Source organism: Helianthus annuus, chromosome 2, assembly GCF_002127325.2.
Source record: "Helianthus annuus cultivar XRQ/B chromosome 2, HanXRQr2.0-SUNRISE, whole genome shotgun sequence".
Classification (NCBI taxonomy): domain Eukaryota; kingdom Viridiplantae; phylum Streptophyta; class Magnoliopsida; order Asterales; family Asteraceae; genus Helianthus; species Helianthus annuus.
The window spans coordinates 21337263-21409351 of record NC_035434.2 but is presented as its reverse complement, the minus strand read 5'-3'; the positions used below and the strand labels follow the sequence as shown (position 1 = coordinate 21409351).

General features: G+C 38.4%; 1 protein-coding gene across 1 annotated transcript; it reads left to right on the top strand.

Annotated features, from left to right (window-relative positions):
• The first annotated feature begins 43782 nt into the window (after window positions 1-43782).
• On the top strand, window positions 43783-49603 carry LOC110912426. The gene is made up of 7 exons (XM_022157116.2): window positions 43783-44220; window positions 44308-44394; window positions 44506-44724; window positions 46479-46643; window positions 46846-46899; window positions 47458-47604; window positions 49029-49603. Exons 1-7 carry the CDS (start codon window positions 44059-44061, stop codon window positions 49404-49406), a joined length of 1212 nt encoding a protein of 403 aa, XP_022012808.1. The 5' UTR covers window positions 43783-44058; the 3' UTR covers window positions 49407-49603.
• The last annotated feature ends 22486 nt before the right edge of the window (window positions 49604-72089 follow it).

The following is a 72089-nucleotide window of genomic DNA, read 5'->3' as shown; positions in this document are numbered from 1 at the left end:
GCGACCCGCGTAAAAGCTGCATGGAATGTCCATGCGGGTCGCGTACGACGCCCAAATGCAGAATTATAGTAACTACTTGGCTTTTGGAGCTTTTGAATGATCAAACAACCAACAAATGGGCATGGGCACCCTATGCTCGACCCATAACACTTAGGGGACATCTACCCATCACCCCTGACCTGTTGTAGGTGTTGTAATGATCATACATACTTGACATTTGCTATAAATAGCACACCTTAGTTCATAACCATTCACACAATCAAAACACACAACTACTGATCATTCTAAGTGCTCCCAAGCCTTCTCTTCTGTTCTATAATCAAGAAGCAACTTCTGTAAGTCGTTCATAACCATTTTGGTTTCACATTTCCATAGCTATAGCTCATAAACGCAACCGTCGTAACTAACGGTTGTCATTGCAATATCTTGCAAATGGTTCAGTCTTATGACGAATCAAAAATGGTTATGAGTTGGTATTTATGTGGGTATTAAACCTCTAAAATGGTTCCCCCTGATCATCACTCTAACTATGTCAAATGTCGAGTCAAACGTGCGGTTAAAAAGTCAACAGAAAGCTATTTTAGCGATTTATGCATAATCTGTAATGTATATGATATGGAACCTGTTTTGACAATCATAAAACATGATAATAAGTATATAAACTTGTTTGCGCTCGTTTGAATCGATCATTTACTATATTGAACCGGTTCGGAGCCGAAAGTCGCATAAGTTTGACTTTTGCTTTGACTCCAGTTCTGACCCGTTTTAGTGAGGTATAAATATATCTTAGGACTCTCTTAGGACCAGGTCACATGTTGGTATAAGCCTCTGTGGTCGGTTCATGAGTTATCCGAGTCTTTAGCGCATTTCCGTCATTCGCCTAAAAGTTGACCGTAACGGCCTTTTAAAATAAAAACAAGTATTTCGGACACGTGAACGGACCAAAACCTTGCTTGTTAAATTATAAGCATGTCCCTAAAGTTTCACGTCAATCCGAGGTCTAGAATGAGAGTTATGCTAAAAGGCGCACTTTTAAGAAAGTTTTGTAATTAACGGCGCAATTAGCATAACGCCCATCTAACCCAAGTTTTCGTCACCAAAACTTTTACCCACTGTGGTAAAATAATATTTTGGGAATTTTAAAGATTTTTAATAATTTTTACCTTGCTCATAACCTACGGTTATGGCTACGATTCGGTAAATACCGAATATGCCCTTTTTGGCCAAAACGGGAGTTCTACAAGGTCTTTTGACCCGATTCCAATTGCCACTGGTTTTAAATAATAAATAAAGTATTTTAAGCTTTATAAGCTGTTCGGGAAACTCAGATTTCCTGTAGAACTCGAAAATCCCTTTTAAAGTCTTTAAAATGACCGAAAAGCCCCTACGGGGCATAATATAAACTTAAACTCGTTACGGGCATTACGGAAGGTATCCTACTGATATCAAAATACTTTTAAGGCATATTGACTTAGGAAATGAGCGTAGGACTCTTGTGGTTAACCGTTTCGCCTATTTGCGCACACGGTACGGCTCATGGAACTAGTTTTCGTGCAATAGCCGATATGGGTCAAATTATATTATTTGAACCCCAAAATCCAGAGTATGAACTATAAACCCATATAAAACAAGTCACTAAACTTGTTGGGTCCAAATCATACTCCATTCTCGGTTTTCGCCTTTACGTGCGAATTAACCATATCCATATATATCGGAATCAACCGGTTTAAGCTACGGCTAATACAAGGACCGTTAGGATTCTAAGAGGTTAATTAAAAACCTTCGTTCCAGATTAGGAGCCCCAGTAAAAGCTATCGGTGACTTGATCTAAATTAAGGATTAATACTTGCAAAGGTAAATACTTTTGACTTATTTCCCCTATATGGGCTTGGGTTACGGTATATTAATACCGCTTGATTGAGCATTATATAATTCCATCGCTTAGGTGGTTAATTGATTAAATATGATCGGCTCATTTAAACAGTTTTGTTGCTTATAAGCCTTTGGGGGGTTTAATGACCGTTGTCCCGGATATCCTTGGCATCATTTTACGAAATGGCCACGACCATCGACATCCCGGTGTAGGCGTACACCCGGTATAAAGTGTCGACATTAAAAATTAAAAGACGTAGCCGTTGGTTTTCATACTACGGTTTTACGCAAACGTGGTGTGTCTATAAATCTTTAACCCGGCACGACCCGGGCTACTGAACGCGTAAAAGAACATGTAAAACGTTCACAAGATCATTATGAATTTTCCCAAGTTATAAAAGAGTTTGTGCCTTGTGCATTCAAATCAATTATAATAAACATTTTCAAATGTGTCAGTTGAATGTATTTACCAGTGTAAACTGACGTATTTTCCCCAAAAAGATTAAGTGCAGGTACCTAAACGTAATTGGCTGGTATTAGCTCCCTAGCGTCGGGATAAGCCTCGCAAGCTTGATTGCAGTATCTAATGGAACAATACTTTATCTGTATTTACGATCCACTGTGGATATTCAACTTCTGTAATACATTTTGATATTACAATCAGAGGTTGAATTTATATATTTATCTTATGCTTCCGCTGTGCATTATATAATTGTGTGGTTTGACTATATTGTTGCCAACATCGTCACGGTAATCCCCCACCGGGCCCACCGGTGAGACACGTGGAAATCGGGGTGTGACATTATGTGTATAACGTGTGTGATTAATGTTTTCATCATGCGTGATTAATGTTTTCCAACATGCGTGATTTGGGTTTTTTAGTTTATAACGTGCGTGATTATCAAATAAACGTGCGTAATTATATGTCGTACGTGATGTACGTTAAGCCGTATTGTACGTTAACTGGCCTCTCTCTCTCTCTATATATATATATATTACATTAGTAGTGAAGTTACTATAATGAAGTATAACTATGTATGGTAATTGGAAGATAGTTAATAATAAAATAAAAAGATTTTGGCTCTATAACTCAAGTACATGGTTTGGGTTAACAGGTATATAGTTTTAGGTAATCGCGCTGGGTATCACCTAATTCCATACCCGTCTCATAACCAAGATTTTTTTTAGTCCAATACCCGAATACATGTCCCAATACCTGGTCCGTATGTTTTCGGGTATTCCCGTCAAACTCAGGTTTTTTAAGACGCTTAGAAGCCAAGGAGACCGTGATTTTGAAGACCACTTCGTGGAGGATTTTTTTAAGTGTTTTAAGAAAACATTTCAAAAAATATAAGATTTTTCTAACTTATATTTTATAAAAGAAGTTGGATTTTTTTTTAAATTTAAAAAGAAATAAAAAAGTGTGTAAAGAGTAATTTGCGTCTCCAAGGTTTCCGGACGGAGTCATATTGAGTCCATGTAGTGAGATTTTGAAAGCCTGAGTCCCTTTACTCTGAAAAGCGCTACACTCTGAGTCCCTGATGCTAACTCTGTTAGTTAGGTTCACTGAAAAGACCATTTTGCCCCTTATCCTCAATGTAAAAAGTCTTTTCTACCTCTTATCCTTACTATTATACAAAATAAAATTGTCATCATCATCATCTTCAAAATACACCAAGAACACACATAGTGTGTGAGAAAGCAAGACAGTCGTTCAAACATATCTAAATCCACCACCCCTCCATGTCCGTCCCTGTCAACGACGCCCTCCACCAACTCTCCACCACCATCCCCACCACCGCAACTATGTTCATCCCCGGCAACCCCAATCATCTTCCTCATCAATACCATCAATATTATCTTACTACAACCACCCTACAGCCGAACTTGAAGGCATCTCCGACGACATCTTCGGAAAGCCCATTACCACCACAATCACAAACACCCAAAATAACACATAATCAATTCCTCAAAACTAATTCAACTAATCATTTATCACAAATCCGTTTTAACAACAAACATGAAACCAATTCCTACTCACATAAATAGTTCAATCACCTACCTAAATTACCACACATAACACAATCAACTACTAATTTAACCAATCAAAGTCAACTAGGTTAAGATCTGAACACTTGCACATAAGATGATGAAGTGGTGGTGATTTGCAGGTTAAGATTTGTAGCTCCACCTTGCTGCTTGTTCGATCTGAGAGTGTGTTTTTTTGATAGAACAATTGAACAAATTTGGAATTTAATCAAACATTTAAAATAAGCAAATCAACCTAACACAACTGGATTTGGTAATAATTTCAAAATGATTTCATATTGAATTCAGTTATGATGTAATACAATCAAAAGGTACAAAGGTACCCCCTCTCAGTAGGTACACACTCTCTCATTTAGTTCTTATGCCTTTTGGCTCTAAGTGTTACATTATAGTGAATACAAAGAACTAATTATATAGAAGGAGAAAACTGCTGGTGACTGTCACACCCTGACTTTTGCGGAAGCGTGGTTATTGGTGTGACTTCTTAATACCATAGCATTCAATCATAACAATGCTATATGATAAAACCAAAAGACATTCATCCATAAATATTAAGTTTAGAAAATACCACAACATACTTGTCTGAAAACATCGACACCAAATTCAAGTTACAAACCATAACATGTTTTAATGAGTTTACGAAGACTCGACAACATAACTTAAACCAACCCGAGCTTTGGACCATGTATCTCGTCCAGGAGTAGGATACATCTCCTAAACTCTAAAAACTTGGATGACATCTTTTATTTAAACGCAGCTTGAGACACATGCACACACCTGCCAAATCCACTTAGTTCCCTGAAATACATGTAGTTTAAAAATATCAACAAAAGTTGAGCGAGTTCATGTGTTCGTGAGTATGTATAAAACCTTTGTATTCATTTTATGTATGAAAGTCCCGGTATGATAGCAAACAAGGAAAAGATCACCAGTGGTTTGCAAGGCCACTGATATGTGTGATGGTGTAGGAAGACTCAAACCTAGCAAATTTGTACCGGGCTTCCGGCTGGAAGACATAGTCACCCTATGGGCCACCCTGGTCCCCATGGGTGTGGGCTCGCTACAACCAAATAGATCTATCACTCATGCCCCACGGTCCTACAAGAGGATTGATGGCCTCAAGTATACGCCTACCCATTCACATGATCTATGGTTCTTTCCTAGGCTAACCATACCAATTGTATTGTAAGTAATCCTTTGTAACATATATTTCACCCCCGAAGTAAATAAACAAAACAGTTTAAAGAAAAAGGGGGAACATGAACTCACAGTATTGCGTCTTCAGAATCGTAACCCAAATCTCCTCAACGAACACAACTACCTACAGTGTACTAACGTCTATCAGACGAACGTGTCATGCCTTTGCTTAGTATTTATGTTTTTGAGTTACGTTTCTTATGTTCTCAATATTATTTCATGTTATAATTACTTACTAAAATAATAATTATTTTAACCTCAAATTATATTTAGTTTTAGAATAATTGTTTAAACCATATTTTTGTAACAATACTTCTCAAGTATTTTATTTTCGTAATTCCTTCCCAAGGATGGGGGTATCTTATACATGCATAGTTGTATTATTGTATTTGTAATTTCCAAGATATTTCCAAGTCTCACTTTAGAAAATATATTTAAACTTATTTTGCCCAAAATAATGTATTTCAAGAATATGTATATTTTTCCCAAAAATTAAATGTCTTCTAAATATTTAAGAAAGTATAATTCTATTTCCAAAAATAAAATATTTTCCCTTTTGTCAAAGTATGATATAACTTGTAATAGTAATAAAAATCATAATTTTCTTCCATTTGTACCCAAAATAATATTTACCAAAAATATATATGTAACGGTATTTTCTGGAATATTTTGTAAGTCACGTTCTATCGTTCGGTTTAACAATATTATGTTTGTATCTTATATATTTATTCCTTGATATTCTTGGTATTATTTTTGGGTTGTAAATTCTTGGTATTTTGGTTAAGTTATATTATTTTACCCTAAAATAATATAACTATTTCACCAAGTATACAAATATTCACACAAGTGTCTTAATGTATATATATATATATATATATATATATATATATATATATATATATTCTAAATATATATATATTTAAGCATTTTTATTTATAAAAATCAACATCCAATACTTGTATTTTTGTAACAAATTCCGTGGCAAAGTTTATATCATAAAATCATAGTTAAAACACACTTGTTAGAGTTTGTTTAGAAAATATTTTCTAAGTGTTTGTATTTTTAGAAAATTTTGCTATAGTTTCCCCTAAAAATGGAGGTGTCCATGCTATCAAAGCATATCATTTTCTTTTCAAAAATTATCACAACAATCAACAACCAATCCCTAAACAACTTATACTTACCAAGTGCAAAAACTATACAATTTACATAACAACATGAACTTGATCTTTTATTAAAAACTTGTAGGAACTTGGTAGTGTATTTAGTAGGTCTAGTTATCCTTTAAAGTGTGTTTATTTCTTTAAAAATCTCATTCTTAAAGAATTTAGGTGTTTACAACTTGTAAACATATTTTACAAAATGTTTCTTTGTGAGATCTTCTTGTTTCATGAGTGTTTATACACTTGTTTTACCACTAAAAATAGTGTATATTTAAGTGAAAACCAAGATCTTCTAAGAATCACATTTTAAACTTGGTTCTTTTGGAAAACCATTCATAAATCTTAGATTCATAAGATTACTAGCTTACTTTGTTTAATATTTTTTCAAGAAATCATCTCTTTATTCAAGTTCATGCTTATATATGAGGATGATCTTCTTGTGTTAACACATAATCATCCTCTAACTTGCTAGATCATGTGTTTAATCACAATCTAGCAAGCTCCTTATGATGATCAACATCATAATCTCAAGTGAACAACAACAAGTATCATACATATACTAAACAACACTATTTCATCAAGATTTCATCATATGTAAGCTTTATGTTCATGATTCATGTTCACGTCTTTTAGTGTTCTTGTGATTTACAACATAATACATCTCTTAACCAACTAAAATTAGAAGTAACAAAGGTTATAAGAATCTTACTACTAGCACTATGGCTAGGGATGAACATAAGAGAATGAAGGTGACAAAGATGGTGGATAAAAGCTAATGAGAGGGGTCCTTGGAGTTCCGCAAGCTTCACACTTCGTTAGACACCTCCTTACACCCTTGGATGGTCTTGGATTGAATGATCTTGAAGTGAAAATGGTGGTGGTGTGAAGAGGGGTGTTCGGCCGAGAGCTTGGGGAGGAGAGGGGGAGAGATGAAGTGTGTGTTAGTGTGTGAAATGTGATGAATTCTAGAAGTCTCATGCCCTACTTATAACCATTACTCCTAAATATCTTGTCATGAAGAGCAAGCAAGATCTAATATAAAAAGGAAATAAAATCTTGAGGTATGGTGGTGGTGGTGGTATGGCCGATTTGTAGGTGGGGGGGGGGTATAGAGCAGGCTTTAACTAGTTGATTACTTACTAGTTCAAAACCAAGTATATTGTTGGTTAAGTTAGTTACTAGATATTTTAGTGGCTGTTAAGGTGTTCAGGGATCATGACTAGCTCAGAAATAATTAAACAATATTTCTTGTATAATTTTGGTGTTTCGTGTAGAGTCCGGTTGTTCGGTTAGATACTGTTCGTTAAAGTGTCAAGTTGTTCCGTTTAGTGTTCTTTAAATACCCTATTGTGACACTTTTAATTCCCGACACTTAGGAAAGCATTCAGGACCATTTTGCCATATTTTTGCATGTTACTAGCTTGTTAAAAAGCTGAATTTTTTTGAAATATGCATAATTCTGCACTTTAAGTGGGTTTTAGGCACTTTCCGGCACTTAAACTATCACCTAGTGACGCAGTTTCATGGTCCTTATTTCCCTACACACCATACTAGTGTAGTACCTTGTCTCTGGCCCTTACGGGGTCTCAAAACACTGTCTGTCTATGTACTGAACATTGTCAGTATTTTTCTGAGTTATCCGCTAACTGTGCTACTGTGCTTTGTGCATCATGTATGTCAATAAAGTTCGTATGTAAGTATGATGTGACAACATGAAATGTGATGCACATGTATGTATGATGTAGTAATCAGGAAGCAGTTAATTGTTATTCAGCACAGCCATTAAGCACTAATCAATATAAATTAATTGTACGGATACCTGGATTTATGACGGTTGTCACATTCTCCCCCTGTTAAGAAAATTTCATCCCGAATTTTTTTTCTGCTACTAGAAGTAGGGGTCTTGGGGAACAAATGTGGGTATTTTGCTTTCATGCGAACTTCACGTTCCCACGTGAATTTTGGGCCGTGTCGCGCGTTCCAACGAACCTTGACGAGCTTAACACTACTCCTACGCGTCTTGTTAACTTTCCAATCAGTAACCTCAACAGGCTCTTCAGTAAAGTGGAGTGTGTCGTCAATGTGAACTTCGTCGGCAGGAATGACAACTGTCTCCTGTGTTGGACTCTTTTTCAGATTAGATACATGAAATGTATCATGAACGCCATTCAGTTCTGCGAGTAGATCCAACTTGTAAGCTACAAGACCAATCCTTTTCAGGATTTTGAACGGTCCAATGTATCTTGGGTTCAACTTCCCACGCTTCCCAAAGCGTGCTACACCCTTCCAGGGTGAAACCTTTAACAAAACCATATCTCCCACTTGAAACTCCAACAGTTTCCTTCTTCGGTCCGCGTAACTCTTTTGTCGATCCCGAGCTGCCTTTATGCGCTCCCGGAGCTGTGTAATCTTATCAGTCGTCTCTTGAACCAATTCAGGACCAACAAGCTGTCTATCACCCGCGTCTGCCCAGCATAGCGGTGATCGACACTTGCGTCCATTGAGAACCTCAAACGGTGCAGCTTGGATACTCGCATGGTAGCTGTTGTTGTACGAGAATTCTACCAAGGGTAAGTGAGTGTCCCAACTACCACCCAAATCCATCACGCAAGCTCGTAACATATTTTCCAACGCTTGAATCGTTCGTTCACTCTGGCCATCTGTCTGCGGATGGAATGCAGTACTCAGATTTAACTGAGAACCAAAGGCTTCTTGGAAGGATTGCCAAATCCTTGATATGAATCTTCCGTCTCTATCAGAAATAATCGAGAGAGGCACTCCATGTCGTGCAACAATCTCTCTCACGTATAGCTCAGCAAGCTTGCTAGTGTTGTCTTTTTCCTTGATTGGCAAAAAGTGTGCAGATTTGATCAGACGGTCTACGATTACCCAAATCGTATCGTGACCTCTTGGTGTTCTTGGCAATTTTGTTATAAAGTCCATCGAAATCTGCTCCCATTTCCACATGAGTATTTCAGGTTGTTGTAGAAGACCTGAAGGCTTCTGATATTCGGCCTTTACCTTGGAACAAGTCAAACATTTGCCAACATACGTTGCAACATCACCTTTTAATCTCGGCCACCAATAGAAATCCTTTAAATCCTGGTACATTTTATCCGATCCTGGATGGATCGAGTACCGTGACTTGTGAGCTTCATCAAAAATTATTTCTCTCAGACCACCAAACATAGGAACCCAAATTCGTTTCATGAAGCACAACGTTCCTTCATCATTGGGTACTAACTGTTTCTCCATCCCACGGAGATATTCATTCTCAAGATTCTCTTCCTTAAGAGCTTCTCTCTGCGCGGCACGGATGCGCAATGAGAGATCCGTTTAAACAATCATTTCCAAAGCTCGAACCCTTATAGGCTTGATCCTTTCTTCCGACTCAAGGCGTCTGCAACCACATTCGCCTTCCCTGGGTGATACTTGATTTCACAATTATAATCATTTAACAACTCTACCCATCGTCGCTGTCTCATATTAAGCTCTTTTTGATCAAATATATGCTCCAGACTCTTGTGATCAGTAAAGATCGTACAGCGTGTGCCATATAAGTAATGTCGCCAGATCTTTAATGCAAACACCACCACGCCTAATTCCAAATCATGCGTGGTGTAATTTTTCTCGTGAACCTTCAACTGGCGCGATGCATATGCTATAACCTTCTGTCGCTGCATCAGCACGCAGCCTAAACCTTGACGCGAGGCGTCGCAATATACCACGAAGTCATCGGTGCCTTCGGGTAGGGATAAGATCGGTGCGTCACAAAGCTTGTTTTTCAACAACTGAAATGCTTCTTCTTGCTTGTCTCCCCATTCGTACTTCTTGTCTTTCTGTGTAAGGGAGGTCAAAGGTTAAGCGATTTTCGAGAAGTCCTCAGTAAATCTGCGATAATAACCTGCCAAACCTAGGAACTGACGGATCTCGGTTGGCGTCTTTGGAGTCTTCCAATTCTTGATCGCCTCGATCTTTGTGGGATCCACATGGATTCCCTCTCCGTTAACCGCGTAACCAGAACTCGCACTTCGAGAACTTCGCATACAATTTCTCCTCCTTGAGCAGCTCTAAGATAGCTCTTAGATGTTGCTCATGTTCTTCCTTCATCTTTGAGTAGATTAAAATATCATCAATAAACACGATCACAAACTTATCGAGGTACGGCTTACAAACTCTATTCATCAAATCCATGAATACTGCTGGCACGTTCGTCAACCCAAACGGCATAACTAGGAACTCGTAGTGTCCATAGCGAGTTCTGAAGACAGTCTTTGGAATACTTTCCTCTTGAATCCTCAACTGGTGATAACCCAATCGAAGATCGATCTTGGAGTAAAAACTCAAACCTTGTAGTTGATCGAACAGGTCATCAATCCTTGGCAAAGGATACCGATTCTTAATGGTCAACTTGTTCTGCTCGCGGTAGTCGATAAACATGTGGAAACTACCATCTTTCTTCTTAACGAACAAAATTGGAGCTCCCCAAGGCGAGAAACTTGGTCTGATAAATCCCTTATCCAATAGCTCCTGAAGTTGTGTTGACAGCTCTTGCATTTCTGAAGGTGCAAGTTGATAGGGTGCCTTAGCTACAGGCGCGGCGCCTGGAACTAAGTCAATGCGGAATTCGACTTGCCTTTGCAGTGGCAATCCTGGCAAGTCTTCTGGAAAGACTTCAGGATACTCCTTCACGACTGGAATATCTTCTAACTTTGGCTCAACGGCTTCTTTATCCACGATGTGTGCCAAGAAGGCAACACATCCTTTCTGCAAACACTTTCGAGCTTTCAAGCAACTAATGATCCTTAAGGGCGTATCGCGCTTCTCTCCGTGTACCACAATCGTTTCTCCATTCCCCATCGGAATGCGAATGACCTTCTCGTGACAAACGATCTCTGCTCGGTTGCTGGACAACCAATCCATCCCCACTACCATGTCGTCCCAACTCGACGGGCAGAAGATCAAGCGAAAACTCGTGCTCTCCCAGTTCTATCACGCAACCTCTGATGACTTCATTCGCTTCTACTAGCTTTCCATTAGCTAGTTCTATTGAATACGAAATGTCTAGCTTACTAGCTACCAACCCAAGTATATTCTTAAATTCTAGCGATACAAAACTATAATCGGCACCGGTATCAACCAGTGCAGATGCAAAGCGTAGGTTGATAGGGAACGTACCAGTAACTACATTTGGATCTTGGCGAGCTTCTCTCGCTCCGATGTTGAAAACCCTTCCTTGAGCTTGATTGAGCTTTGGGCACTCTCTCTTGAAATGCCCCATGTATCCACAATTAAAATAACCTGGTCCTCGGCCATTACCGTTCCCATTACCACCTTGATTGTTATTCGCTCCACGGTTTCCATTTCCAGTTTGATTCCCACGATTTCCATTGCCGCCATTTCCTCCTTGTGGGCGGTTCCCATACCCATTACCACCACGGTTGTTATTCCCATTACCAAAACCTCTTTGACCACCACTACCACGACCAGCACCAACCCAGCACGTCTTCTTCGAATGACCCATTTTTCCACAAGACTTGCATTTACCAACTCGGCATTGCCCATTGTGATGCAACTGATACGCATCACATTTGGGCAAGGTGCCCATATACCCTTTTCCTTTGTTTTGAACACCAGATTTGTCTTCGGTTGTTGGGTTCACTTCCTTCTTTTTACTAGTACTGCTGGTACCCTTTTTGAAGTTGGAGAACTTCCTTTTGTTCTCTCCCGAGGACTCAACGTGAGTCTCCTTCTTCTTCTGGTCGGAAATCGAGAACTTGTTCAACCTGATAGCCTCTTTAGTTAACGCCACACTTAGATCTATCGCCTCAGTAATTGTGGCAGGCTTTGATGTCGTCACCATACTCATAATCTGGGGGTGCCAACCCCCAAATAAACCGCTCGATGCGTTTGAATTCCGGATCCACCATATACGGCACAACGCGTGACAAGTCGTGAAATCTCTGCACATATTCAGCAATTTTCGGGCCGTCCATCTTGAGGTTCCAGAATTCAGTTTCCAACTTTTGGATTTCAGCCCTGTAGAAGTATTTCTTCTGCATGAGCTCCTTCATTTCATCCCATGTCATGGCGTAAGCAGCTTCTTCACCCAAGGTGTGGACTTGAAGATTCCACCAGGAAAACGCTCCGTCTAAGAACAATCTGGAGATATAGGTAACTTGGTGTTCCGGAGCACACTTGCTCATCCTTATCACAGAATCAGTCTTCTCCGTCCATCTAACAAAGGCAACAGCACCCCCGGTGCCGTCAAAATTCAGAGGCTTACAGTCTAAGAACTGCTTATAGGTACAGCCTATACAACTAACATCATTCACAGCAAGCATTAGCGATTGCACATGGAATATCCAAATGTAACGTAATGTGTCTATAGTGACTTAACATTACCATGGGGTGGGTTGTTTCCAGAGGTACCCCGGCTATGTTCTGAGTGTAGGGCCTCGTGCTGTGCAATAGCCTGTGAAATCCGTTCCTGTAACTCTGCCTCTGTAGTGGGCAAATGAGTTTCCCTTCGTGGAGGCATCTTCTATAAGAAGATTGCATCGGTCAGCTCATAATAAGTATAGCAAGTATGTAACATGCATTTGTAATACCATTTATCAACGCAAGTAAGCACATAAGGTTTCAACCATAACACAAACAAGTAATTTAACAATGTATGTAATGAGAATGTTGCGATTGAGCTTCCATATATCAATGACCACAAGTACAGTTTTACAAGTACTACAAGTTCCACAAATGTATCATACATCAAAAGGGACTATAGGGTCACATCACCCTTGTCCAAATCGTCTAACAATCTATAACAATCAAAAGTCAATAAGTCAAAAGTCACACTGTGGTCTTCAAAAAGGCTGTGCAATCTGGGCTCAATAGCTGCACTCTCATCAAAAGCATGCTACCTGCATAAAACCAAAAACCCCTATGCTGATGGCGGAGAAGGAGGTGGAGGAATGAAAAGCAACCTGCGCAAATGCGCTAAATCCTCCTCGAGAGCATGAACGCTACACAACAGATAGCTAACCTGCTGCTCCATAGTAAGAAAACGGACATCAAAGTCTGGGTATGGCAGGAGAGGAGCGGGTGGAGTCGCGAATGGTGATTGACAAGGACATGGCGGAGGACGCGGGATCCTCTCTAACTCCATGACTCTCCTACACAGCATCTCCTGCTGGAGCAGCAGCGACAAAAGTAAATCATCCCTCGTGTATCCATTGTGGAAGGGATGGTATGGATCAGATACATGCATCGTGTTGGGCGGAAACCAAATAAGTGGGTCGCCCGTGGGTGCAGAAAAAGGAGCAGTGTGTGTAAACTGTGACATGAAATGATTAGCTGCTGACACAGGAGGTCTATGACTGGGCTGCTGACTCGATGGTCCTTCCCCTGGACAGGGTGGAGGGATATCCTGAAGGAACGTGACCGGTAGATATGTGCGGTGAATGTCAGACTCATGTGGGTGAAACTGGGCGATATCAATCGGTACATGTATAGGTGCAGGTGGGGGAGTAACAGGTCTGACAAAAGGAGGGAAGTCATCATCGTCATCGATCCACCCATTGCGGGTATGTGCATATCTGGGGTCAACCTGGGCTGCAAAAGGCGCACGATCAACAAGTACAGGGATCGGGTCAGGTGAAGGTGGTGCAACAACTGGAATGTCAACGGGGGCAGGGTCATGCTCAGGCAAAGGGTCGTGAGCAGGCATAGGCTCGGGTGCAATCATAGGCTGAGGGTCAGCTGGAGCAAGCTCAAGATCAGCGGGTACATCAAAAAGCTGATCATCAGGAACGAAATCAACCTCATGCTCAGGGTCCATGTCAAGATCAACAGGTGCCTCAAAAGGCTGATCATCAGGGACAAACTCAATCTCATGCTCAGGGTCAAAGTCGTGTGGAAAGACAGGATCAAACTCATCCTCAAACTCGAAGTCCTGTGGAGGAACAAGTGCAGCAGACATAGCAGTGTCAGAATCAGAATCGGTGGGATAACGCTGTAATCCCAGTGCGTGCAGAGTAGTAGATGACACAGACTCAAATGAATCAGGACCGGAAGAATCAGAAGGAATCTCATCAATAGGGATCTCCACAAGCGGAACAGCAATGACATCGGCGACTGGACTCCAACATCCTGGGCACCCTCAGGGGGACCCTCAATAAAAAGATCGATGTCATCGTCCGACATAGCATCAAGAGGCAGATCCTCGAGAGGAAATGCAGCAAGAGGAAAAGGAGCAGGGATCTGGACAAGAAGTAGATCCTCGCCAGGAAGACCATCAGCTAGCAGTATATCATCGCCAAAATCTGGTAAGGCAAACGGCTGAAAATCATCATCGTCGTCACTCGTAGTGTCAGATGTAAAAACCTCAGGATCTGTGGCTATCTCATCATCCGAGACTATGGCCATAGGGTCTATGGTATCTGATACTCCACTATCAGAAGAGGACATGGTGTCTGTGACAAAACAATCACACATATGCATATATATCAATAATCATCAAATAAGCATGTAAGTCATAACAATGTAAGCATGTATTCATCCTAGTCTCCCATGACTGAACTCCCTAGTCTCTTAGACTAAACTCCTCAGTCTCTAAGACTAAACCTCCCCAGTCTCTAAGACTGAACCTCCCCAGTCTCTAAGACTCAATTTCCCCCAGTCTCTAAGACTAAACTTCCCCAGTCTCTAAGACTGAACCTCCCCAGTCTCTAAGACTGAACCTCCCCAATCTCTAAGACTCAATTTCCCCAGTCTCTAAGACTAAACTTCCCCAGTCTCTAAGACTCAATTTCCCCAGTCTCTAAGACTAAACTTCCACAGTCTCTAAGACTGAACCTCCCAGTCTCTAAGACTGAATTATGAACATAAGTTTTGAAATGTATTTTGTGCCCTTTTGTTTGTAAAAATGTTTTTCCCTGGATCTGGACATTTTGTGAATGCAATGTAAACGTGTTTGAAAACATTTTCGTGAGAGCCCTAATGATCGTAGTCTAAACTCGAGAAAGAATCCTAGTTCGCTACGATCGAAGCTCTGATACCAAGCTGTCACACCCTAACTTTTGCGGAAGCGTGGTTATTGGTGTGACTTCTTAATACCATAACATTCAATCATAACAATGCTATATGATAAAACCAAAAGACATTCATCCATAAATATTAAGTTTAGAAAATACCACAACATACTTGTCTGAAAACATCGACACCAAATTCAAGTTACAAACCATAACATGTTTTAATGAGTTCACGAAGACTCGACAACATAACTTAAACCAACCCGAGCTTAGGACCATGTATCTCGTCCAGGAGCAGGATACATCTCCTAAACTCTAAAAACTTGGATGACAACTTTTAGTTAAACGCAGCTTGAGACACATGCACACACCTGCCAGATCCACTTAGTTCCCTGAAATACATGTAGTTTAAAAATATCAACAAAAGTTGAGCGAGTTCATGTGTTCGTGAGTATGTATAAAACCTTTGTATTCATTGTATGTATGAAAGTCCCGAAATTATAGCAAACAAGGAAAAGATCACCAGTGTTTGCAAGGCCACTAATATGTGTGATGGTGTAGGAAGACTCAAACCTAGCAAATTTGTACCGGGCTTCCGGCTGGAAGACATAGTCACCCTATGGGCCACCCTGGTTCCCATGGGTGTGGGCTCGCTACACCCAAATAGATCTATCACTCATGCCCCACGGTCCTACAAGAGGATTGATGGCCTCAAGTATACGCCTACCCATTCACATGATCTATGGTTCTTTCCTAGGCTAACCATACCAATTGTATTATAAGTAATCCTTTGTAACATGTATTTCACCCCCGAAGTAAATAAACAAAACAATTTAAAGAAAAAGGGGGGGAACATGAACTCACAGTATTGCGTCTTCAGAATCGTAACCCAAATCTCCTCAACGAACACGACTACCTACAGTGTACTAACGTCTGTCAGACGAACGGGTCGTGTCTTTGCTCAGGATTTATGTTTTTGAGTTACGTTTCTTATGTTCTCAATATTATTCCAAGTTATAATTACTTCTTAAAATAATAATTATTTTAGCCTCAAATTATATTTAGTTTTGGAATAATTGTTTAAACCATATTTTTGTAACAATACTTCTCAAGTATTTTATTTTCGTAATTCCTTCCCAAGGATGGGGGTATCTTATACATGCATAGTTGTATTATTGTATTTGGAATCTCCAATATATTTCCAAGTCTCACTTTAGAAAATATATTTAAACTTATTTTACCCAAAATAATGTATTCCAAGAATATATATATTTTTCCCAAAAATTACATATCTTCTAAATATTTAAGAAAGTATAATTCTACTTCCAAAAATAATATATTTTCCCTTTTGTCAAAGTATGATATAACTTGCAATAATAATAAAAATCATACCTTCCTTCCGTTTGTACCCAAAATAATATTTACCAAAAATATATATGTAACGGTATTTTTCGGAATATTTTGTAAGTCACGTTCTATCGTTCGGTTTCACAATATTATGTGTGTATCTTATATATTTATTCCTTGATATTCTTGGTATTATTTTTGGGTTGTAAATTCTTGGTATTTTGGTTAAGTTATATTATTTTACCCTAAAATAATATAACTATTTCACCAAGTATACAAATATTCACAGAAGTGTCTTAATGTATATATATATTCTAAATATATATATATATATATTTACCCATTTTTATTTATAAAAATCAACATCCAATACTTGTATTTTTGTAACAAATTCTATGGCAAAGTTTATATAGTAAAATCATAGTTAAAACACACTTGTTAGAGTTTGTTTAGAAAATATTTTCTAAGTGTTTGTATTTTTAGAAAATTTTGCTATAGTTTCCCCTAAAAATGGAGGTGTCCATGCTATCAAAGCATATCATTTTCTTTTCAAAAATTATCACAACAATCAACAACCAATCCCTAAACAACTTATACTTACCAAGTGCAAAAACTATACAATTTACATAACAACATGAACTTGATCTTTTATTAAAAACTTGTAGGAACTTGGTAGTGTATTTAGTAGGTCTAGTTGTCCTTTAAAGTGTTTTTATTTCTTTAAAAATCTCATTCTTAAAGAATTTAGGTGTTTACAACTTGTAAACATATTTTACAAAAATGTTTCTTTATGAGATCTTCTTGTTTCATGAGTGTTTATACACTTGTTTTACCACTAAAAATAGTGTATATTTAAGTGAAAACCAAGATCTTCTAAGAATCACATTTTAACTTGGTTCTTTTTGGAAAACCATTCATAAATCTTAGATTCATAAGATTACTAGCTTACTTTGTTTAATATTTTTTTCAAGAAATCATCTCTTTATTCAAGTTCATGCTTATATATGAGGATGATCTTCTTGTGTTAACACATAATCATCCTCTAACTTGCTACATCATGTGTTTAATCACAATCTAGCAAGCTCCTTATGATGATCAACATCATAATCTCAAGTGAACAACAACAAGTATCATATATATACTAAACAACACTATTTCATCAAGATTTCATCATATGTAAGCTTTATGTTCATGATTCATGTTCACGTCTTTTAGTGTTCTTGTGATTTACAACATAATACATCTCTTAACCAACTAAAATTAGAAGTAACAAATGTTATGAGAGTCTTACTACTAGCACTATGGCTAGGGATGAACACAAGAGAATGAAGGTGATAAAGATGGTGGATAAAAGCTAATGAGAGGGATCCTTGGAGTTCCACAAGCTTTACACTTCGTTAGACACCTCCTTACACCCTTGGATGGTCTTGGATTGAATGATCTTGAAGTGAAAATGGTGGTGGTGTGAAGAGGGGTGTTCGGCCGAGAGCTTGGGGAGGAGAGGGAGAGAGATGAAGTGTGTGTTAGTGTGTGAAATGTGATGAACTCTAGAAGTCTCATGCCATACTTATAAGCATCACTCCTAAATAGCTTGTCATGAAGAGCAAGCAAGATCTAATATAAAAAGGAAATAAAATCTTGAGGTATGGTGGTGGTGGTATGGCCGATTTGTAGGTGGGGGGGGGGTATGGAGTAGGCTTTAACTAGTTGATTACTTACTAGTTCAAAACCAAGTATATAGTTGGTTAAGTTAGTTATTAGATATTTTAGTGAGTGTTAAGGTGTTCGGGGATCATGACTAGCTCAGAAATAATTAAACAATGTTTCTAGTATAATTTTGGTGTTTCGGGTAGAGTCCGGTTGTTCGGTTAGATACTGGTTCGTTAAAGTGTCAAGTTGTTTCGTTTAGTGTTCTTTAAGTACCCTTTTGTGACACTTTTAATTCCCGACACTTAGGAAAGCATTCAGGATCATTTTGCCATATTTTTGCATGTTACTAGCTTGTTAAAAAGCTGAATTTTGTTGAAATATGCGGAATTTTGCACTTTAAGTGGGTTTTAGTCACTTTCGGCACTTAAACTATCACCTAGTGACGCAGTTTCATGGTCCTTATTTCCCTACACACCATACTAGTGTAGTACCTTGTCTCTGGTCCTTACGGGGTCTCAAAACACTGTCTGTCTATGTACTGAACATCGTCAGCATTTTTCTGAGTTATCTGCTAACTGTGCTACTGTGCTTTGTGCATCATGTATGTCCATAATGTTCGTATGTAAGTATGATGTGACAACATGAAATGTGATGCACATGTTTGTATGATGTAGTAATCAGGAAGCAGTTAATTGTTATTCAGCACAGTCATTAAGCACTAATCAATATAAATTAATTGTACGGATACCTGGATTTATGACGGTTGTCACAGTGACGTCACCATAAATGCGACCCCTAACAACTTATTAAATGATGTAACTGCCAGCAGTTAGTAAAACTAATGGATAGTTACAATGTTGCATTGAACTACTGCTTCTAGTGCCATATAGAGAAAACAATTGGATACTCTAAAACTGCTGGTGTGAACCAACACTTCTAGGAATCCATAACTTCTGGTCTTTAACTTGTTGACTTGATCTTCTAGTCTCCTGTCTTGACTTTTGTTGACTTGATTGGCTAGCACTTTGACATTCCAACACGTGTTCTTTTCTTCTCTATTATTGAAGGCAATAGTTTTGTACCAATAATTTTGGCACTTGTTTTGGGAAGCCTTCAAGGGAGAAACTTCTGGACCAATAAATGTACTTCAATTTATTTCATTAGACAGGGAAGATGATTCCCCTGGGTTTTGGCTTTCATCATCAACAGATCTCATATAACCAAACATTGCCATTAAAGTGGTGGTGATTTGCAGGTGAAGAAAAAGAAGAAAAAGAAAAAGAAAGAGGAGATATGAAGTTGTTGCACTTCGTTGAAGATGAGGATGAAGATTAGAAATTAGGGTGTTTATTGATTGAAAATGTGAGAGTGGGTTTGATTGAAAATGTGTAGTTCGTTTTAATTTGGGAGTTTATTCTTAATTAAACTTGTTTTTGAACGTGGGTTTGATTGAATTTTTTTTCAAGTATAGTGAGATTACCAAAATACCCTTTGACCTAATGCTTAAACTAACGGAATCATAACGGAGATACTCAGGCTTCCAAAAACTCGCTGCAGAAACTCAGTGTGACTCCGTCCGAAAACCTAAGAGACACAAATTATACTTAAAAAATTAAAATGATATCTAGACAAGACAAGATGAGGATGTGGGGTAAAATAAAAAATGCTCACCATGTGTTGGCAAGCTAACATTCACTTTTGATGGTTAATGTATAATAACGAGTTGATGTTAATTCGCGCGTTGCGGCGAGATGTTGATTATGTAAGTCTTTAGTATCACTATTTGGAATGTAAAAATGCTTATTTTATACAAAACACTCTTTTCATTTACCTTTTCCCCCTTCTACAAAATTATTACTTGTTTTTTTTTTTCTTAATAAATTCTTAGCTTGTTTTATAAACCTATTTGTAAACTTAATAATGCATTTTTGTAAAAAATACATAGGATTCAAGCATATAAAAGACTAAAAACACTTGCACTCTATATGCCATACTATAAAGATTTGATTAACTTTGAATCTTTGTATACCAGCCTATATTTTCATACGAATCAATCTATTAACGTAGAATACGCATATCTTTTTTTTTTCAAATCACTTTTGTGTACTTAACCACCTAATTCAACCCATGCATGATGCAACCAAATCTAACGAATATGTCCAATTATCAACATGATTGAATTCCAAACAACTTCTATCAACCCAAAAACATCGGCATTTATCTTGCAAACAAAGTCACGTCTAAACGTCAGGTCTAAACATTAATAAAAATAAGCACCTCATAGTTATTTAAAATATTAAGTTTGAAATATCAAATTTGACATTTCAATAGTTGTTTTGTTAGATAATCAAGTAAAAATGAAAGAAAAACAAAAGCAAAAACAATCAAAATAAAATAAACCATAAAACTAAAGATAAGGAGCAAGAAACAACATATTTGAAATTTTATTTCACGTATGCTATGCTGATATATTTAAACATTAATATCAACTTTTATTTGCATGATTGGGATGCAAAATGGGTTTTGGCAAAAGTAAAACAAAATTGAAAAAACCAAACCATGAAAGATTATAAGCACTTTCATGGGCAATGAATACATATGTGCGTCTATCATCGCAACCACCGGTTGAGTTTTATGATTTTCATTCTATTTCGTTGTGACATACGAAACGGAATAGTAGAGTAGTCTTCATAACTCATTCCAGTTGCCAATTGCAACTTTTTTTTTTGATTTGCTAAATGTAAAGGGGGTGATGAATCGTTGGATACAAAGGGGTGGCGGTTACAAATAGCCACAGATGAAGAGGCAGTGGTGACGACTCGCCGGAAACGAAGAGACGGAGATAGAACTTGCCGGGGACGAAGCGTCGGTGGGTTAGAATGGTTATGGGTGGTATTCAATTGATTCTTTATAATCCATTGATGATGGCGATCCAGTATGAATCAACAACTAATCTTATCGATGTGGATTTGGGTATGAAATTTGTGTTTGAAACTAAATAGCAAAAAAAGGGGATCATAATGTTTTTGGTCTTTGTTTGAATTGTGGAACCAAGCAACGAAGGCTATGATGCCAATTGAGGATTATCACAGTTTGTTTAAGATTGTATTTATAGTTAGCAAAACGTGTTATACCCCTTGGTGAATTGTTGGGATGATTCGGGTTTTCGGTTTGTCGTGATGAATCGTTGGGATGGTCTGGCTTTTCGGGTTGAATTTGCTTTTTGTATAGTATACGAAGCGGTGGCAGTAATGGTTACAAAATATTGAGACATGCATTTCTTAAACGGCACCTCATTTTAATTTATTGTTGTGGCCCTTTTAAGTAACACATATATATAGTATTAATTTAAATTGAATAGATAACAAGGGGGTATGTATGGTTTTTTAAAAGTCATAACTTTTCATTCTAGAGAGCAACCCATGTTGCTAATTGTATAAGAGTATAATTCACATACCAATAGATAAGGTTTTTATGTTAATAATTGATAGCTAAAACATAACAATTAACAGGAAACAAATATAATGGTGTACTTACAAAAACAACCGTTGGGTTATGTTTAATAAAACTATTTACATATTTATTTTATGCTTTTCAAATTATGCAAATATAACGATTGGGTTTTACCTAGCCGGTCACAATGTGTCGCAAACCGCCAACCACACCACTATATATAGTTTAAATGTAGCTTAAACCAATTGACCCGCTTATAAAAAAACCAAATTACTCTAGCTTACTTTGATTTTCATTCTACCTTTATATATAAAAGAGGGGATAATACAATATAGTAGGGTGTATCCTTGAAGGTAAAAGAAGTGGGAGAGTACTATTGCACACCTTGATAGGGTGTATCCTTGAAGGTAAAAAAAGTGTGGGAGTACTATTGCACACCTTGAGGAGGAGTCAAATCCACATGAAAAAAATAGTACTTGAAAACTCATAGGCGTGCTAGGTTGGAAATTACACTTTCAAATCAAACTAGCACCCCACTCACTCACCCACCCCACCCCACTCTTAGGGGCCCTAATTTATGATCTTCACTATTCAATACCATATTGGACTATCAAAAATGAAGTACCAAAAATCATGTTAGCATCAAATTGGGGAAATCACAATAACTTTTTTCCTTCAATTTTGTGTTTCTTTCTAGTACTTTTAACTTTTTTTACACCAACCGGTTTAAATGCATTTTCTATTATTGAGTGAATGCAATTACCTAATTGTACATCATAGGAGGACGGTTTGAACATGCGTATGTTTGAAGTGATTATATGAGATAGCTTCGTCAAATATTTAGCTATTTAAGTAAAGTACAACGGACTGAAAACATAGTAGAACGGAGTAAAAATATAATGTTGAAAGTGTTTTACATGTTTCAAGTTACAATAATCAATAATTAGTTGTTTAAATATGGGATATGATACATACGCAAAAAAAGTTTAGCTATACATGATGGAAAACTTTTTTTTTATTTTTGGGAAAATGATATTCGTGTAAGGTCCTAAATGTCAAGTTAATTATAAATTGAAAATGTTATATCTATAGTGTTTGGTAAAAGTGTGCTTGAGATTGCATTGTGGACATGGTATGAGATGATTACAACTAGAGAACTAGTTGGAATAAAACACCTTGTGACTTCACTATTTGATATCATAAAAAGTTAATTGCTTATATATTGTTAATTTATTGAAGTATTTAAGAAATAACAAGGATTATGATTAACCAGTTAATTGTTCATTTATACATAAACACATCTCAAACTACCTTTACATCTCTATTACTAACTAGATGATGAATGTCGTATTTCCTTCACTTAAAAATATTACACAGTCGAATGACACGTTTGCAAAAGCAATCCCAAACATCATAGAGTTGCTTTTGGGTACAAGTTTATGATGTTTGTGCATAGTGGGTTTGTACATGATGCTTAATGAGTTTTTTGTGTATAGTTGTATTGTACATGATACTTAGTGGTGTTGTACCCCATGTCTTGGGGGGTTTTTTAAAAAAAAAAAATTGATGTTTCACTTTAAACTCAAAACTACTCGATTTTGTACTTTTAACCCAAAAGTTTTTAGTTTTTCCAATTTAACCTCACAAACTTTTCACTTTCAACTTTGATCCCCTATGTTTTTCATATTTTGCAAAATTTTTCGTTTTACGTTTAGATATAAATTTTGCGACTTAACATGACACAATGTGTGTGTGTGTGGTTCAACGATTTTACGTTTTGTTATACGCTTCGCTCTAAATTTTGCGAGTTAACATGGGGCAACGTACGTGTGTGGTTCAGTGTGTTTACGTCGTCTATTTTTTCCCGTTTAATAAGTTCGTCATAACGTGCGAGTCCTAAATCGCTTTAGTTATTATTTTCTATTTTTATATGTCGGTCTAATTTTTCTATGTTAAGACGCCGCAACTTCAATGTTGGTGGTCGTTGGCTATAGTGTGGCATTGGTGCTATTTGTCATGGTTTTACACCCCCGCCGCAACGTGGGGAGCTTAATACGATAGGTTATTTATATGGATACAAGTCATGTAACGTAGTAATTATGATACCATTAATTGTATTGAGATTATTTGGTGAATTACTTATTTGTATAAGATAGTAATGCAGACTTAACCGACAAAAACATCTTTAACACATTATAAATGTGAACTGGTCAACAACATGTGAATTTCATTGGCCGCGACGCAACGCACGCAAATCAATCTTCTAGTTAAGATTAAATTTATAGCAATCACATACATAATTTGTATACTTGTTTCAATAACATATGAACATTTTTCATATATCTATTCTTCACGAAAAATGTTTTTATATGCAAAACTTTTTTCACGGTGTAAATGAGTCAAGTCGTTCGTAAGATACTCAAGATTAACAAATTAAAACCCGAATCAAGATCAAGCCTTAAACTAAAGTTGTTTAATAAACGTGCATGGTGCAACCGGATCTCGGTATATGCATAAACACCTCAGGTACTTGTAGTGCAAAAACCAATTCGATAGTTCAATCAGTATCGATTTGGTACTCCGTATAGTGTATCATACAAAAAAGAACATTTTATCTTAATTATAACTTTGTCTTTGTTTATGTTTTCAATCAGAGTGTTAACAAAGAAAAATGATCAGGTACTAGTACCGAAAATACAAAAACAGAAAATAAGTACAAATACAAATCGAACACCGTACCTATTATAGCGGTACATTACTAGTTTAGTAGCCCGGACAACTCAATTCGGTTTAGCGATATCGGTACAGTACTAGTACCCGATATAATTTATGATATAAATAAAACAATTTATTTTAAAAATAACTTCGTTTTCAATGAATTTAGATCAGAATCTTAACAAAAGAATATGAAACATAACTATGTATTTAGCTTCTAATATATTATATTATATAAAAACTATTATTATCAATGTATATATAAATAATTTTATACGTATATAACTTTAATTAATAAATAACAAATTAGTCGAGCCCGAGCAAAGCTGGACTTGAAAGTTACTTGAATTTGCAACCAAAACCCGACCTATATTATTATTATTCGTGTCAAATATTTTTACTTAGTCCCACATACACAAATTCAGGTCAACCTAAACATGACCCGTTAAACACATTTTTTTTAAATGAGTCAAACATCTTAACTAGTTGTAAGTGGGTTGTTGGGGTGTAAGCACATTATTAGTAATGTGTTTAATTGGACGAGTATAGGTGTGACAGGTAAATAATGTGGCGTGACAAAACTAGCATTATTATAACATTATCTGACATAGTAAATTTAAAGGTTTTTTTAAAAACAAAATGGAAATAATTTAGAGTTGATAGATTAATTGAGTGATATGAAGTTTGTTTTTTTTTTCTTAAATATTGAAAATGGAAATGTATCTTTATAAAAACAAATATTAATTTTTTATAAAGTTAAAAGAACCTAAAGAGGTTAACGGGTCAACTTGTTTTTTATATAGGTCAATCCAAACCTGACTTTTCTTTTAGTGGGTCAACCTGTTTTTTATATAGGTCAATCCAAACCCGACTTTTCTTTTAAAATGCGTTAACCCAATACGACCTGTTTTTTAAACGCATTGTGTTAATCGACCCAAAAACCTGTTGTTTTTCAGGGATCATTTTCTGATTGTGACAAAGATTTTGCTCGTAGAAATAAATTACATTAGTATCAATTGAGTGGTGGTCCATTGACAATGACAAAGTAGGGATGCACATTTGGTATCGGGTATCGGTATTGAACTGGTATCGTATTGAGTAAATTCGGTACCGGTGCCCATTTTCCTGGTTTTTCTGTACTGGTAAAACACTTGTAAATACCAGTATCGTACCGGTATATTCGGTACCGGTCCCTATTTTCTCTGTTTCTCGGTACTAAACCAGTACCATGTAGGGGTGTTCAGAATTCGTTTCGAATTCGAAAAATTCGAAATCCGTTTAAATTCGATTCGATTATCAAGAATTCGTTTCGATTATAAGAATTCGAATTCGAATCCGATTCAATTCGAGTCAAGTAAATCGAATACGAATCGAATACGAATTTACAATTTCAAATTCGATTCGAAATTCGAATAAAAATTATACATTTTTATTTATTATTTTTACATATAATACATATATAACTTTTATTTGGTTATACTACAAATTATTTTCAAAATTTATTCCCAAGTATTAAAATTACCCATTACCAAACTAACTACATGTCACACCCCCGATTTCCACGTGTCACCGGTGGGCCCGGTGTGGGGTACAGTGACGTAGTTGGCATCGTCATAGACAATCAACACAATATAATAATGCACAGCGGAAGCAGAATAGAAACATTTCAACTTTTAAATAAAGTGTAATAATAATATCACAGTAGTTGAAATGGATCCACAGGCGGATCAAATAAAAATAGAAATAAATAGTTCAACAGATAAATGTCGTCCGAGTTTGCGAGACTATTGTGGACGCTCTCTAGGAAACAGCCAGCCTATTTCCGTATAGTACCTGCACTTAATCTTTTGGGAAAAATACGTCAGTTTACACTGGTAAATACAAATCAACCGACTCATTTTGAAAATGATTTAAAATTTATTTAAATGCACAAGGCATAAATATTTTATTAACTTGGGATAATTATATAATATAAACTTGTGAACGATTTACATGCACTTATATCTCTGGTGGCCCGGGATCTACTGTCCGGGCTAGAGATTTAATTGACACACCACATCAAAGAGTTATACACGACGGGTGTACGCCTACACCCCGTGCTCTGGTCGTGGCCATCTCGTAAGATAATGCCAAGGATATCCGGGACATGGTCAATAACCCCCCAAAGCCTTTAAGTAAGACAAGACTGTTTAAACGAAATCACACAAGCTATTCAAGACTGAACACCCATAGGGAGCAGGACTTGTGCGCCCGATCAAGCGGTATTTTAAATACCGTACCCCAAGCCCGTATAGGGAAAATAAGTCAAAATGTATTTACCTGAGCAAGTATAAGTCACAAACGATAAGTGGTGATAGCTTTTACCGGGCTTCCTAATCTGGAACAAAGGTTTATAATTAACCTATTAGATTCCTAACGGCCTTTTATTTAAGCTTAAGCTTTGACCGGTTAGTTTTAGGAGTGATACGGTTTACGCACGATTAAGCGAAAGACCGGATAGAATGTGATTTAGACCCGACAAGTTCGAATACTTGTATAATACGGGTATACTAAATACATTCTGGATTTTGAAGCAAAAACGATATCGTTTGACCCGTTTCGGTCAATTTACGCAAACTAGTTACGTAAGCCGAACCGAACGCGAAAAGGGCGATACGGGTAGCCAAAAGATTCAAATGCAAGTTTCCTGAAGTAATATGCTTAGAATATGATATTATATCAGTAAGTTATGTCCTATATTGCCCGGGATAATTTTAAACTCAATTTATGCCTTAGAAGGGCATTTTGGTCATTTAAAAGATAATAAAAGGGTAAAATTAGAAATCTGAGTTTCGGATCTGGTTCATACAGTAAATACACTTAATATATCATATTATATCAGTAGGGTATGACCCATATATCAAATCTACCATTTAAAACCAAACTATGCACCGTAGGGGTATTTTAGTAATTTCACAAGGGCTAAAAATGCCAAAACTGGAAACCTGAGTTCAAAATATTATACTTACTGTTATTATATAAAAATATGTGATTTACATCAGTAGGTATAAGTTTTGTGGGTTTAAAACAAGCACAACGCTTACTATGCGTTAAAATGCTAAAAATACGGTTTAAGGGCGTTTTCGGGTTTTCACAGTAAATCTGAGATTTTTATATTCCCAGAATACTTAAAATAATTTATTCATCATATAAAATCAGTAGAAAAAGGTTTCGGGTCAAACGGAGGTGTAAAACTCTTTTTATGGCTAAAACGGTCAAAACCGACATAAGCCGAAATGGCTAGGTGATCTAGGATCCGTTCAGCCAAAAATTAATTAAAAATCACCAAAATTCCCAGAATATTATATATAATCAGTTGGTAAAAAGTTTCGTGTCAAAATGTGGCCAGAAACGGGTTCTACGCAAAAAGGACCGTTTATGTAAATTTATAATATAGTTTTACGCTAATGGCCATAACTCACAATCTGGACCACCAACTGATCCGAAACTTTCGGTGCAAGTTTATATAATAAAAATAAAGATTTCTATCCTTTCACTTTTCCAAAAATCCCGTTTTAAATCAAAAAGGGCAAAATAGTCAACTTTATGCATAAACCGGAAACAAGCATTCGAATAGGCTAAACATAGACTCAATCAACGAAAGTTCCAGAAAGTTTAACTAAAATAATAATAGTCAAAAATACTTTCCAAAACAGATCTTGAACATGCATGTACGAATCCGAATCGATAGTCTACGAAATAATCGTTTTACAAGACTTTCGGTTCCGATTCGTGGCTATACTATAGAGTGTCGAGTTGATGAGGATTAAAACACATTTATATATATGTTACAAGTTATTTTCAATGATCAATCAGGTTGCATGTCATCTATATCATTAATCATGTCATTTTTCGCAAAAATCACTTCTGTTGACTTTTTAGAATTAGGTTTGACTCGACATTAAGCATGCATGTAGTGGGAATCAGTTAGTACCCTTTAGAGGGTTTGTTTCCCACATAAATACTAATCTATAACAAGTTTCAATTCGAGAAATTACTGAAAGAAATCCGTTTAATCAGAAAGTCAAAGGTTATGAACACCCAGTTTGACTTTTAGCAATTAACACAACAAGAATGGATCAAAGAACGAATTGAAGGCTTACAAGAGTCCTATAGATGTTAAATGGTCACTAGGAGTCGGCCTTGTTGATCAGAATCCCTCCAGAAAGCTTGCTTGAAGTGTTCTTGAGAGCTCTTGAGAGAATGCTCCTTGTTCTTCACTTGCAAATGATCAAAATGAGATCAATTCTTGTTTTAAATCAGTATTTTCGAGCTTACTGTAGTTGTAGGCTTGCATGAAATGTTATTGGTGATTGTGGAGGCAAGTTACAGCTGTTTGTCACTCAAATTCGGACCCAAATCAACCCAATTTCGATTTTCTGCACCTGATAGTCCCACGCGGCCCGCCTGGGTCTGTCCAGGCGGGTCGCCTGACCTGCTGTTCAGCCAAACATCTTTCAAACATTGACAGCTTTGACCCCTGAACTTGTACGTGATGTTTCGGCTACTTTTCTCGACCCGTAAACCCCCAAACTTGGTTTTTAAGGACCTTAGGACTTTTACCAACATGGTAATGCCCTCGGATAACTTTGCGCTCAACCGAAAAGCCCTAAATTCGACGTTGACGCTTTTAGTCCCTTAAGTACGGTTTTGGCCATAACTTTCTCATACGTTGACGAAACTTCATGAAATTTTAACCACATATTCTAGTGAGTATATTTTAGCTATACAAAGCTTCGGGTCTGCCAAAAGTTCACTCAGAGGTATAAATTAAACATGTTGACACTTTTGGCCCCTATAGTTTACAATACTTCACTTTTGGGCAATTTCCGCGTCGTATGATCCATGAACCAACCGTTAAAGGTTATAAACATTATGTGGGGTTATCATAGAGCCTATTTATCCATTGTTGACACTTTGGACCCTTACGTTCCATAGTTTTCACTGTTTGTCACTTTTAGTCCCTCTAAAGTATGTTTTCACATAACGGAACCTTATGACACGTGTCAAGACATTATTGGACGAAATTTTTCGAGGTGTTACATCCTCACCCCCTTAAAAGAAATCTCGACCCCGAGATTTAATCAAACAAATGGGGATATTTTTCTTTCATCGTGGATTCCACTTCCCACGTGTATTCGGGACCTCTACGGGCATCCCATTTGACCTTTACAATAGGCACGTGCTTCCTTCGAAGCTTCTTTACCTGTCGATCCTCAATCGACAAAGGTTTTTCAACAAACTTTAGACTTTCGTCTATGTGTATATCTGTATGCGGTATAACCAGTGAATCGTCAGCGAAACACTTCTTCAAATTACAGATGTGAAACACATTATGAATGGCACTAAGCTCTTCTGGCAAGTTTAACTTGTAAGCGACTGCCCCGACACGTTCGATTATCTCGAAAGGTCCTATATATCTCGGGCTCAGCTTGCCTTTCTTTCCAAATCTCATCACACCTTTCCAAGGCGATACTTTGAGCAACACTTTTTCACCCACATCAAAGTGAAAATCTTTGCGCTTAGGATCCGCATAACTTTTCTGCCTATCCCTGGCAGCTTTCAAACGATCACGGATCTGAACGATCTTGTCTGTCGTCTCAAAGACGATTTCTGGTCCAGACAACTGGACATCTCCAACTTCTGCCCAACAAATGGGCGATCTACACTTCCTACCGTATAGGGCCTCAAAAGGCGCAGCCTTTATGCTGGAATGGTAGCTATTGTTGTAGGAGAATTCAATCAGTGGTAGGTGCTTATCCCAACTACCACCTAAGTCGATCGCACATGCTCGAAGCATGTCTTCCAGAGTTTGAATAGTACGCTCACTCTGACCATCAGTCTGAGGATGATAAGCCGTACTGAAATTCAAACGAGTGCCCAACGACTGTTGGAAACTCTTCCAAAAATGTGACGTATATCTAGTATCCCTATCAGAGATGATAGATATAGGTATACCATGTAGCGCTACTATCTTATCGACGTATAATTGAGCTAACATATCCGAGCTATACGTCTCTTTGATGGGTAGAAAATGAGCTGACTTAGTCAGTCTGTCAACTATGACCCATATGGTATCATTTCCCTTTTTCGTCTTTGGCAACTTGGTGATGAAATCCATTGTCACCATTTCCCATTTCCACTCGGGAATTTCAGGTTGTTGAAGCAAACCTGACGGCTTCTGATGCTCAGCCTTGACTTGCGCACAAGTCAAACACTTGGCCACATACTCGGCCACGGACTTTTTCAAACCAATCCACCAGTAGTTTGATTTCAAATCCTGGTACATCTTATCAGCTCCAGGATGGACTGAGTATTTAGAGCTGTGGGCTTCCTGGAGGATAACATCCCGAAGTCCTCCATAAACTGGAACCCATATTCGTCCGTTTAATCGTAACATTCCATCCTTGTCGTGGGATAACTGCTCCTCAGTTACTCCCAACTTTTCTGCAGGATAGTTAGCTTCCAGCACAGCTTCCTTCTGTGCAGCTAACACCTTTTCATTCAAATTATTTCTTATCTCAATGCGCTTGGCATTGATTCTGATCGGTTTAATCCTTTCCTTTCTGCTTAAGGCGTCGGCAACCACATTTGCCTTGCCTGGATGGTATCGTATCTCGCAATCATAATCATTTAGAGTTTCCATCCATCGCCTTTGACGCATGTTCAATTCCTTCTGATTGAACAAGTGCTGAAGACTCTTGTGATCCGAATAAATTATACACTTGGTTCCATACAAGTAATGTCTCCATAGCTTCAAAGCAAATACAACTGCACCCAATTCCAAATCGTGGGTGGTGTAGTTCTTCTCGTGCACCTTGAGCTGTCGAGAAGCGTAGGCAATGACTTTGCCTTTCTGCATGAGTACGCAACCCATGCCAGTGTGTGATGCGTCACAGTACACCACAAATTCATCTATACCATCGGGCAATGTCAACACTGGCGCATTGCTCAGCTTCTGCTTCAGAATGTCAAAGGATTCCTGTTGCTTAGGGCCCCAATCAAACTTAATCTTCTTACGGGTCAATGAGGTTAGGGGCGCAGCAATCCTTGAAAAGTTCTCGATAAATCGCCTATAATATCCTGCCAATCCGAGGAAACTACGAATCTCGGTAGGCGTCTTCGGCTCCTGCCAATTCATGACTGCTTCGACTTTAGCGGGATCTACTTGGATACCACGCTCGCTAACAACATGTCCAAGGAATTGGACTTCTCGAAGCCAAAATTCACACTTCGAGAATTTGGCATAAAGCTTCTCTTGATACAGAAGTTTGAGAATACAACGAAGGTGTTTCTCATGATCAGCTTGGCTCTTTGAGTAGATAAGGATGTCGTCAATAAAGACAATGACGAACTTATCTAAATAAGGCTTGCAGACGCGATTCATGAGATCCATGAATGCGGCTGGTGCGTTGGTGAGCCCAAACGGCATCACTAGGAACTCGTAATGTCCATAACGAGTCCTAAACGCGGTCTTGTGTACATCTTCGTCCTTGACCTTCAACTGATGATAACCTGACCTTAGGTCAATCTTGGAGAAGTAACTTGCTCCTTGCAACTGATCGAACAGATCGTCGATCCTGGGTAACGGATACCTATTCTTGATAGTGACCTTGTTAAGTTCACGGTAATCGATGCACAGACGCATCGAACCATCCTTCTTCTTAACGAACAAGATTGGCGCTCCCCAAGGAGATGAGCTAGGTCTAATGAAACCTTTAGCTAATAGATCATCCAACTGCTTCCTCAACTCCTTCATCTCCGTTGGTGCCAATCTGTATGGTGCTCTTGCTACAGGTGCAGTGCCTGGAATGATATCTATCCGAAACTCTACTTGCCTATCCGGTGGCAAACCGGGTAGTTCTTCAGGAAATACTTCAGGATATTCTGATATAACAGGGATATCCTCAATCTTCGGCTTCGGCTCATCTATGGTAACTTGTGCCATATAAATGACACATCCTTTCTGCATGCACCTGGATGCCTTGAGCATGGACACTTGCTCCGGCAATCCATGCTGGGTATCTCCTTGAATAGTAAGTGACTCGCCAGACGGAGTCTTAACTATTACTTGCTTTCTATTGCACAGAATCTGGGCTTGGTTACTCGACAACCAATCCATGCCTATCACTATGTCGAATCCAGCTAGCTTAAAGGGAAGCAAGGATAGCGGGAAGGAATGATTCCTAATGGATATAACACATCCATCTAGAACAGTTGAGGCGGTTTCTAAGGTTCCATCGGCTAATTCCACCTCATATTTCACACTTAAGGTTTTAACAGGAAGTCTCAACAGTTTACAAAACTTATTATCTACAAATGACTTATCAGCCCCCGAATCAAACAAAACTCTAGCAAATATATCGTTTACAAGAAACGTACCGGTAATGACGTTATCGTCAAGGACTGCTTCCTTTGCGTCCATTTTGAAGACTCTCGCATTAGTCTTCTTCCCTTCCTCGGCCTTCTTCGCAAACTTTGGACAGTTGGGCCGAATATGACCTTTTTCGTTGCAACCAAAACACGTTGCATCTTTCATTTTTTTGCAGTCCACCGCCTTATGATCTGTGGACTTGCAGATTCCACATCGCTTCTCCGAAGACTGGGATTTCGTTTCCAACCGACACCTCCCGAAGTGGTGTCTCCTGCATATCTTGCATCTGGGTTTTTCACCCGACTGGTGATCACTTCTTCTAGACCCCGACCCTTTCCTGTGGTCGTTGTTCCCTCTATGTCGCTTTTCAGATCTTCGTGAGGTGTCATCCTCACGTTTTCGTTTGTTCTCCTCAGAGCTCTTCATGGCTCTCAATCTAACCACGTCTTGAGTGAGGGAGAGGGATAGATCCGCTACGGATCTAAATGTAGTAGGTCTTGAAGCTTTGACGCTGGCTTTAATCTCCGGTGCCAGACCCCCAATGAATCGAGCAATCCTTCGCGGCTCCGGGGTCACCAAGTAAGGCACTAAACGAGACAGCGTGTTGAACGTAGTAAGATACGTTTGACAATCGAGGTTCTTCATAACCAAGGATACAAAAATCCGATTCGATTCGCTCGACCTCGTGCTGCGGACAGAAGTTCTCTTTAATCAGGGCCACAAACTGTTCCCATGACAAACCGTACAGTGTGGCCTTACCGGCAGCTTGTAGGAGTGACTTCCACCATGCTAACGCATCTCCTTTGAATGACTGGGACACGTACTTCACGACGTCCCTATCAGCACATCCGCTGATATCAACTACAGTGTCCATCTCGTCAATCCACGTCATGCAGTCGACGGCTCCTTTTTCCCCAGTGAATTCTCTGGGCTTGCAGGATACAAAATACTTGTACGTACAGGACCTGCTGTACGTGTCATGCTTCAGCTCAATCTCCTGCTTTGGGACGCTGCTGTGGTTGGAGGAATGATTATCACCCTCAACTTTCTTTGGCTCACTCTTTTTAGACGGCGGCTTACTATGAGCCCCAGAATGAGTCTTAGCCTTGACATGCGTCACTGAGCGGGTTCTACTCTGAGTACCACTAGATTCTTTGAACTGCCTATCCATAGCCTTGGCGACAGCATTATCAATCAGTGCTTGCAATTCTGCACCGGTAACGTGAATCTTTGCATTATCTGAGCGTTCCCCAGTATGACTGTTGGTTTCTTCCGATTTGGCCATCGTAGCTTTAAGCTACAATAAAGGACAAGGTCTTATTTAGAACCTAACAGTATTATCGTCCTAGACGATTTATTAACCATGGTATCAAAAACCTTAGCAGTTAATTTAGTAAGTTTCATTCAGGCTCTTATTAGCAATCAAGGAATGAAAATATATATATTGGCACCATAGGCCTAGTCACAAGGACAATCACTAAATTATAAATTTAGATTTTTATAGGACTATAAATTGTATAATTAAACAAATAATCCTTTACTAGACAGAGAGTCATAAACCACAACTGTCATTATATAACATAGTTATAACCCGTAGGTATCAAGCCATTAATAGACTTGTGTACAGATAAAATCTGTAGATATTTCTTTACTAGGCAGGGAGTCATAGACCACAACTGCCACTATATGACATAGTCATAACCCGTAGGTATCAAGTCATTAATAGACTTGTATACAGATATAATCTGTAGATAATTTATTAAAAAGGGTGGCTTGTGTGATTCTACAGATCACGCTTAGCCAGAATGTTAACATGTTCTCAGATGTTAACAGGGAGTTGAATCCTTTCAACCAGGTTTTACCATCAGGGCCAGGCCTGTTAATAAGGCATTCAGGCTAGGTTATACCTTACTAAGATTCTTATAAAATGGCAAATCAAATAAAAATTGATATTTTCCATTATTTTAATATTATTCATGCATATAAATAAAATGATAAATTCAAATTAACCATTTAAATTTTCAATAAAATACCAGTACATAATTGCCCTAAACGGGACTTTGAAATAACTTACTAGCATGAATAACATGCCCGCGCAGGGGCTAAACAAGTACAACAATAACAAAATAAAATAAAACAAACCCACGCAGGGGTTAACAAGATAACATACCCACACAGGGGTAGAGAAAGATAGATATACCCACGCAGGGGTAGAGTACTGGAATAAATGTCCACGCAGGGACATGAGTACATGCAATGATAATCGAAGGATTCAACGATCCTTCTTGCCCTTACCCTTGAGCAAATCGAATACCTTCTTAAACAAGCCACTGGTGCGTCGGCGATCCTCTCGCATATTGTGCTGAAACTCGCGTCGCATGCTATCAATCCCCTGCAGGATCTCCTGAACCTGCGGCGGCGACATCATAGGCGCCGGTGGTGGTGGCTGGTAGTGCTGCGGCTGCGGCGGCTGGTAAGGCTGCGGCTGCGGTGGCTGCTGGTAACCCGGAGGGTAACCAAAAGTAGATGGGCCAGCAGCCCAAGGGTCTCCAAGTGGACCACTATGTGGGAGTGAGCTGTAGTTCACAGCTTGCCAATAAGGGTCTCCCGTGTAATCATAACCCTGAGGGAACACCTGCTCGAACGGGTTGAACTGAGCGGCACTAGCATAAGCCGGAATCGGCTCTCCAAAATGCTGCGGCGGCAGAGGCGGGATCGGAACAGAAGTAACCTCCGATACGGGATGCTGAGACTCCCCTGTCTCAGACTCCCCGGGTAGAGACGTGTAGCGGCTGCTACTAACACGTGGAGGGGTGCCTATGCGAATCCCTCCGCGCGTAGACATGCGCGCATTCCTCCTAGGCCTCTGAGGCGGAGGAGGTAAAACTGGCGGCGGCGGTGGTGACGGAGTGATCACGTCACGCCACAGGGCCTCAGATAGGTCCTGCGGTAGAGGCGGCTGCTGCTGGAGCTGCTGCTGCTGCGAGTGGTGCTGTGAGTGCACCGGCGAACCATGGAGCGATTGAAGCATCGGAGTACCATGGAGTGATTGAAGCATAGGAGAGTTGTGGCTAGGGGTGAAGTACCAATCATGTTGCTTGAACCTCTCCTGGAAGCTGTCCACACCATTAAATGGTGATCCTGTGTATGGCGACCCATCCGATATCTCAATCGGGTGGTTTGGTGTGCCTGATGGTGGGAGCGAAGGGTCCGTCTCCTCGTCTACGTCCATCTCGTGACCACCAGGAAAGTGGTCCTCCTGTCCAAGTGGGTTATGGCCCACTGGCTCCTCCACATAAGTATTAGGGTTATACAAACCCTGGTAGGCTGGCGCTAGGTGCTGGTGTGGTGACTGGTGCAACGGTATGTATGATCCAAGCGAATCATGGGGCCCGTTCTCCGAATGGGGCCCAAACGAGTGGGGTAATGACGGAGAAGTGCTCGCGGAAACCGAATGCCTAGCAGGCTCGGCAATAGACCTCCAAAGGTCGTTGGCGGCTGTGTGGTGTGTAGCAGATGGAGCCCGCCTATGCGAGGGCCCTGCCTCATGGTCGTGCGATGTAGGAAATCCTCCACGACCTCTCATCCTTGGCGGCATCCTGATCCTGTCAAAAGTCAAACAAGTTGCGCAACAAAATATATAAGACATTGCATTAATAAATAAAAATAAATTAAACGAAATGTCGAACATTTCCTAAGTTCTTTGTCTAGACTCGAAAATCGAGGAATGTGCAATTGTGTAACTGAGATTAAACACATTAGGATAGTGTTTAATTCACTCAGCGTTGGCTCTGATACCAACCTGTCACACCCCCGATTTCCACGTGTCACCGGTGGGCCCGGTGTGGGGTACAGTGACGTAGTTGGCATCGTCATAGACAATCAACACAATATAATAATGCACAGCGGAAGCAGAATAGAAACATTTCAACTTTTAAATAAAGTGTAATAATAATATCACAGTAGTTGAAATGGATCCACAGGCGGATCAAATAAAAATAGAAATAAATAGTTCAACAGATAAATGTCGTCCGAGTTTGCGAGACTATTGTGGACGCTCTCTAGGAAACAGCCAGCCTATTTCCGTATAGTACCTGCACTTAATCTTTTGGGAAAAATACGTCAGTTTACACTGGTAAATACAAATCAACCGACTCATTTTGAAAATGATTTAAAATTTATTTAAATGCACAAGGCATAAATATTTTATTAACTTGGGATAATTATATAATATAAACTTGTGAACGATTTACATGCACTTATATCTCTGGTGGCCCGGGATCTACTGTCCGGGCTAGAGATTTAATTGACACACCACATCAAAGAGTTATACACGACGGGTGTACGCCTACACCCCGTGCTCTGGTCGTGGCCATCTCGTAAGATAATGCCAAGGATATCCGGGACATGGTCAATAACCCCCCAAAGCCTTTAAGTAAGACAAGACTGTTTAAACGAAATCACACAAGCTATTCAAGACTGAACACCCATAGGGAGCAGGACTTGTGCGCCCGATCAAGCGGTATTTTAAATACCGTACCCCAAGCCCGTATAGGGAAAATAAGTCAAAATGTATTTACCTGAGCAAGTATAAGTCACAAACGATAAGTGGTGATAGCTTTTACCGGGCTTCCTAATCTGGAACAAAGGTTTATAATTAACCTATTAGATTCCTAACGGCCTTTTATTTAAGCTTAAGCTTTGACCGGTTAGTTTTAGGAGTGATACGGTTTACGCACGATTAAGCGAAAGACCGGATAGAATGTGATTTAGACCCGACAAGTTCGAATACTTGTATAATACGGGTATACTAAATACATTCTGGATTTTGAAGCAAAAACGATATCGTTTGACCCGTTTCGGTCAATTTACGCAAACTAGTTACGTAAGCCGAACCGAACGCGAAAAGGGCGATACGGGTAGCCAAAAGATTCAAATGCAAGTTTCCTGAAGTAATATGCTTAGAATATGATATTATATCAGTAAGTTATGTCCTATATTGCCCGGGATAATTTTAAACTCAATTTATGCCTTAGAAGGGCATTTTGGTCATTTAAAAGATAATAAAAGGGTAAAATTAGAAATCTGAGTTTCGGGTCTGGTTCATACAGTAAATACACTTAATATATCATATTATATCAGTAGGGTATGACCCATATATCAAATCTACCATTTAAAACCAAACTATGCACCGTAGGGGTATTTTAGTAATTTCACAAGGGCTAAAAATGCCAAAACTGGAAACCTGAGTTCAAAATATTATACTTACTGTTATTATATAAAATATGTGATTTACATCAGTAGGTATAAGTTTTGTGGGTTTAAAACAAGCACAACGCTTACTATGCGTTAAAATGCTAAAAATACGGTTTAAGGGCGTTTTCGGGTTTTCACAGTAAATCTGAGATTTTTATATTCCCAGAATACTTAAAATAATTTATTCATCATATAAAATCAGTAGAAAAAGGTTTCGGGTCAAACGGAGGTGTAAAACTCTTTTTATGGCTAAAACGGTCAAAACCGACATAAGCCGAAATGGCTAGGTGATCTAGGATCCGTTCAGCCAAAAATTAATTAAAAATCACCAAAATTCCCAGAATATTATATATAATCAGTTGGTAAAAAGTTTCGTGTCAAAATGTGGCCAGAAACGGGTTCTACGCAAAAAGGACCGTTTATGTAAATTTATAATATAGTTTTACGCTAATGGCCATAACTCACAATCTGGACCACCAACTGATCCGAAACTTTCGGTGCAAGTTTATATAATAAAAATAAAGATTTCTATCCTTTCACTTTTCCAAAAATCCCGTTTTAAATCAAAAAGGGCAAAATAGTCAACTTTATGCATAAACCGGAAACAAGCATTCGAATAGGCTAAACATAGACTCAATCAACGAAAGTTCCAGAAAGTTTAACTAAAATAATAATAGTCAAAAATACTTTCCAAAACAGATCTTGAACATGCATGTACGAATCCGAATCGATAGTCTACGAAATAATCGTTTTACAAGACTTTCGGTTCCGATTCGTGGCTATACTATAGAGTGTCGAGTTGATGAGGATTAAAACACATTTATATATATGTTACAAGTTATTTTCAATGATCAATCAGGTTGCATGTCATCTATATCATTAATCATGTCATTTTTCGCAAAAATCACTTCTGTTGACTTTTTAGAATTAGGTTTGACTCGACATTAAGCATGCATGTAGTGGGAATCAGTTAGTACCCTTTAGAGGGTTTGTTTCCCACATAAATACTAATCTATAACAAGTTTCAATTCGAGAAATTACTGAAAGAAATCCGTTTAATCAGAAAGTCAAAGGTTATGAACACCCAGTTTGACTTTTAGCAATTAACACAACAAGAATGGATCAAAGAACGAATTGAAGGCTTACAAGAGTCCTATAGATGTTAAATGGTCACTAGGAGTCGGCCTTGTTGATCAGAATCCCTCCAGAAAGCTTGCTTGAAGTGTTCTTGAGAGCTCTTGAGAGAATGCTCCTTGTTCTTCACTTGCAAATGATCAAAATGAGATCAATTCTTGTTTTAAATCAGTATTTTCGAGCTTACTGTAGTTGTAGGCTTGCATGAAATGTTATTGGTGATTGTGGAGGCAAGTTACAGCTGTTTGTCACTCAAATTCGGACCCAAATCAACCCAATTTCGATTTTCTGCACCTGATAGTCCCACGCGGCCCGCCTGGGTCTGTCCAGGCGGGTCGCCTGACCTGCTGTTCAGCCAAACATCTTTCAAACATTGACAGCTTTGACCCCTGAACTTGTACGTGATGTTTCGGCTACTTTTCTCGACCCGTAAACCCCCAAACTTGGTTTTTAAGGACCTTAGGACTTTTACCAACATGGTAATGCCCTCGGATAACTTTGCGCTCAACCGAAAAGCCCTAAATTCGACGTTGACGCTTTTAGTCCCTTAAGTACGGTTTTGGCCATAACTTTCTCATACGTTGACGAAACTTCATGAAATTTTAACCACATATTCTAGTGAGTATATTTTAGCTATACAAAGCTTCGGGTCTGCCAAAAGTTCACTCAGAGGTATAAATTAAACATGTTGACACTTTTGGCCCCTATAGTTTACAATACTTCACTTTTGGGCAATTTCCGCGTCGTATGATCCATGAACCAACCGTTAAAGGTTATAAACATTATGTGGGGTTATCATAGAGCCTATTTATCCATTGTTGACACTTTGGACCCTTACGTTCCATAGTTTTCACTGTTTGTCACTTTTAGTCCCTCTAAAGTATGTTTTCACATAACGGAACCTTATGACACGTGTCAAGACATTATTGGACGAAATTTTTCGAGGTGTTACACTACATGACTCATAACTAAAACCTAAGTAACAAATCTATCAATAGATTTCTAACCCCAAAAATATTAACTTTTAATGTGAAGTGGTTATTCCCGACTTCTCGTTTTGAATTTAGATTTACGATACTTTATTTGGAACTGTTTTAATATGCTATCGTGCTTTATGGTTGCTTTAAAATTTATGTTTCATTTTGACAGTTTTTAAATGTTTTTAAGGAATCTAAATCAAATTCAATTTATTCGAATTCGATTCGAATTCGAATTTTTAATCGAATACGAATTGGATTTTTTATTCGAATACGAATTCGAATCGAATTTGGTAGATTTTAATCGAATTCGAATCGAATACGAATTCAAGGGAAAATAAAAATCATTCGAATAATTCGATTCAAATAATTCAAAAATTCGATATTCGATTCGATGAACACCCCTAGTACCAGGGGCGGATGTAATGTACAAGGAAGGGCAGGGGCGGACGGGGGTTGCCCCTTGACGCTCCGGTGGTAGCGTAAAATTAGTGTAAATTTTGGAAAAAATTGACGTTTTTTCAATTTCGTTGCCCCTTTTTATAGAAACGTTGCCCCTTTAGGTTTTTTCTAGATCCACCACTGAGGAGGGGTAGCAACTTTGTCGGCCGAGTGTAAAATTAGAACAAAAAAATATTCTCTTTCCTTTTTATGTATCGGGGATACCCCTGAGCAAATATTAGAATACCCCTGTACCCAAAAAAAAGTTTTGGGATACCCCTGAACTTGTCTTATAGATCCGCCACTGCCTAGTACCATACTCATCCCCATAATAAAGTCTTTAAACACCTAGATTTAAAAGGGAAAGTCTTAGGTTTAAAGTTATAAACAACGGGTTGAGTTATAATACAAGGTATTTAAAAATAAGAAGGGTAAGAAGCCACCAGAAAGTGACAAGTGTCCTAGTAGGAATTAAATGGAAAGGGTAATTTTGTCTACAAGAGGAAAGAGAATATGCACATACAAGTCACATGTTATTTCCCCCCAATTTTTAAACGTCCGTAACTTTTTTATACATCATTTGTTTTTTAAGAAAATTATACCATAAAATCGAGCGTTTTTTATCTTTAATATGAGTACCATATTGTTATATTTTTCAAAAAAAAAAAAAAATCAAAAACCGAATTGCATATTACACAATGGACATGATGTAAAACACAATGTAAAGTAGATCAAAAACACAATCAATGACAACAGATAAAGACACAATGGACAACATACTAAAACACAATGACCATAACGTATAACACAATAGCGATAACATATAACACAATAAGTATCAGACTAACTAAAAACACAATTGATGACAACAGATAAAAGACACAATTAATGACAGCAGATAAAAATAAAAGACACAATGAAAAGCAGATGAAGACACAATGGAAAACAAACTAAAAACACAATACACAACAAACTAAAAGACAATGAACAAAGATAATAAAAAAAAATTGAACATATTATTAAAACACTATGGACAACATATTAAAACACAATAAATAAATATTAAACATAATGACCTGAACTAATAACACAATTTATAGAAAACCCAGATATAACACCATCTTCATTGTGTCGTATATTGTGTTATAGGTTGTTATAAAAACGTAATGGATAAAACCCAAATTAACATGGTGCTATAGGTTTTGATAATAACACAATGGTGAATTTTTTTTTTATATGAACCTTTAACACAATGCAAAAAAAAAAAAAAAAAAACCCAGTAAAAATGAAATTTTTTATATGATAATATGGTACTCATATTAAAGATAAAAAAACGCTCGTTATTATGGTGAATTTTTTTTTTAAAATGTCATATGAAAAAGTTATTGACGTTTTAAATCGATAGGGGAATTGGCATGTGCAGCGGCGGATCTTGCCCGTTGAACCTGCCAGGGCCGAAAGACACGGACACTAAAATTAGCACTACAGCCGAAAAACTTGCCAGGGCCGAACATAGTATATATACAAAATTTCGATCGAAATGCGGAAAATTAGCACTACGGCCGAAAAACTTGCCAGGGTCGTGGCCCTGCCACGGCTCCACTAAGATTCGCCCCTGGGCATGTGCCTTGCATGTGGAGAGAGAAAAATCCATAAATATAGGATTCGCTTTATGCCCTTCTATTATCTTCTTTTCCCTACAACTAATCTCAACCCTCCAAATCTAAGATCAATGGACTAGAATCATTCTTACCCTTTTTATTTATTTTATCCTTTATATTTGATCCTAACCCTATAAACAGCAACATGGATTAAAGAAATTTGCAGTTAAAAAAATAGAATTTATATACTATAAATTAGTAAGTTTTTCATGCAAAGCATGTTGTACAATGTGTTTTGGGTGTTTTTCAAAAAAGAAAGTTGAAATTTTACCTTTAATCTAAATCTTTGAGTTTCTTGTAATTTTCATTTCATAAAATTGAATTTTTTCACTTTAGAGCCAAAACTTTCTTTTTTACAATTTAACCTCAACTTTTTTATATTTAACTTTCGCCCCCTATACTTTTTTCATCTTTCGCGGATTTTCGTTTTACGTTTCGTACTAAATTTTGCGAGTTACCACGAATCAAGGTGTGTTTGTGTTTCAACGTTTTTTACGTTTTGTTCGTAATTTTGCGAGGTAATATGGCGCAACGTCCCTGTGTAGTTCAACATGTTGGTGTTTCATGAAGTTGTATTCTAAGCATAGAGAGGTTTTCAAAAAAAAGTTGGCTTTTTCATTTCTAATTTAAAGGTTTTCATTTTTTTTTTCATTTTAACCTCTTTAATTTTTTTTACTTTTACCAAACCTTTTCAACTTTTGCAAATTAACCCCTAATATTTTTTTTGTTTTCAAATTTGATCCTCATACTTTTCATCTTTTGCAAACTTTTTGTTTTACGTTTCGTTCTAAATTTTGTGAGTGAATACACCGCAATGTGCGTATGGTTTCAAGGTTTTTCGTCTTTTTTTTTCCATTTGACAGGTTCGTCACAATGAGTCTTTATTTCCCTGTTTGACAGATTCGTCGCAACGAGCGGGGTTCTAGATCGACTTAGTTATTCTTTTCTATATTTTACGTTTTAGTCTAATTTTTTCATGTTAACACGACACAACAAGCATGCATGGTTCAACGATTTTACGTATGTTTTTCGTTTAGTGTTATTTTTCCTTTTTTTGTTATTTTGTTTTTACCTATTTTTTCGGTATTGCTGGTCGAATATAGTATTGATGCTACTTGGCATGGTTTACGGTCCCCGCCGCAACGCGGGGGCCTTAATACTAGTTGGTTATGAATTTTCCATTTCTCTATACATATACACATACGATTCCGTTATACCTATAACTCTACAAGCCTAATACTGCCTATGCCTAATTACACATTATTATTATTACAGAGTGTTTTCCACCACCATCAGTGTGTAGACACCAAAGTGGAATCTCTCTGACACACATTAACACACACATTGTGGGTGCCATTTAAAAAAAAGTAATTTTTTTTTCTTTTTAAAATATTTGACTACATGGGTGTTAATGGATTTAAAACCCCACTTCTGCAATGTAAATGTAAGCTGGTTCTGTGTGTCACTGCACAAGATCAAAGAATCTTGATTTTTGAGAGAGAAAAAACCCAAAAAAAAGTGTGTTTCTTGGTGTTTTTTTCTATGACATTTACATTTTAAACTCACCAAACCTTGTCTTTGAAGCTATGCACCAAAAACATAGAATAAACCATTTGTTTCTTACTCTTGTTGTCTTGTTCATCATCATATCTTACAAGCAAACAAACACACAAATATTGTTTCTTAAATACCCATGAAAACATGTCTTCACAATCTACAACTATCCTCATATTTGCATGTACTATGATGATCTTGTTGTCTATGTTTGTTGTCGAATCATCGGTTCGGATTAACGAAACACGATTAACCCGAGTTAGACTTCATTTGAACAAGATCAACAAGCCTTTTGTCAAGACAATTCAGGTTGATTAAGTTGATGAATTTTTTGCTAGTTTGACTTTTGTTGACCATTGTATACTTTTGTTGACTTTTTGACTTTTTTTGATACAGAGTCCTGATGGTGATGTTATTGACTGTGTTGTTTCTCATCTTCAACCTGCATTTGATCATCCTAAACTTAGAGGGCAGAGGCCATTGGTGTGTAATTATACAAATTTATATATTAATATGATTTGTTAATTATTTTTTTTTTGAAGATTTTAAGTTTTTTTTTTTTTTTTTTTTTTTTTGGTGGGTTGAATTATGCAGGAAGCACCGGTGGAGAGGCCAAAGGGGCATAACTCGAGTGATGAACGAGTCGAAACGATTCAATTATGGGCCGAATCGAAGGAATTCTGCCCGAAAGGGACGATTCCGATTAGAAGAACTACTGAAAATGATGTGTTAAGAGCAAGTTCGTTGAGAAGATTTGGAAGGAAGAGGAAGATTAGAGGTGTGAGGCATGATACCATGAGTGGTGGTCATGAGGTTAGTTTTGTCTTTTTACAATAAGTGGAAACCGTTTGGATTTGCGTTTTGAAACTGATTATAAAATTTTGATGTTAACCCGGACGAGTTTTAAAAGGGTTGTGCTAAATGTGTCTCTTCGTTACTAATAAGATGCAAACAAACAGGGCCTAAATCACTCAGTCATTTTACTTTTTTTCCCATACGGGTTGCATTAAGCATACACTACATACATGGGTTGTTACATACCAAACGAGAGAACTCCACCCAAAAGACTAGTCTAGTGGGTGAGAGAGCTCATTTGGTATATAAACCCCACATTGGTTGGCCATACAACCGATGTGGGACAAATCCCATACCTTGCAATGGTTTCAGTCCATAACATGGGTACTGAGATCATTCACATCCCATTCTACATTTGTACCTGAGTGGGTTCAACATATTATAAAAAAAAGGTTTTGAGTGGTTGTGAGTGAAGAAGAAAGAAAATGTTACTGTTCACCCCATATTAAATTTTTAATATTTTTTAATAGTCATCGGGAGTGGAGGAGAGAGAAAATGTACTGATAAGGTATATAAATATTATTTAATTAATATTTGCCCTGGTAATTGAAATGAAAGAATTTTAAATTATTTTAGAAAAAAAAACTAATAAAGATAGAAAAAATGTAAATAATTTTTAGTGTAATTATAAAAAATGAAGAAAATGGAGAGGTAACACGTTTTTATTGCATGGATAATCGGATTGGACATCCAGTTATCCATTTCTTTACCATTTCTTTTAACAAATTTATAAAAGGGTAATTTGATGTACCCTTATTAAATTCGTTATAATAATACAATATTTATCCAACAAAAATATAATATCAAATATATACAATTTTAAATTGAAGGCATGTATACCCTTGTTATAAACTCAAAACTTGTATCAAGATGTGAGTTGTGAGAGTTCAGAATGTAAATAGAAGAGTAGAGTGTAATGATCATGTTATGAATTATAACCGATTTTTGAAATTGGTAAATATGAAAAATTATGTATTTTGAATTTGTGTATATGATACTAATTTTGTTTAGTTTAGTAACTATGATATTATGTAAGTTTTCAAATGTGTATATGAAATTACAATGTAAATATCCATTCACAAAAAAGGCTATTTTTTTCAACAAAAGTGTTCATTTTAGTCATTTATATTTAAAAGATTTTAAAATTGAATACTATACATACTTTCAAAATGCACATCCAAACACCCCTAAGTTGACATCAAGTCTACATACTATAGTCTAAGTTGATATATGTTATATCATTTTCTTCTCTTTAATTTTCCGTATTTTAGGTTTACATCGCATAACATAGAGACAGCGTAACTATGTTATACGATATAATCCTACAATATAGATAGAACAAAAGATGTGACAGCAATTGAGTTACTTTTTTCTTTTTTTTATTTAATTTTTTTTAAATCATTTAAAACCAAACTTCATTAACAATACTGTATTATGAATTTACATCAAGATAGTTGGTAAACGGGCAACAAGCTGCGCCGCTACCCCTTTTTGAATAGCAAAACTAAGCCTTTTAAAAACTACGTCCATAGATCTCTGGGTCATAACATTATTATGCATTACCCTTTGAACTCAACTAAGTAGGTCTACAGCCTGGCGCCAGAAAACCAAAAGTATCAAAAGCAAAGGCCAACATGAATGTAGTTGCTTTTCTGTTAATTTTTTTTTTCTGAAATTGAAAAGATAATGAGATGCAATATTTTGAATAATAGCATGCAGTTGCTTTTGTAAATGGAGATAAATATTATGGAGCAAAGGCCAGCATGAATGTATGGACACCTGAGGTTACAGATGCATCTGAGTTTAGTCTGTCACAGTTATGGGTCATTTCTGGTTCATTTGGTAATGATCTCAATACCATAGAAGCTGGTTGGCAGGTAATTATCTCTCTCTCTCTCTCTCTCTATATATATATATATATATATATATATATATATATATATATTTTCAGATAACATTCTTTAACTTTTACATTTTAGCAAAGACAAAAGAATTATTTTACAAAAATTTAAATTAAATGAAATAATACTTCTGAATATACTCAGAAATGTGATTTTCAAGCTATTCATGATTCCTCAGGTTAGCCCGGAGTTATACGGAGATGGGTATCCTAGATTCTTCACTTACTGGACTGTAAGTAACATCGACGTTTTTTTTTTCTTTCAAACCTGTCATTAGAGATGGCGAGAGCAGATATTCGGGTTGAAACTTGTCATTTTTTAGTATCAGGATGTGGTTGAGTTGTGGGTTGAGCCATTGGCAGATCTTGAACTTAGTTTACAATAAACTAACGGGGGCTGGACTCTCAAAATCCAATATTTTACACCACATATTTTTTTTTTTGGAATTTTTGGTAAAATTTACACCACGAAGCGAAAAACCGGGGGGGGGGGGGGTAGGGACCCGTATGGCCCAAGCTAAGAACCGCCCCTCGGTTGAGCTCCACAAATTCCAAATATTTAACTACTTATGCTTTAGTTATAATTAGAAAATAATATTACTACATTAATGATCTAAATCTTTGGTTAAAAAAAACATGCCTGAAATAAAATTAGCGTTGTCGACTTTCAACCCAAATCAATCGAATAAGTAAACAGGTCGAAATTGACTCCTATTTTCTATATATATATATATATGTGTGTGTGCGCGTGTGTAAAGAAAGGGCTAATTTATGTTAATATTTATTTACAGACGGATGCATACCAAACAACAGGGTGCTATAACTTGTTATGCTCAGGATTTGTTCAAACGAATAACCGGATTGCAATAGGTGCAGCAATATCTCCTAGATCATCTTATAACGGCAAACAATTCGATATCGGTGTCATGATATGGAAGGTAAATACTAAATAAATTTTATCTGTATTTTTAGAAAGCTTAACACATAAATAAAATCCAAATTAACAAGAACCTGTCTGGTTTTTTAGAAAAAATGTCTGACAATTTATGAACATTTTTATCTTCAAATTTTAATTTTATCTTTTTTAGGCCAAACATAATAAATATATAATTGTAAGATTCTCTTCATCATTTCTAGGAGGTGTCTTCCATGTGTAGACCTCCCTTTAACTTTTAGTCAAGTACTTATATTATATAGATTATTACTAAGTTGATACCGTCTCGATTTCGGCTTTTCCTTAGAGTTTTGTTTGTTTTCTACTCAGATACTTCTAAATCTTAACTGTTACAATACCGATAAATGAAAGTAACACAAACAAAATAGAAGCCTTATGTGGTGCCACTGTTTCACAATAGGTAAGATTAGAGGTGGCAAGGGGGGCGGATCGGGTGTGTTAGGTAACGGGTCAAATAGATTTATGTTGAAATGGGTTGTTTTTAGTACGGGTCAAAAAAGACCGTGCGGGTTGACCCGACACATTTTTTGTCCATCTTTATTATTTTATACAAGTATAACTAACTCATATTTTTTACACTACTGATATAGTGATATAATTTGGCTATAACGGGTCAAATGGGTTTACATTGAAAGGGGTCATTTACGGGTCGGGTCAGAAAGACCGTACGAGACCCGACACAATTTTTGTCCATTCAATTATTTTATAGAAATAACTCATATCTTACAATACTTGTATAGTGATATAATTTTTGAAATATGGCATTTAGCATGTATGCATTAAAAAATACACTTTGGACAGTTTTCAATGTTTGACCCATTCCCCCAAATCATTTTATTTAAAAAAATATAGATTAATTTTGTAGTAATATTTTCTTAATCAATATTAAAGCACTAAGTACTTACAAAAAAAGAGTAAATTACTTTTTGAGTCCCTGTGTTTTAGTGGTTTTAACCACTTGAGTCCAAAATCAAAAAGTTTAACGCCCTGAGTCCCTAGCCATTTATTTTATAACATTTTGAGTCCAATTTTGTTCATTTTATAACGATTTGAGTCAAAAAAATTGGACTCAAAAGGTTAAAATTTGGACTCATAAGGACTCAAATGGTTAATAAAAATGCTTATAGGGACTCAGGTCGTTAAACCTTTTGCTTTTGGACTCGACTAGTTAAAACCACTAAAACACAAGGACTCAAAAAGTAATTTACCCAAAAAAATTAACCGTTTCAACCCGTATTAAAAGAAACGACCCATTTCACACTGAACCAAATTTTGATCCGTTACCCAACTTACCATTTGTAGCACCTCTATACACACACACACACACACACACACACACACACACATATATATATATATATAACACAAAATTTACTAAAACTAGACATTTTCTATTCTTTTACACAGGACCCTAAACACGGACACTGGTGGCTGCAATTTGGATCCGGGGTGCTAATCGGCTACTGGCCGTCGTTTTTATTCACTCATCTACAAAAAGAAGCGAGTATGGTACAATTCGGCGGGGAAGTTGTTAACTCGAGATCAAGGGGTTATCACACAAATACACAAATGGGCAGTGGTCATTTTGCAGATGAAGGTTTTGGAAAAGCTGCATATTTTAGGAACTTGCAGGTTGTAGATTGGGATAATAGTTTGCTTCCTTTAACAAATCTGCATTTATTGGCTGATCATCCAAATTGTTATGATATAAAAGCTGGCAAAAATAATGTTTGGGGGGATTATATTTATTATGGAGGTCCAGGAAGGAATGCAGGTTGTCAATAGAGAAAATTGGATACTTGGATAGTATAATATTTTTATTTTACATGATTTGATTTTTGCCTATAGTCTTGAAAGGAGTTGGAGAGTTTTGGATTTTTTTTTTATCTAAAATTAATATTATTACTTGGGTTAGGTTGAGAGGTATTGTATATTAGTGTTAGGGTTAACTGATTTATAATATAATATATTGTGGTTTGTTATATAATATAGTATATTGATATTGATTGACTATTGACCTTGGTTTTCTGACCATTTTTCTGCATGTAACATGGCAACTCTTCTAATATTATATATTGTGGTTTGTTATATATAATATAGTTAACACAATGTTAATTCCATATATCTTATTCTAGTATATTTTGTGAGTTGTGAGTGGTTGTTAATGAAAGAAAAGATGAATAAATAAGTATTTTTTAATTGAATAGGGATAGATACGTAGAATGAGATGTGCGAGGTTTTTTTAAAAAAATGAACAAATCTTATGTATTTAGCGGAATTATAGGGGTGGCGATAGAGAACCTGATCTAAACGCTCTTAGGAAAGTATTTATAGGGTTTGTAAATTTATCAAATAACTAGTAAACACTCCTCGCGCTCCATGACGGGTTTCTCTGTCTTTAATGAGAAATGTTCTTTGTATTATCTAATTTGCTACCTGATTAGCTAACACAATTGACTACTAATTTAAAATGGTCAAAGAGTAGATAACAACCTCTAATTAGCACCAAATACGAAAAGTGATCCAAAACTGTTATTGTAACATGTCTTGAGAGTTGAGACATACAATGACCAAAAATAAAACAAAGCCCAAGTAAACCATAACACCTTGGCGCAAGTGAGGGCTTGGAGCAAAATAGTTGGGGTTAACAACGGCGTTGTTGTGATGCAAGAATTAAGACTATGTGTTATCGCAAAGCCCAGGGCTTTGTTGGTATGCCATATAAGCAAACAAAGCCCAAGTAAACTATAACATCTTGGCGCAAGTAGGGGCTTGGGGCAAAATAGTTGAGGCTAGCAACTGCGTTGTTGTTATGCAAAGATTAATGAAATTGGTGGTTAGATGGTAGAATATAGATGCTCTTATGGAATTGGCTTTGGAAAACAAAAAAACCAACGGTAACTCTTTAATTATATACTCAAAAAATCCAATAAAAAAATAAATTTAAACGCTTATATAAATCCCATGTTTTATACCTCAAACCCACCACTTTAAAATATTCTTCTCCTCTCAAACTTCAAATTTTATAAAAATTATGGATCAAAGAGTTGATTACCGACCCTCGTTCGAGTTCGACTTATACGAACAATATGGGGCTGGCGGTTGGGATTTACCTGATTCATAAACACAATGGGTACCCGAAACACAAGCCCCTTTACAACAATCGTTCTTTCCATTGACCCTAACCGAACCCCAACCAAAAAAATGCTCACACAAGAAAAAACAAGCCGGTTAGTCATCGGGATCCCAACAACAAAAAAATGCTCACACAAGGAAAAACAAGCCGGTTAGTCATTGGGATCCCAACAACGAAAGGCTAAGCGTTGGGCGGTCGAAGAAGAATGCGCGTTAGCACGAGCTTGGGTTGATGTCTCGAAAGATCCACGTGTTGGTAATTTTTTTATTTATTCTAACACGTTTATTCGTTTTATATTTTTTTACACTAGTTAATTCAAAAAAATAACTTATACATCTATTTTTTTTCTGTAGGCGTCAACCAAACTAAAACACAATTTTGGAACCGGATACGAGCGTTGTTTTGGGCTAGTGTGGGGAATAAAAGTTGTACCGCTGACATGATTTCGGGTTATTGGAACGAAATCCGTCGGAAAGCCGGTTTATTTGGTAATCATTATAATAAAAATTGGCCTAATCGAAAAAGAAAAAGCTGAGAAAGTGACTTTGATATTTACAACTATACGATGGACTAGTATTTTCAAGAGACGAATGTCATGTTTTCTCAAAGGCCCGTTTGGGAAATTTTAAAAAATTCTACAAAGTGGCACTTGGTTCCTATAGTAGTCGATGGTCCATCATCGATGGTCCTATAGTAGGTACACAAGCTTTAAAGTCTTCACTTCACATTTGTTATTGAATTATGGCATGCACACTTCATAACCCATATCCATCACCACTAGTGTCCACATATTTATATAATTCGGTAGTATTTCCTACCAACCATTCTAACCTCTAAACTTTTAATAAATTATAATTTTAACCCTAGAATCTATTTCATTTTAAAATTTTTAGCTTCTCTAAAGTTTTGACAAATGACAATTTCAAACCTATACTTCTAATTCATTTTAAAACTTTTGGTTTTTTCACTTCAGATCCTTAAGCTTTTGACTTAAACACTATTAGCCCTCATCTTTAAGTAAGTTACACACTCATTTCTAACTTTTGGTTATTGACAACTTTGACCCGCCAACCTTTCATTTATTACTATATATATTAAATGGCATGGTCGTGGTTCCGGCCATGCCTTTTTCACTTGAGCCCCTTACTTAATAGATTTTATACATCCAACCCCTATCTTTTGGTAAGTGACATGTTGACCTTTTGTCAAAATAACTGGTATCAAGAACAGAGATGCAAGATTTTATTAAATCGAAAACCCAGAACTAATCTGAAATACAATGATTTACAAAGAACTAACTCTCACAAACTTCTCACAAACAGATTATCAATATGATAATCTGTATAGACAATATACAGGAATCAACAACTGAAAAGAGAATTGGTGTAATTCTCTTACAAACCCTAATCGTCTAAACAAGAGAGAGAGAAAGCACAGAGATGAAAACTGAGATGTAAAAGTAAAGTCGGTTCACAACCCCCGAGATCTTTTAATACTTATCCAGATGCATAACTACATCCGGGTTATCCGGAGTCTTCGAAACAGCTCCAAGCTTCAGTTCAATATAAAAGCCCAGCTCCATTCAGTCCAATATGCAAGCCCATTTGTAGTCCAGTAGATAAGCCCAACTCACATGAAACAAAGAGAAAACAAATATTAAATAGAATTGCAATAGAAAAAATGTATTATTTTTTACACCCCCCCACAATTCTATTAGTTAAACAGATCAAAAAGTTTCAATTTCTTACACAGAACTTGATGTATTTTGCCCAACACTCCTTTAGTAAATATGTCCGCAACTTGATTTGCGGACTCAATACCAACACATTTCAAAACACCTTTCGAAATCAAATCTCTTAAGAAAAATAAATCCAATTCAAAATGTTTGGTCCTATCGTGAAAAACTGGATTTGCTGCTATAGACATAGCAGCATTATTATCACTATACAAGTTGATAGGTATATCAATTTTAATTTGTAACTCTCCCAACAAATTTTTCAACCAAATTAACTCACATGCAGCAGCACACATCGACCTGTATTCAGCCTCAGCTGAAGACCTTGACACTGTACTTTGTTTCTTACTTTTCCACGATACTAAACAATTACCCAAGAAAATACAAAAACCTGTAACTGACTTTCGAGTAACTAGACACTTAAGCCCATACAAAGACTTATTAAGTTTACACACTTTGGACAAATCATTAGACTGATAACCTTCAGGTAATGACATATAAACTTCTTCATTTAGATCACCATATAAAAATGCATTATTAACGTCTAATTGATACAAGTTCCAATTGTTTTGAACAACCAATGCGATAATACATCTAACAGTTACCAGTTTAACCACAGGAGAGAAAGTTTCTTCATAATCAATTCCCTCTTTTTGGCTAAACCCTTTAGCAACAAGCCTTGCCTTAAATCTTTCTACTTCACCATTAGATTTATACTTAATTTTATAAATCCATTTACACCCTACAATACTTCTATTTTTAGGTCTGTCAACAACATCCCAAGTGTGATTTCTATGCAAAGCTTGAATTTCATCATTCATTGCAGAAACCCAGTTGGGATCTTGAACAGCCTCGTTAAAGTTCTTGGGTTCAACAACTTTAGAAAGAACAGAGGCAAAACATTTATTATCACACGTAAGTTTAGAAAAATTAACAACTCGTTCAATCCCATATTTAACCTTCCCATCTAAAACAAAATCATTTAAATTCTTTGGTAAATTAGAAGTCCTAGAGGACCTCCTAGGAACAAGAGATGTCTCAGAACCCATTGTGTCACCCTCAGAAGGAAATCGGACTTCATCTGTGATACTCACCGGTTCTGCCCTATCAGAAGACTCTCGAACCTCATCAGACTGCTGAGTACTAGTCTCAACATTAGAGGTATCAAGACTCGCTGATTGCTGAACTCCTGGTGTTCTCACATCAGTCTCACCTTGACCCCTTCTCTCATCATAGGGATCCTCCACAATTTGAAAAGGTTTGGGCTTTGAGTTTTCATAAACGTCAAAAAAATTGAGAGCATTAATGTCTTTAATAGGATTTGAATCATAATTGTTAAAAACAGATTGTTCCTTAAAAGGAAAGATTGTTTCATAAAACTTCACATCCCTTGAAAAAATAATAGACTTTGAATCAAGACTAAAAAGTTTATACCCCTTTTTTTCAAGTGAATATCCTATAAAGACACATTTTTCTGCTCTACTATTCAATTTATCAGATTCATTTAAAACAGTATGAAAACACAAGCACCCAAACACTTTAAGATGATTCAAGAAGGGTTTAAACTTATAAACTAATTCATACGGTGTCTTTCCAGCAAGTACGGAGGATGGAGTCCTATTAATAAGATAGGCAGCAGTTAGAACACATTCATGCCAAAACCTAACAGGTAAATTACTTTGGAATAGTAAAGCTCTAGTAACATTCAGCAAATGCCTATGCTTTCTTTCAACAATTCCATTTTGTTGAGGAGTATAGGCACACGAAGTTTGATGAACTATTCCCAACTGACTACAAAACTGACTCATTTGATTGTTTACAAATTCCGAACCATTATCGCTTCTAAAACATTTCACTGTTTGTTTAAATTGAGTTTTAAGAATGTTAACAAAATGTCTTATATTAACAAAAACTTCACTTTTATCTTTCATAAGACAAACCCAGACAGCTCGAGAATAGTCATCAACAATAGTCAAGAAATACTTGTGACCTTCCCTACTAGCAACCCTATAAGGACCCCATACATCTAAGTGAACCAGCTCTCCCAACTGATAACTCTTATGTTCACTCAAAGGAAAGGGTTCCCTATGCTGCTTAGCCCTATGACATACATCACAAGGGCCATGATCAACCTCAGTTGAAATGTTTAAAGTATCTTTAAACATTTTAATAGCTTGATCAGCAGGGTGTCCTAATCTAGAGTGCCACAGCTTATACACAGAAGCATTAAAGATAGACAGATTAGACACAACAGCATTACCACACATAAATAAACCTTGAAGTTGGTTACCAATCACCAGGATTTTCCCTGTTAACAAGTCCTGTACATAACACTTATGTTCATCAAATCCAACAAACAACTTTAAAATGTTTAAAGTATCTTTAAACATTTTAATAGCTTGATCAGCAGGGTGTCCTAATCTAGAGTGCCACAGCTTATACACAGAAGCATTAAAGATAGACAGATTAGACACAACAGCATTACCACACATATATAAACCTTGAAGTTGGTTACCAATCACCAGAATTTTCCCTGTTAACAAGTCCTGTACATAACACTTATGTTCATCAAATCCAACAAACAACTTATTATCCCTGGCTAACTTATGTACAGAAATTAGGTTAACACTATATTCAGGGACGACAAAAACATCATGTAAAATCACACCATCAGCTAATTTAAAAGTTCCAATTTTAGTAACATAAGCATTTGTACCATTAGGATGCTTTACTTGAATTTTAAGATTAGAAACATCAATGTAATTAGTTAAATTTGTTTCAGAATTTACCATGTGATTATTAGCCCCTGAATCTATTATCCAACCCAAACCTTTATTCACATCACAGCTAAAAGAAAAAAACAGGATTACTAAACACAGTTGAGCAAAACAACCCACCTGAAACATTACAGCTCTGTGATGATTCAGGTATTCTGTCATTAATCAAACTCAGCAATTTAGGCTAGAGGGTATGGTGATGGTCCTCCAAGGGAGGATGATCCGCCACGTAGGCGCCACGTCATAGTCCTCACAAGGATGCTCCATTCCCCAAAACTAGAGGGTATGGAGGATGGTCCTAGTCATAGTCCTCCCCACCACTTTTATGTTTTTTTTTTAATCTTCTACTTTTTTTTAACATTTAACAAATAAACTAACACAATATTTTCATTAATATTAAAAAATATTACATAAACTTAAAAAAAACATAAGTAAAAAATGATTACAAGATTTAACTAACTATTTGAAAAAATGAGTGATATCCTTGCTTGTTCTAGTGACACTATATTTCTCATGCTTTATTTTATTTAAAAAAAAACAAAGAGTTAGTGAGTTACTAATACATTATTTAATATATATTGAAAAGAACATATTAATTTATAGGATTCCCACTCTGGCACTCTCCTCCATAAATCTCACCATCACCATACACCAACCAAACCAAACACTCACATTCTACACACAGAGACAAATCAAGATGGACAAAACAGTCAAAATTAACCTCTTCTACTTCATGTTATTGTTCTTGCTTCTATCTTCCATCACTGTATACATCTTCGTCTTCTTCTTCTTCCATTGTGTATGCAGCAGATCTTCAATCAAGTAATTTCTCCCAAAACTCAGATTCCTTCAATTAGATCTTCAATCAGGTTGCTACTTTTGTGATGATGAATTTGTGTATGTGCAGATCTAAAGAAATGGATGGTAGAAATAAATTTGGTAAATTAATTTTTTTTATTTAACGGTAACAATCAAAGGGGGGCCCATCATTGGAGGACCGTCTCCAACGTCAAGACCCCGACGGAGAGGACGGGGCCGGAGCTCGACGGGGTGGGGGCGGCGTGGTTTGCCGGCCGTCGCCGAGTGAGGACGGAGCTGCGACGGTACCATACCGTCCAACCTTAGTCAACTGGTCAGAAGTCAAAGCAGTAATAGGAACACTTGACTCTTCAATTTTAGAACTATTAATAGAACTATTCTTCTTTCCCTGATTCCCTCTTGGTGGTTTCAACCAAGAAGGATACCCAATTATCTCAAAACACTTCTCTATTGTATGCCCAACCTTATTACAGTGAGTACATTTTAGATTTTGATTTAAAGCTCTATTAGTTTTCTTAAACTCAACAGGTGGACTAACTTTAGAAACAAAAGACATGTTTGGATTTTTCTTATTACCACAACTATAGTTTCTATGAGATTCCTCTCTAGAAACTATAGCAAAAGCCTCTTTAACAGTTGGTAACGTTTCTTTCATCAAAAGATTAGTTCTAACTCCTTGATACACATTATCCAAACCCATTAAAAACTGCATTAATTTTATCATATGATTAAAATCATTGAACTCCTTAGCAGCATTACACGAACATGAAGGCAATTGCAAAATCTGATCTAACTGACCCCACATAACATTCAACTTATGATAGTAATCAGATACACTAGATCCATTTTGACTAAATGAGTTAATTTTCTGATACAAATCAAACACGACAGATCCATCAACCTTGTTATAAGTTTCCTTCAAATCTGACCAAACATCACTAGCCAATTTAGAAAAGACATTACCCATATATAACTCTTCACTAATTGAATTCAAGATCCAAGTTAAAACTATAGAGTTACACCTATCCCATTGCCTAGCAAGAATCTCATTTGTTTTAGATTTAACACAACTTTTGTCAATAAATCCCCATTTATTTTTTACTTGTAAAGCAAGTTGCATAGCATTAGACCAAATTGTGTAATTCTCAGAACCTTTAAGTTTAATAGACACAATAGTCAAGTTACTAGAATCAGACGGATGCAAGTATAACGGGTCACTTGCATCAAGCTTACTCACAAGAGTCTCAGGTGGTGGATCATTAGGACCAGAACCACCACTTGTGACAACAAGACCATCAACCATTGTAACACTCAATCAACTAACAACAAGAACAACAGCCAGAGAGTTGAAACAATAACACTAAAGAATCACAACAATCACAAATCCTAAAAGGGCGAAACCTTGACAGGGACCAGATCAGAGGGTCATCACTCAAGGTGCCTCTGCAAGCCTTATCAAGGGAGCCGACTAGACACACTCAAAAGATCAGCAGCAACAAGTAAAAAACAAATAGCAACCAAAAACAGGAAACAAATAATAAACAAAGCAAGAATCAAGCCACAAACAGATAACAAATAAAATGCAACAGGATGTACCCTTCCTGTGTCCCAATCAACACCGGCCCGACTAGTCCGGCAAACGAAATGCCTAATGCAAGAACAGAAATATTAAAGGAACTAAATCAAGGAACGAACTCACCAGGGGGTGCGTATAAATCCTGCAAATCAGACTTGCAGCCTTCACTTAGGGCTACAAGAACTGATTAGAAGACCAACAGCTACACAGATTCGGTCAGTTTGCTTTATAACCTTCTAGGGTTACAAAGACCAACACGAGTCACTGCAACAGAACCACAAACCCTAGATGAGGGTTCCAATCCTTCAAGAATCCCAAATTCCTTCACTATACACGCACTTCAAGAACCGGTGATAACAGTTTTCACCAGGATACAAGAACTGGTAGACAATACGAACCACCAACCTCCTTAGATCTTCTTGAAACTTCTCAGATCTAGACAGATCTGACACAAACCAAACCCTAATGCAAGAGATCTTCAAGAATACTGCTCAAACCTTACAGATCTGAAAACGGCAACAGATATACAACACCAAACTTGAACCGATCCCCAAGGAGAAACCCTCAAACACAACGGATCTGATGAGATCAGACCGACTCGCAGCGGAACAGAGATCGAAAACAAAAACACAGACAAAACCCCAAGAGCTATTAAAGCTCTGATACCATGTCAAAATAACTGGTATCAAGAACAGAGATGCAAGATTTTATTAAATCGAAAACCCAGAACTAATCTGAAATACAATGATTTACAAAGAACTAACTCTCACAAACTTCTCACAAACAGATTATCAATATGATAATCTGTATAGACAATATACAGGAATCAACAACTGAAAAGAGAATTGGTGTAATTCTCTTACAAACCCTAATCGTCTAAACAAGAGAGAGAGAAAGCACAGAGATGAAAACTGAGATGTAAAAGTAAAGTCGGTTCACAACCCCCGAGATCCTTTAATACTTATCCAGATGCATAACTACATCCGGGTTATCCGGAGTCTTCGAAACAGCTCCAAGCTTCAGTTCAATATAAAAGCCCAGCTCCATTCAGTCCAATATGCAAGCCCATTTGTAGTCCAGTAGATAAGCCCAACTCACATAAAACAAAGAGAAAACAAATATTAAATAGAATTGCAATAGAAAAAATGTATTATTTTTTACACCTTTAACTTATGGTAATTGTTAACTTTGACACCCCATTTTTTTCTACTTAATAACTTCACACCTCATCTTCTCCAATATTTTAATTCTTTTGTTTAAATTACTTGTATGACTTTACACCACAACGTGCGAGAGGTACTCTTCGTTATCTATGTCTAACCACGTTAATGTCACGAATTCAACGTGTGTGACAAAGTAAAAAAAAAGCCATGTCACGTGTGCGGGCATCACAAGTTAATATCATCAGTGTAACGCGTGTAACAAAGTCACAAACATGATGTTGCCGCCGCAACGCGCGACACGGGTAAATATCTAGTTATTCTGGTTAATAATGTTGTATCCACCGAAATTCTGAACAATCATATAAAGATCTAAAAGACTAATTTTATGTCCAAAATTGTCGCTAAGTGGTATAAGGCTATAGGGTGTGGGGATCATGATTGAGACATGATTTGCCACCTAGGAACATGAATGGAAGGTTACACCACCCCCTTGATTGATCCACCATTGTTTGCATGGATTAAACCATGGCAACCATGGTCCTCCTTTCCATTTTTCAACAAATCATTTCCTTTTTCTTTAGACAAAGATAATAAATAAGGGGCTAGTGGTTTGAGTCATGACCACACCCTTAGGGTAGTGGTTTTGGATGGTGGATTAGAGATGAGTTACACGACACTAACATGGAGGGTTATAGTGGTCATGAGGGTCATGACCACACCCTATAGCCTAATAGGGGCTTGCACTCTAACTTTCATGAACCAAATTTATAATAAGGGCTTGCACTCTAACTTTCATATCAAATTCTTATGGATATGAATTAAATCCATAAACACTAGACAATCTTGTAGTGAGGAAACTTGGGTATGATACATTATTGGCCCTTTTTCTTTGTATCTTTTGCTTGATTGTTGTCTTCTTTATTGGAGAAATGTTCAATGTGTCTCCACTACATTGCTAATTCCTCGCCTTCTTTTGATAATAAATTATTTTCTTCATTCTTGTTAAACTAATCCTCTTTCACAGATTGTTGCAAGAAGTTATTCTTGCTCTTAGGGCACATATATGAAAAGTGACTCTCTCCTTTGTTGGCGAATGTCTGAGTCCAATTGTGGCTTTGGCGTGGATCGGGTTCGGGTATCAACTTGGAGTGGAGTCCAAGTTTAATTAAAATATGGGATAATTATCTATTCCTAAAATAAGGAGTTATTTTAGATAATTATGTGGTTTAAATTAATGTAGAATCCTGGTTATATTCTAACATGTTTGGTTAGTCTATAAATACCATGTTTAGGGTAGGGATTATGCAATTGAAGTTTTTGAGTTAGATTTCTTCAATAAAATTGCGTGTTTGGCAATCTGTTTTGTTTTCTCTGATTACCTTCATCCTTTGCATTTCTAACAAGTGACATCTTTTTTTTTTTGGTCTGTATCTTCTTCATTAAGCACTTTTGTGATATAACAAGTTTTTCTATCGAAGGCAATTTCGAAGCCTTGTTTGGAAAACAAATGTGAAGAAAGATCTATTTGATATTTACAAGTCACATATTTAATAAACCATACATATATACACAAGTCACATATTTAATAAACCATACATATATACATAATTCTGGACATATAATGTTCCTTTGATGTTAAGATTAAGGCCAACAGAAACAACTTTCTTTTGCATTTGGAGCAAGCATTATGGTACCAGGGTTGGTGTCCATTTAGTTTATTGCTGATTTATATTATATGCAAGACAGGTGAAAACATCAATAACCCTAAAAAGAAAAAGAATATTGCCTAACCTAAGTTGTTTTGATCCATATAAAATTTTCCTTTTGGCCCGTTAAACTCTTAATATTCAGATGAATGAAACAAAAGCCATAGTTTATTGTTTCAGCATCAAACAAATATAGCATAAAAATATAATGTTTTAAGTAATTAACATCAAGGTTTTTTTTACAACAAATTTCTTTTCTTCCTGTCGTCTGTGGGATTTGAACCCAATAGACCACAACACCATTGATAATTAACATAAAGGTTTAATAAGTGGGTTGTGAATCATTATGCAATTAGCTTAAGTTAAAAAGAAAACATACACAATTATACATAACAACAATCACATCTGATTATACATACCCTTATCACATACACATACATCAAGACATATTTACATACAACAAGGATGATTAGAACACACATATACATAATATTGATACAAACATACTGAAGAAACACTAACCTTTACGGTAGTATCTAACTAGGACTTCAACTCTTGGCGATCCGAACTGCTAGCTGCAAAACAGAACACCGTTAGGACTCGTTATAGGAATGGGGTTATTCCTGTAACCACCCTCCGGCGTGAGAATAAGTCTCGGTTTTGGGAGAAAGTATAAGTATGTAGAGAAAAGAGAGTAAACGAGAGCCAGATGGATCATACCTTAGATGTTTACCTCTATTTATAGTTTACCATTAGGGTTTCCCCTAACTTAGGATGAGCTCCGATAAGTTAGGGATTTGCATGATCTTGCCAAAAGAATGGGGATTCAGTTACGTGATTTATCCATGCAGAATCGAACATTCTAGAATAAATGTTTATAATTAATTATTTATGATAAAATAATAGGTAACGACCGGGTCGGGTTAGCCGATCCGGGTCATACCTCGTCATGTCCCCCCAGTCCGAAGTTATGAAATGAAATTCATGAAATCGGACAAAAAAAGGAAAAGTCAAAATTTCCCCCTTTAAGTGTAAGTTTCTCAAGTGGGGTACCGTTATGCTTTTTGAAAAATGGCGGCGATGGGAAGAGATGTGACAGTTAGATCATCATTAGAGTGACAGCTGTACCTTTCCTATTCTGACGTGTATTCCCATCCGTTTGTCTTTTTGAATTCGAAAAGTTGCCATTTCCGTATAAATAGAGTTCCCGTTGAGGGTTTTGAAATTTCATTTCTCCCTTTGTTTACAACTGCGTTCTTCAATCCCTGAAATCGAAAATGGCTTCCAAAACTGACGAATCATCTTCTTCTGCCCAAGCAAGTGCCGATGCCCTTTATTGCAAGTGGGGACTTGTGTCGTACAACAATCTCATCCATGATTATGGTATTAGGGCAGAATGGAATCCGGTACTACCGTCGAAGACAGATACGGCGTTTCCGCTGAAGAAAGGTAAAATCACTCTGTTTAGTGATTTTTTCAAGTTTTGTAACTTTCGATTGCCAATCACCAACTTCTGCAAGTTGGTTCTTGATCATTACCCTATCCACATTTCTCAATTGTACCCGTTGGGGTTGGTCAAACTTCGACAGTTCGAGTTTGCTTGTATCGCCCTAGGGCACCTCCCTGAACTCGTCGTTTTTAGGGCATTTTTCGTTCTTGTATGGAAATCCCCTTTCTTTACTTTCGACAGAAGGGACCCTGAGGTGTCTTGCCTAAGAGACATCCCTACCAGCTCTAAGGACAAAGACTGGAAGAAAAAATTCTTCTATATTGATTCTGGTGTTATTCCTGGAGAAATGCACTGGAAGGAGATGGGGTCGAAATAGAAAGTTAAAGATGAAGGTCCCCCAGAAGATGCTTTCGTGGCAAACGCCCTATACACAAGGTTGTGTGGGCGCCCCTTCGAGTACACGGTAATTCCTGAAGGGGCCTTGGTGATGGCGGGGATGAGCCTGCTATGGTGTGACATCAAGTTGTATCCTTCGTTCTGGAGGAATGATGAAGGTACATATACTTTTTGCCTTTCATATATTTTGTTAACTATGTATGAAATAACATGTGTGCATGTTGCAGGAGAATGGAGTTTGTTTGATTTTGTCGACCCCCCCGCGGCATGCTGCGTTGAGAGCCGCGGACCGCGTGCTTGGTGAACAGGAACCGGATGTCCTGAAGGTTCACTTGGAACAGTTTTTACTGCCAGCCATGCCGGCGGATCCGGCTGCTTATATTTCTCAGCGTCCCCCCAGTGGAGGAAGTAATGCTGCTGCCCTTGAGAAGAAGCCGGTAAGGATAAGAGTCATCGGGAGGAAATATATGGCCGCGGGAGCCGCTGCTTCCTCGGTTAGCGTGACTACACCCGCTGGGGGTGCTGCCGTGGAGTTGACAAGTCCGACCCATGTGTCGAAAAACGCAAGACTTTTACTGTACCTGCCCTGACTGCTTTCGAGGCTATGCAAACTGCTTACGCCCTGCCCCTTGGTAAGTAACTTTGCTTGTGTGTTTGGTTATGAACTTCGTGTTTTATGTTATTGAACTTCTGATTGAATACAGGTTCAACTGCTGGGGTCCAAGTTGAGGGTGTGTCCCCTGCCCCATTGACGTCTATGGGAATTGTACCTTCCGCTGTTATCGAAACCAGCCTATTAGAGCTTATATTTCAGGCGAGTGTTACAGCCGCTGTCAGTTGTACTATGCTGCCACCCATGCCTACCGCTGCTGTGACCGTGACAACTAGTCCCATATCCACGCCACTACCTTCAAGTGTCACGCCCTCCTCCTTGTTTGATTCTCCCTTGAGCGTATTTTCTGCCACTGAGAAGGAGATGCCTACAGTATCTGCTGCTCATGAGGCGACTAGCGCCGGAGGTACTGCTGTTAGCAATGCTAGGGGGTCCAGTAGTGGAATTGCTGATGATGGGGCCCACTTGGGTGATGATCTTTATTTGCCTACCATCAACTAGGATCCCAATATGCAAGATAAACGCTACCAGCCCCTGTGGAAAATTGTTGAGTCTTTTAGACTGATTTTTCCCCCCGTGATTCAGCATTGGGTTGAGCGGGCATAACCCCCGGCTGAGTCGGCATATGTTGAAGGGTTAAACAATGAGAATTTGATGAATTCCACCATGGTGGACTCCGTTAGTCAGCCTCAGAGGCTTGCAGAGATTCGGCGTAGGTGGATGCATGATAACAACAAGCTTCACCAAGCGCGGGCTGCTATTCAGGAGTTGAAAGATGAGAAATACCGCTTGGAGAGTCAGCTCCAAGCCGCTGGGTTGAGGGAGAGCAGGTTCTTGTCGGAGAAGAATAAGGCGGAAGACGACTTGAAACGGGTGACTACCAACCTTGCTGAGGAAAGGATTATGTGGGCCCGTGATATAGCGGAGAAGGACCAGGTCCTTGCTCATGCTAAGAATGTGCAGGAGGAGCTGGAGCGTAAAGCTATTACCGAGGCCCAAAAGGTGAGATCTGAAATGTCTGCCAGGATGGAAAAATTCCGAATTGACACTGACTTTGTGTCTCAGGTACAGGAGCGATACCAGGCTTTAACTGTTGAGGTGGAAGCATCTAATGCTAAGGCTCGGGCTAAGCAAGCGGAGTTGGAGGAGCGGGAAGAGCATCTTAGGAAACTTCAGTAACATTGTGATTCCCTTGTCTCTGAAAGGAATACGCTTGCCCAATCTTCTGCCACGCGCCTTAAAGAGGCGGAAAGTGCCCTGGAGCAATCAAACGCTGTGGTGGACAGCTTGACGCCAACTGGCTGCCTTGCGGGGTGACAGGAATTGGCTAATAACTAATGGCCTGGTTGGGGCGTTTGAGTATCTTCATCAGTCGGGACCTTTTACAGCGTTGATAGATCGCCTTTCTGCCGCCGCTTATCAATCTGGCCATCATGATGGTGTTTACAAAGGCTACTTTGTGTGCCAGCAATCGGGGAAGATTACTCCCGAGTTCCACACGGCGAGGGGCAAATTTCAGGGCGACATGGCGGATGCACTCGAAGCGGCATACAACGAACCGCTGCCCACATATGTCGATTTGATGGACAAGGTGAACGAGGATGGCATAGATTCCTTACGCCTGATGCTGGACCCTTCGGAGGAGTCGGAGGAGGAATGAGTGCTTTCATTTTGTTTATCACGTACGCTACTTCCTCAAGATATTTTGTATGAACACTGTTTTACTTGGTTTTTGCGCAAATACTTGATTTGTTTGTCAGACATTTAATGCTAATGTCATGATTGATGACGCCGCCGTTCATCTGAAATGTGGCGATTTGACGTGTGATGATTATTTTTCATTAATTGTGCTACCGTCATCACTGTCAAACTGTTTATACTTCTATAAATTAAGTTTCTTTTTCCAAATTTGGTAATTCGAAAAGATGAGCCGGAGGAGCTATAAACAGAGACTTTCCGATATTTTCCGACGCTTAGATGCCGCCGATGGCTTGGTTCGTCTCCAAATTCCGGTGACGAAGGAGATGATCAGAGGAGAAGGGAGTGGCTTCTGATGATGTCTTACCCTGGGTTAGCCGGTCTTGTAAGAGCATCATATATGAGGACCCTTCCCACACTGAGGCAAGTGCAGCTTCTCTATCAGCTGATACTTTGATAAGAGCCGTTCCACCTGATCATGTTCAACGCTGCGGATTGGTGTATGAAAGGTATCGTGGTGGCCGTTCCGGCAAGAACCAGGTTGATGATCAGGAGATGGTGGCTTCTCTGGTGGATGAGAAAAATGTTGATGACTTGATCGTTGATCCTCATCCATTGGAATGTTATGGTGAGGTGTTGCATACCCCTGCAGAGGTGAGAGCAACACTTTCCCAGAAGTAGGTGTTAGAACATGTTCGTTTTTGGTTCCCATATGTTGGTATTTAGCAACAGGGCCAAGTATTTGGTTTTTTGTAAGATAGTTGTATGTATTTATTAGAAAAATACCTATCTTTTTGTAGTGGTTGATGTATCTATTACCAAGATACCCACTCTTAGCGATGTATGTTTATGATCCTTGAACTTATATATGAAAAATCTTTCGCGTCAAGGATGCTTTTTTTGCCGTTATGTGCAGTTAAAATGCGATGGTAATAGTTTGTACCGTGAAGTGCAATATAGATGTGATGGTAAATGTTGTGGTTTATGCAAGTGATGAGAGAAAGTAATAAAAAGAAATAATTTTTATTAACTCAAAACTTAAAAAAAAGGAAGAGACATCGTTAGAGATGTATTACACTTGTTCGTAAAAAGAAAAATAATCAAACTTGCCGTTAGGGGAAAGGTCCTACATGTAACATTTTTCAATTGAGCCGCGTTCCAACTATGAGGGACCGCGGTGCCGTCTAGCCAAGATAGGCGGTAGGCTCCTTTGCCTAAATCTTCTTGGATGACGTAGGGGCCTTCCCAGTTGGGTCCTAATTTGCCCAAGGGTTCCGCTCTGCTGGCTTTGTTATCACGCATGACGTACTCGCCTTCCTTGAAAGTATGCCGAGCCACGCGCTGGTTATGGTATTTTTCCAGGGTCTTCTTATATTTTGCCTCGCTGATGGCGGCAGCCTCGCGCCTTTCTTCGAGCATATCCAGGCCTTCCCTTAGGAGCCTGTCATTATCGTCATTCGTAGTAAGACGCCGTAGCGAGGGTAAACCAACTTCCGCGGGTATCATTGCTTCCGCGCCATAGGTTAGGCTGAAGGGGGTTTCATTGTTACTCATCTTAGGCATTGTTCGATGTGCCCAGAGGACATTCGATAGTTCTTCCACCCAGGAGCTTCCTTCATAACCTAGCCTTCTTTTTATACCATCCAACAAACTCCGATTTGCCCGCTCCACCTGGCCGTTTCCTTGGGGATGTGCTACAGATGTGAAAATTTGTTGGATCTGAAGTTCTGCACACCAATCTTGTAAGACCCTATATGTGAACTGCGTTTCGTTGTCGCTTACCAAATACAGCGGCAGTCCGAACCGACACACAAAGTGCTCCCAGAGGAACTTTTTTGCGTTTTCAGCAGTTATTTTATCCAGAGGTTTGGCTTCAACCCACTTGGTGAAATAGTCGATTGCTACGATAAGGTATTTTAGCTTCCCAGGGGCCAGCGGGAATGGCCCCACAATGTCCACCGCCCATTTCTAGAAAGGCCAGGCCGCTGTGACTGGGATTAAGTTGTTCTTGGGAAGGAGTGTTTGGGGAGCAAACTTTTGGCAACTGCGGCACCTTCTGAGTTCTTCTACCGCGTCTACGTGCATCCTGGGCCAATAGTACCCAGCGTTGTGAATTTTGGCAACCACTGCCCGGGGTCCGGCGTGAATGCCACATAAGCCAGCGTGTATTTCTTGGATTAGGTATTTTGCTTCCGCTGGGGATACACACCGCAGTAGTGGTCCCAATATGACTTTCGGTACAGGAAGCCATTGTTCACTTCATACTGCAATGCTTTAGTTTGTATCTTTTGGGCCTCGCCTCTGGCGGAGGGTAATTCCCCTTTTGTAAGGAACTTTAGTATGGGAGTGTACCAACAGGGTTCTTCCGCCATAACGGCGGAGACTTCCCGGGGTTCAATGGAGGGCATTTACAAAGTTTCTACCTTTACTTTTCTTTCCATACCCGAAGTAGCAAGTTTGCTCAAGGCGTCTGCTATTTGGTTTTTTCCTCTGTGGACGTGATTGAGCGTGACATTGTCAAAGGAAGCTATGAGCTCCTTCGTTTTAGCCAAATACTTCGCCATTGATTCGTCCTTGTCCTCATAAGTTTCGTTTACTTGATTATTAACCAGTAAAGAGTCCACATATGCATCAACTCGTGTAGCTCCCATAGATTGGGTCATCCTCAAGCTTGCGAGTAGCGCCTCATATTCTGCTTCATTGTCGAAGCATTCAAAATCAAAACGTAAGGCGTACATCAGCCTTATTTCGTCTGGGCTTATCAGCATTAGACCTGCCCCGGAACCTTTCCCGCTGGATGATTCGTCAATGTAAAGTTTCCAGGTTTGCCTGGCTGTACTGGACTCTGGAATATCCTGAATGGCGGGATCCTGTATAGTCTCTCCATCAGGAATTTCAACCAAGAAGTCAGCGATCACCTGCCCCTTGATTGCTGTTCGCTTTCGATACTCAATATCCAGGGCTCCCAACTCGATCGCCCATTTAGCCAATCTTCCGGAAATCTCTAGCTTGTGCAAAATTTGCTGTAGCGGGTAATTTGTTAGAACCTGTACGTGGTGCCCTTGAAAGTATCTTCGTAATCGCCGGGTAGCATGAACCAGAGCTAGTACCAACTTTTCGAGTGTTGGATACCGCGTTTCGGGTCCCGCCAGAACTCGGCTGATGTAGTATATAGGCGTTTGTTTCCCATCTCTCTCTACCATGAGTACCGCGCTATGAGCCGTCGCCAGGTACATTTTGAGTAGTTCTTCCGGGTATGGCGCTGTCAACATGGGTAGTTTCTCGATGAAACGCTTCATGTCTTGCAGGGCTTCTTCCGCTTCGCTGGTACATTTGAAATTTTTCTTGTTAAGGCAATCTTTCAGCGTCTTTATGAATGGCAAAGATCTCTCGGCGTGTCTTGCTAGTAATCTGTTTATGGCCACTAGACGCCCGTTTAATGCTTGCGCCTCTTTCAAAGTCCTGGTGGAGGGCATCCGCGTTATGGCGGCTACTTTTTCTGGGTTAGCTTTAAAGCCATCCCGGGTGACCACTACCTCCAAGAACTTTCCTTCTTCTACCTCAAATGAACATTTTTTGGGGTTGAGCTTTATATTGTACTCTCTAAGCTTTTGGAAGGTTTCTTTAATGTCCTCAAGCATTTGTTTTTCTTCCATGCTCTTGATTACCAAATCATCAACGTATACTTCTAAGTTTCTGCCGATTTGCTTTTCGAAAGCTTTGTCCATGAGCCGCTGATAAGTGGCTCCGGCATTTCGCAGGCCAAAAGGCATTTTAGTATAACAAAAAATACCCACATCGGTATGAAACGCCGTTTTTTCTTCGTCTTCTCTGGACATTTTGATCTGGTGATAACCCTTATAGGCGTCTAGGAAACACTTGTACCTATAAGGGACCAGAGAGTCGACCTTGAAGCCCATCTCCGGCAGTGGGTAGGCATCTTTGGGGCATGCTTTATTCAGATCTTTAAAATCTATGCACATTCGCCACGTACCGTCTGGTTTCTTGACCATCACAGGGTTTGATACCCATGTGTGATACTTTGTCTCTCTGAGAATTCCAGCTTCAACCAACTTTCGTACTTCTTTGACTACCGCTGCTTTTCGATCCAGAGCCATGCTACGTTTACCCTGCGCGACAGGTTTAATGCCCGGGAGTGTTGCTAACTTGTGCTCTACCTTCTCCCGGGGTATCCCAGTCATGTCGGAGTGCTCAAAAGCAAAGATGTCAGCGTTCCTTCTCAGCAGCTGTTTCAGGTTGTTTTTAACCTCAGGGGAGAGGCTGTCCCCTATTGTTACTGTCTGATCTGGAGGGCGTGTGCTTAATACCCACCTTTCCGGGCCGACGACGCCGGTAGGCCCTTGGCGGCATCTTTTGGTGTCCAATACTTCTCCCACCTTGTTTCAAAAAACTATTGCAATACCCCGCGGGGTGGGAAACTTCATGAAACCTCGCGCCGTAGATACGATAGCATCCAACTTCCCCAGGGTAAACCTTCGAATGATTATATTGTGGTAAGACTCAGCGCGTACCACAAGGAATGTAAGGAGTATGGTTCTTTCCCGAGGGGCTTGTCCGAATGTAACTGGGAAAGTAATTTGGCCAATTGGATCGACCTTTTCTCCCGTAAAGCCTTTAATAGGGGCGTGTACTGACTCAAGCAGTCTTCTGTCTTGTGGTTGCATTCTATTGAAGCAATGTTCGTAGATGATATCTTCGGAACTACCGGTATCTACCAGGATCCTCCTCATATTATAATCACCTACAGCAATGGAAATGATTAGGGCATCAGTGGTGAGGTGTAAATCTTCCACGCGTGGCTCGATTGTCATGGTTGCCAGCATCCTGGGTTCAAGCGTGGAGAAACTCCGTTTGGCCCCCTTTCCCTTATCAGCATACACCATGTTTAGCTCTCGCGGCCTCTTACCCGTCATTGGTATCATGGCCGCTCCCTTTGTGGTACTCGCAGTACTTGCTTGTGTCTTTGTTGGGGTTGTCCTTCAGCGGCTTTGGAGGGTTAAACTTGAGGTTTTCAGAGGCCAGGATTTTCGCTGGCGTCTTGCTCAAGTTAGGGTAATCGGACCGCGGTTTAGAGGAAGTTTCGTTCCTTGAGTAGGTACTTCTAGACCTATCATACCGCGAGTCCGTTCTATCACTTTTCTGGTATTGGTCTCCTCTACCTTTACTTTTAGAGCTCCGCTACTCTCTGTCATCCTGGCTTTTCTGAGCCTCTTTCTTTCTGTTGGCCGCGTGACTTGCGGCAACAACTTTTTCTTGTATAACGTATACCTTGGCTATCCTCAAGATTTCATCGATGGTGGGGGGTACACCATCCCTCCCGTGGAGTGTTCTTAACAGCTCATCATCATTTGCCCCTTGTAGGAAAGCTCCACACGCTAGATCGTTTGTGACACCTTGGATTGCCAGGCTTTCTTTATTGAATCTAACGATGAAACTTTCCACTGTTTCATTGTCTCGCCGACGAATGTGAAGGAGTTCGTTTCGATCTTCGATGTGCCTTCGTTGTTGGCTGAATTGTAAGACGAACTTGGCCTCTAGATCTTCAAAGCTGTCAATTTCCCCGATGGGTAAACTGTCCCACCAGACCCGGGCTGCACCTACCAGCGTTTGGACAAACATCTTGCACCAGAGGGGCATGGGCCAACAGGCTACTTCCCCGACGCTTTTGAACATGTTGAGATGGCCATCAGGGTCACCTAGACCATCGTACTTGCCCACAGTTTGAGGCATCTTGGGCTTTTCCTTAATAGGAGCTTCCGCTATCCTTTTGGTGAACTTGGACTTGAAAGTAGCGTCCATTGGTTTGTAAGGTCTGGTAAGATCGTCTTCTTCTACATTGATGGGTTGTATTGGAGGAGTTATTCCGCCCTGGCTGGTACCCTGGGTAGCAGGGGGTTGAGCCGGGGTGATGTTCAGTGTAGGGCTAGGGCCTCCGCCTAGAGAGAAACGAGGCCTAGATGCGTTTCCTCTGTCATACGCGGGTTCCGCTGTTGGCTGGGTTTGACTGTAAACCGGCTGGGATGTTGGAAAAGCCCACTAAGGTGGCACATAAGCCGCGTATGGCGACTGCTGAGCATAACCTTGTGTCGTCCCCTGGGGGGTGTATGCTGGAGTATTATACGGGTTAGATACCCGTATGGGGGTGCGTAATAGTATCCTGGGAAGTAAGCTTGATTCCCTGGTGTAATTGGGGCATTCATGACTCCTGCTGGCATAACTACTGGTTAATGTGGTGGAGTTGACAACACCGCTGTTAGTGCTGCTGAGTATAGGGGTGGCAGGGCGTATGTTACTGATGGCTGATAGTATTAAGGCATGCTCATCTGTGGTATGACAGTGCTTGGGCTTACAGATGTGATAACCGGCGTAGTGCTATGACGTATAGTCTGTGCACTCGTGGTTGACGCTCGAGTAAAGACATTTGCGTCTGCCGTCGTTGGTTCCACCGACCAGAACTGCAATGAAGTATATGAGAATAGGTCCGCCGCCGTAGTCCCAGAGGAGACGGCGGTGGTGCTCGTAAAACCTGATGGTGGTCCTTCTGCTTCTAATTCCAAGTCAAGAGACTTGGTCACCGCCGGTGAGGCTGGCATGGTGGTGACAGGGTTCGTCTCTAGCAGTGGATTGTTGGTTATCATCGCCTGACTCGGTGTTGCTGCCGTGTTCTGATCGCTTGCCATTGGGTTCAGCCTTGCTGTTGTTACCGAAAAGGTCCCACGGATGGCGCCAATGAAGAAACACTAACCTTTACGGTAGTATCTAACTAGGACTTCAACTCTTGGCGATCCGAACTGCTAGCTGCAAAACAGAACACCATTAGGACTCGTTACAGGAATGGGGTTATTCCTGTAACCACCCTCCGGCGTGAGAATAAGTCTCGGTTTTGGGAGAAAGTATAAGTATGTAGAGAAAAGAGAGTAAACGAGAGCCAGATGGATCATACCTTAGATGTTTACCTCTATTTATAGTTTACCATTAGGGTTTCCCCTAACTTAGGATGGGCTCCGATAAGTTAGGGATTTTCATGATCTTCCCAAAAGAATGGGGATTCAGTTACGTGATTTATCCATGCAGAATAGAACATTCTAGAATAAATGTTTATAACTAATTATTTATGATAAAATAATAGGTAATGACCGGGTCGGGTTGGCCAATCCGGGTCATACCTCGTCACATACATACATACATACATACATACATACATACATACGTACGTACGTACGTACGTACGTACGTACATACATGCATACATACATACATACATACATACATACATACATACATACATACGTACATACGTACATACGTACGTACGTACGTACGTACGTACGTACGTACGTACGTACATACATACATACATACATACATACATACATAC

Excerpts from the sequence above, each read along its gene's own strand:
- LOC110912426 (XM_022157116.2), top strand. The coding sequence starts at position 44,059 with ATGTCTTCACAATCTACAACTATCCTCATATTTGCATGTACTATGATG. Across the intron at positions 46,644-46,845 it reads CCATAGAAGCTGGTTGGCAG|GTTAGCCCGGAGTTATACGG; the intron begins GTAATTATCTCT and ends ATGATTCCTCAG. Across the intron at positions 46,900-47,457 it reads GATTCTTCACTTACTGGACT|ACGGATGCATACCAAACAAC; the intron begins GTAAGTAACATC and ends ATTTATTTACAG.